General features: G+C 49.3%; 3 protein-coding genes and 1 long non-coding RNA gene across 8 annotated transcripts; 2 read left to right on the top strand and 2 right to left on the bottom strand.

Moving 5' to 3' along the window:
- Positions 1 to 11,177: 11,177 nt before the first annotated feature.
- On the bottom strand, positions 11,178 to 13,210 carry RPRML (reprimo like). Its single transcript, XM_038162991.1, has 2 exons — positions 12,977 to 13,210; positions 11,178 to 12,520 (listed from the first exon to the last, which is right to left on the bottom strand). The coding sequence occupies exon 2, from the start codon at positions 12,307 to 12,309 to the stop codon at positions 11,974 to 11,976; it is 336 nt and encodes a 111-aa protein (XP_038018919.1). The 5' UTR covers positions 12,310 to 12,520; positions 12,977 to 13,210; the 3' UTR covers positions 11,178 to 11,973.
- A 2,849-nt stretch (positions 13,211 to 16,059) lies between these two features.
- ITGB3 (integrin subunit beta 3) lies at positions 16,060 to 38,884 on the top strand. 2 transcript variants are annotated; one of them, XM_038162970.1, is made up of 15 exons: positions 16,060 to 16,550; positions 22,182 to 22,267; positions 26,426 to 26,618; positions 28,542 to 28,794; positions 29,505 to 29,667; positions 30,254 to 30,415; positions 30,570 to 30,665; positions 30,822 to 30,911; positions 31,288 to 31,422; positions 32,068 to 32,497; positions 34,708 to 34,930; positions 35,200 to 35,300; positions 35,422 to 35,541; positions 36,543 to 36,709; positions 37,525 to 38,882. In XM_038162970.1, exons 1-15 carry the CDS (start codon positions 16,493 to 16,495, stop codon positions 37,591 to 37,593), a joined length of 2,346 nt encoding a protein of 781 aa, XP_038018898.1. In that variant the 5' UTR covers positions 16,060 to 16,492; the 3' UTR covers positions 37,594 to 38,882. The 2 variants fall into 2 exon arrangements, with proteins under 2 accessions (XP_038018898.1, XP_038018899.1); XM_038162971.1 differs by lacking the exon at positions 16,060 to 16,550 and adding an exon at positions 17,832 to 21,975 and having other exon boundaries at positions 37,525 to 38,884.
- A 132-nt stretch (positions 38,885 to 39,016) lies between these two features.
- Positions 39,017 to 44,453, bottom strand: LOC119712091. Of its 3 annotated transcripts, none has more exons than XR_005259791.1 (3): positions 44,371 to 44,453; positions 42,414 to 42,556; positions 39,017 to 40,451 (listed from the first exon to the last, which is right to left on the bottom strand). It is a non-coding gene; the product is annotated as an uncharacterized LOC119712091 (long non-coding RNA). The 3 variants fall into 3 exon arrangements; XR_005259793.1 differs by having other exon boundaries at positions 44,271 to 44,404; XR_005259792.1 differs by lacking the exon at positions 44,371 to 44,453 and adding an exon at positions 44,247 to 44,370.
- LOC119712090 (tRNA N(3)-methylcytidine methyltransferase METTL2-like) lies at positions 44,134 to 57,347 on the top strand. 2 transcript variants are annotated; one of them, XM_038162973.1, is made up of 9 exons: positions 44,419 to 44,573; positions 46,053 to 46,144; positions 49,899 to 50,260; positions 51,405 to 51,454; positions 52,069 to 52,129; positions 53,303 to 53,442; positions 54,196 to 54,302; positions 54,497 to 54,562; positions 55,870 to 57,347. In XM_038162973.1, exons 1-9 carry the CDS (start codon positions 44,485 to 44,487, stop codon positions 56,019 to 56,021), a joined length of 1,119 nt encoding a protein of 372 aa, XP_038018901.1. In that variant the 5' UTR covers positions 44,419 to 44,484; the 3' UTR covers positions 56,022 to 57,347. The 2 variants fall into 2 exon arrangements, with proteins under 2 accessions (XP_038018900.1, XP_038018901.1); XM_038162972.1 differs by lacking the exon at positions 46,053 to 46,144 and having other exon boundaries at positions 44,134 to 44,573.
- Positions 57,348 to 69,288: the final 11,941 nt, after the last annotated feature.

Genomic DNA, 69,288 nt, shown 5'->3' with positions numbered 1-69,288 from the left:
TCTCTCAGCTGCTCCTGTGGCTCCAGACCCTTCCCCAGCTCAGTTCCCTTCCCCAGACACACTCTAGCCCCTCAATGTCTGTATAGCACACGGCGCCCAGAACTGACTGCAGTGTTCAGGTTGTCTCAGCAACGCCCAGTTCAGAAGGGTCACTCCAGGGGATGACTCTGGGATTCCAGCTGGCTGAGCCCACAGTCAATGCAGGGAACCATGCAGCTGAGTGGGTCTTTGCCCCGGGGGCTGTGGCACGCTCAGAGCCTGGCGGGTTCTGCAGACACAGCCTGAGGTGCTGAGGGCCACTTTCACCCCAGCACAGGGCAAAGAGCTCCCTGTGTGAGCCCAGCAGCTCTGCTGAGCTCCCTGGCCTTTGGGAGACGTTTCCTTCCAGCCCTGCTCTGGGTACTCTTTCCGCACCGCCTTCACATTTTCCTGGTCATGAGGCAGCATCCCCGGGACAGACACAGCAAGGGCTGGCAGAGTTTTGACACGTTTCAGGAGGAGCTTTAATAGCACAGAACTGGAGGCTGTTCTGTTGGAGGCCTTTGGCGCCTTCCATAGTAATTTCCCAGGCAATTCATTACCGAGCTGAAATTATTCCTCAGAGAACGAGACAGGAAATTTTTTCTGTTGAGTTTGGAATAATTTGCAGGAGACCCACACAAAACAGTCTATGACAAAAAAGGCTTAGAATTAGTTCTTCTGGGATATTTTTAAGTGGAATCATCTCCTTGAAGTTATCTAGATTCACAGGAAGATTGTCCCTGGGACAAAGGGAGCAAATTTGAAGGAAAATGGGAAAAAAAACCATTAGGTTGGGGTAAGAAGAGCATTTTGACATAAACAAAGTAACAAGGGCCATTCTGTAATATAAAGTTATTTCCTTGTCATAGTGCAATAAATGGGGACTAAAAGAAGGGAGAAAAAGTCTGAGAAATGGCAACACCATGTGGCAGCTGAACTATGGCAAAGCAAGCCAAGTTTTATCATGAGAATTTAATGTTTTGTCTCTTTCTGTTTATTTCCCAAGCTCCAAAATAATCCATCAGCAGGAAACCAATGCCACATCCTCCCACCATCTCTGCATTGTCATCCAAATTGAAAGCGGGAGTGAGATTTCCCAGATCCAATGATCTCAGCAGTGAGCTGAGCTACACTGAAGACAGCTTTGAGTAAGGGAGCAACAGGTCTCATGGAAGGTGCTTTTGTCAAGGCATTTTTGACTTGAAGGTGGCAGATTTGTGCCATGCTGCCTGTGCTTCCCAAAAGTACCTCATTGCAACCAGAAAATAAGAATGAGGGAGAAGCTGCCAGAATTCAAGGGGCCTCTGCACAAGGACTGTTTGATGGTTTGGGCAAAGGAGACCAGGATTGCAAAATCACAAAATCACAGACTGTGCAAGGTTGGAAGGGACCAAGGGGTTTCATCTGCTCCAGGATGTGTAATATGTTTGCACACCCCTGCACTGGGAGGAGAGGTGTGAAAAATGCAAGACAAGATGAGAGACAGGATGAGAACTTGAAATGAGCACAGAAAACCAGAGAAATAGCCCAGAAATCCACCTGAATTAGCCCTGGAATGGGGTTTACTAGGAGCAAAGGCAGAGCTCTGCAAGCCTGCCATGGTTATCAGCTCCATGAATCGTGGTGAGGAGCAGCGAGCTAGGTACAGGAATGGTCCTCAGGTTTTAGTGGATCCAGTCTCAAAGAGAACTCTTCTAAAGCTATTTCTTGGGGAGCTTGAGAAATACCTTTTGCTAAGTTATAGCCTTTTCCTCCTCTTCCCTGCAGCAGGCAGGAAGCCTCAGACATTTAAATTTACTGTGCACATGGCAAATTCCGAAGCAGCCAGAGGTTCCTGTTTCTTGTGCCAGAAGTGATGCCTGGGAGCTGCTTGGTGAACCAGGGAATAACCTGAGCAACATGGAAATTATGTTTAGTGTTAGTTTACTGTGCTGGGTTTTTTTCACGTTCCCTAGTCTGGGTCACAGTATTGCTCCTCTTTGTGTGGGATTGCCAGGTTGGCAGCAAGGCTGCAGGAAGCTGGGGATGCTCTAAGCTGTTCATGCCATGAGCTTTAGCAGACAAACGCCCAGTCCTAAACCATTCTCTCCTCCAGAAATGTCCATAACTGTGGGGCTCAGCTGGGCATTCCCATCACAACACGGAGGGCAGTGCTGAGGCTGAGCTTTGGCATCACTGCTCTTCTATTCACAATCCCCCCATATGAGGAGGGAGCTATAAAAAGGGCCTTTGGCCCACTGCATCCAGTGGGCAGCTGGGTTTCTTTGTGTCTTAGTGCCAAGTGGTTTTTGTCTTCTGTCTGTTAAAGGGTAATCCAGTAAATACCCGGCAGGAAATAATTGGAGCCATTAGCCATCCCAAAACCCTGAAATAAGGCACTTGCAGGCAGAGCCTGAGCCTTTTGCAGTAACTGTACCTGTGGAAATTCCTATGCAGATGAGATTCTTACTAACTTCTCCATCCCATCAGCCTTTGCTGATCCAAGGAGAAGGATTTCAGAGAATCACAGAACCATCCAGGTTGGAAGAGACCTCTAAAGTCATTGAGTCCAACCTGTAACCATTCCCCAAATTGTTACCCTGACCAAAGCCCTGAGTGCCATGTCCAGACCTCCCTAGGCCACCTCCAGGGATGGGAACTCTACCACCTCCCTGGGCAGCCCCTTCCAAGGCCTGACAACCCTTTCTATGAAGAAATTCTTCCTAATGTCCTACTTAAAGCTCCCTTGGAGGCCATTTCCTCTTGTTCTGTTGTTCCCTGGGAGCAGAGCCTGACCTCCCACCTGGTAGTACCCTCCTATCATGGAATTGTGCAGAGCCAGAAGGTCCCCCCGAGCCTCCTTTTCTCCAGGCTGAGCCCCTTTCCAGCTCCCTCAGCTGCTCCTGGGGCTCCAGCCCCTTCCAAGGTCTGTTCCCTTCCCAGCCCCTCGATGTCTCTCTCACCATGAGGGGCCCAGAACTGAATGCAGAACTCGAGGTATGACCTCAGCAGTGCCCAGCTGAGGGGAACACTCACTGCCCTGCTCCTGCTGCCACACTATTTTTGATCTAAACAATTTTTGTTGTGGGTCATCCAGCCATGCTGGAGAATTCGGCTCCAGAGCAAAGTGCTTTGAAATCAGCACCTCAAACACATGAGGATGAGTGGGCAGAGCCATCTCTGACTCTGTGAATCGTGATCAGTGGAAGGGAGTGCTTTGAAATTGCTTTGCAACCCAAAGGAAAAATCAGATGTCAGGTCTTGACTTGAAAATAGAATTATTTAGGGCTCCCTGCCATGGCAGAGCTGCCTTCTTTCTTTTTCCTTCCCAGTCATGTGGGAAGCACATAAAACTAGAAACTGTTTTAACCCCAAATCAAAATAAACATCCCTAGTGATGCAGCCCAGGCAGAAGGAGGTGAGGGGAAAAAAAAAAAAAAAGCCATGACCTACAGGAATGTAAATGTGATCAGTGCTCCCCTTCTGCACCTTTGATGAACCCTCTGCCCAGGGTTCATCACATTTCTGTACAGATTTTTCATCTCCTCATTCCTTGTTTCCCCAGGAACTTTATAAACTAAGTAATGAAATGCAGACACCTGGCACACAGCACACTGCCAAGAGAGAAGGGAGAAGAGAAACTTGAGCCAAGGATGCTCAAGGGGCAAGAGCAAGTCCAGCATTTTTCTAGGCATGATCTTGCAAGGGCTGCAATGAAAAGAACATCATGACGTTTTTCCTACCTTTGCAACCTCCCTGAACCATTCCTGGCCACTGAGAATTGCCATCTGTGCCAGAGACCAAGCCTTTGCTCCACGAAACTGATGTGGAGTCTCAAAGGGACTTGCTAGAAAAATTGTGTGCAGCTGGGCAAAGCAACCTATCTCCCAAAGCTCCTCAGCCAGAAAGTGCTTCACTTTGTCTAATCAACAGTTATGGTAGAGACCTTTAGTTTCATTCATGTGAAAGGGAGTTCCAACAGAGCCAGAAGGCTCAGGTTGTGGCAAGGAGATCAAGGAAAATTAGGGAAAATATTGGAGACTAGGGAAATTTTTTCCATGAAAACAGTTGCCAAGCACTGCAACAGGTTACCCAAGACAGTGGTGGGGTCACTGTGCCTGAAAGTGTTCAGAAAACATGTGGATGTACTTGAGGACATGGTCTAGTGATGAACATGATGGTGGTGCTGGTAGATGGCTGGACTTGGTGATCTTGGACCTCTCTCCAGCCTGAACAATTCTGTGATTCTATACTAAATCTGTGGGTTGCTACCCCAGACATCATTGCCAAGGCTGGTCTAGAAGTGTCACTGCCACCTCCAACTTGCAGCCTAGTGGTTTCCATCAGTCCAGGGCAGCACTGACCTTAAACCAGAGCTTCTGAACACTCCCCAGCTGAGCAGAGTGAGCAGCACAGAAAGGAGTAGAGATGAGCAGCTGGTTCAGCACTGACTACTCACAGCCAGACTTTGAGATCAGTCAGCTGCCTGCACACTGTGGTCATGATGGGGGCAAGTGGAGATTAAATCCCTTGTCCTTTCCAGCTGTGACCCTCTGGCTTGCTGCAGATGTCCAAGGGTGTATCCTGTCACACGGGAGTGTTGGCATGTCCTGCCGGGGGTGTGAGATTTAGTGGCCTGTGTGCTCCCTGGTTTGTGAAATGCAGGATGAGGCAGGATGAGCCTTGCTGTGTCCGTGGGTCAATAACCTCCCTGGCTTCAGCCTGAGTGGCTTGAGGCCTTTAACACCTCTCTGGAGCTGGGGAGCTGGGCCCTGCAGAGCATGGCAGAGCAGTGGGGAGCAGCGCTCTGCTTCCAGGCTGGTCCTCCTAGCAGTTGGCAGAGCACGCACCAAGCTGCATGAATGGCTGCTCTGGGAATTCATTGCAACCAATTAGTCTGATTTTCAATTATCTGAGAGAAAGAACTTAGCTTATTAAAGTCTAATTACATTTTGACTGGTTCTTCATCTGTCTTGTCCTATTAAACCTGCTTTTGGGGATGCAAGCAGGAGGGGAGCACTCACAGCTGCCTGGAAACCTGTAAGATGGGAATGCTTGTGGGGCTTGCCAAAAAGGATGACTCTGTATTTAACTCTGCATGTGTGGCAGCTTGAGCCATGCCAGAGCAGAGAGTCAGCATCCAGCACCAGTCAGGCAGCTGCCATGGAAAAGGAACAGTGCCCTGGGCTTACTTCATGCACACCTTGTTTTCCTGGAAGATGCACAAGCACCTGAGTCCACCCTCACACCCATGTGTACTAGCTTCCAAAATCAATACACACCAAGGCAACAAAACTGGCTCTTTCATGGAGAACCAGAGTTGTCTGACTGCAATTCCAGCCCCTTTTCCAGAAAGGCCACTCCAGTTGCCTGATGCCACAGGGGTAGATGTTTCTCCTTGTTTATTTTTCTTCTCCTTTTCTTGCTTATTGTCTTGCTCATCATTTGCAGTGTCCCACATGCAGTTAGATGGAAGTGGTAACTCATGTCCTTACAGTATTGATCCTTTCAGAAGAAATGGAGCATCACAGAAAGGCTGATCTCATCTCCTTTCCCTCTAGAGTCACTCCAAAAACAAGTAGTGGTGTTCTCTGAAAGCACATGTCAGCTGGCACAGCTGGTGCTGCTGAAAGTCATAAACAGACATTGAGCCCACATGGAAGGAAAAAGCAGATCCAGCTGTGGATTCTGGTTCTGAGTCTTCTGGTCTCTCAGAGTACATCCAGCTGCAGAGGTGGTGTCTTCAAAGGCTGTCACTGGGGCAGGAGAGCCCCATTCCTCTGAGATGACATGTTCAGGCAGGTCTTATTAATTCAAAAAAAAGGGCATCAGTTTGATTTAAAAGCTGGTCCCTGACTGCACCCCAGCACAAAACACTTTGCTGTGCTCATTCCCTGCTGAATGCCATGGGCTGACTAAGAGTGACAAAACAGCTGCCTTCACCTTGAAGGCACCTGTGACCTACAGCCATGATTGCCATGCAGACCCATCTCTCAGAAAGACTTTTTTGTTTTGTTGTTGATTAACCTGCCGTAAATTATTGCTATGAAAATGTCATCCCCACCAATGAGCTTCTATCAGGGAAGAGAGCAGCAAAGGCCTCTCTGAAGCAAGACTTGTGTTTCACATACAACCTGAAATACATGTAGATGAGCAGCATCTTTCAGATCAGAGACAGTAACTTTAGATACATGCTTTTGTCTCTGAGTACTGCCAGTGCCTCCACCACTTCCCAGCACATTGACAGTGACAGTTTCAGGGATGTGCCAAACCATAGTCTTTGCTGGCAATGTTCTGATTTTCTCTTAACTTTCCATAACCCTGTGCTCATGGAACAAACAAGTCCCAGAAATTGTCTGTTTCTAAAATCAGAGGAGCACAAATTTTGCCAGATTGATGGGGAAATGCTTGGCTAAGTCATCTTAATGGCAGGACTAGTGTGAAGCCAAAGGTGTTTTTAACAGAAAGTTGGAGCAGGCAGTTTTCAAGGCTGTTGAGGTTTAGTTCTTCCCCGTGTTCCCGGTTTTACGAAGACATGTTCTCCGGACTAAAATTAAATGAGGTTTCCAATCCCTCATTGATACTTAAGAACACTAAGTGGGATTCAGGAAGCCAAATAACTGCATTAAAGGCATCTACACTTGCATAATCTAATGGGACACTCCCTGTGCACAGGCAGCAAAGCTCAGAGCAATGTCCCTGAGTCCTCTGTGGTCTTTTAATTCTGTCATTTTGCCACTGGCCAGGGACTGTTCAGGTTGGGCTGTTGGCACAGGTCTGAACCACACCAGAACCATTCTCACACATTAACAGTATCATCAGTCAAGTTCCCATGCCCAGAAATGTTCCTGGTGTTCTCCATCTCTCTGGCACAGATAGAGCTGTGAGATCCATTTTATTCCAAGGATGGCTTTAAATGCTCACATAATCCCAGAACTGCTCTGGTTTGGCAAAATCACATTTATTTGGAAGTAAGCAGCTTTCTTTGCCCCAGGTTTTTGGTGGGTACCATGTGCTCTGCAAACCTGAGTAGAGAGCAAGCCCAGTGCCAGGCTGGCAGCTCCAGTCAGGCTCAGGGATGGGGTCAGGGCGGGGCAGGGAGTCTGAGGAATTCCACGCCAAAACGCCTTCAGCAGCCTCAGCGGCAAAGCAGCTGGAAGACACAGAAAGAGGGAAACATTTCCCTTTCAAACAGAGAAACTGGCAGGCAAAGTCTCCAACAAGGCAAAGCTGACTCTGAATTCTGCCATTGTTTGGCCTCAGTGTCCCTTGAGTCCCTGACTCTGATGGCATCAACTGTCCCTCTCTGGCAGAGCTAATGGACTACAGAGGCTTTATCTGGAGGCTAATGGCTCTTGCACAGTCGATACCAGAGACCCATGCTGAGGGTAGGGGAGCAATGTTCCTGAGTAAAGGCCATGTCTCTGCTAAGTGAACCCAACATGCACTGCCTCAGCTTTATCCAGAGAAAACAGGGTCACAAAGCTGCTGCTTTTACCAGGACTGAATTAAAACTCCACATGAGCATCAGCTGGACAGACCTCATACACTTGCTGGTGGCTGGAGCCACTTGTTGGCTTGGGAGGGAAGGTGGGAGTGCCTTTTTGCCCGCAGCTGGGAGGGCAGGAAGGAGACACACGAAATTTCCATCTTGATAGAGGCCCCTTTGGGGAGCACAGCAGCCTGGAGACCTTGCCAGAGCCCAGGAAACATGTGTTCTCTTCTTAGGTCTGTCATGGGGATTTATAAAAATGGTCTATTACCCCTTTCCAGCCCCCAAATGCCTGTCTTGTCTTGGAGACCAGCTTTGGGACATCCATCACTTGGGATGTGGGCAGGCTGTTACCTGGGACCACAGCACCCTGCTGTGGCCCAGCTAGGATCAGGGATTGTCCATCATTGCTCCCTTGTGTGTGCATGCCTGAAAAGACAAGAGTGTCCTTCCCTTTAGCCAGCTGGGGACACACCTGGACCTAGGCCGGAGGTGTGCCAAGGAGCCAAGGTGGTGGCAGGCCATCATCCCAGACCATGAGAGGGGTTCAGCCCCTCACCACCTCTAGCACCCAGTTTAAACCTGCAGAGATCCACTCCAGCTATTCCTCAGACTTTTCAGGGCAACATATGTCTGGAACAACCTGGTTCCCTCCACCTATCTGCAGAACAAACCCAGGACTGCCAGAAAAGAGACAGGAAACTGCTACTTATCTAATTTGATTTCATTTTACTTCTTTTTTATTTTCTGGGCTCTCAGAAATGTGTTCAGTCTGGATTGAGATTACCACCTGAGTAATGCCTCCCTGCCTAAAAAACACCCAAACTGTTACCATAACAACCTGACTCTGTGCTTTGTTACCATGGCGATTCTCAGGCATTATTAAATACTGTGCATGTTTGGTGCAGGTGCTCTGATGCATCTGATGCCAAGCTCAGGTTGGGATCCTTCTTCCCCCCACAATTTGTCTGTCTGTCTCATCATGTTTAACTCTTCCATTCCCTCAGTCCAGACTGCCAAGGCAGGGGAACGAGGTGGGTATCATCTGGAACTTTGGTGTTTTCCCCACCACAGGGACATCTGTATGACCAGTGTTTTCCAGGTGGGTCAAGCCACCTCTATTTCTGCAATTGTAGGGTCAGTGATTCCATATGCAGAGGATTTCCCTTTGCAGGCAGCTCATCAGGGGAAAATGCTATCACTTGCCTTTCTCTGCTGTCTCCCTGCTGCCTGTCTAGAAAGAAGAAATTCCAGCTGGAACAGAATCACAGCAAGTGGGGACCAGCCCAGAGACAGGCCTGGAGGAGGATGGTGAAGATCCAGGGCAGGTTGCTCTTGGTGGGCAGGACACTTGACTGACCACAGAGTCATAGAGTCAAAGAATCATTAAGGTTGGAAAGGACCTCCGAGACCATGTACTGCCTAAAGTCATGGATGTTTTCAGAGAAAGGATGCAGACTAGTTGGACCAGTGACTCAGATCAGTGTAACCAGTCCCATGGGCTTGTGTTCCACTGCTAGGAGGAGATCTTAGATGAGACTTGATGGCTGGTCCTCAATCTGCCACTGATGGGATGATCCCTCTAAGCACATTCCTTCCCTCCCTATCCCTCCAGCAGCGTCTCTCAGTCATGCTTGAACAGCTCCTGGCACCCCAATGGCACTCTGGAAGTTATTGTGCTACAAGTAACAATTACAAAAAAAAATTAAATTAAAATATAGTCATAAATAACAGTAACAAAAAACCTGTTTGAATTTTCTTGGGAGCTGGTAGGCACTTGTGAGCTGATGCTAAATGAGTAGGTGTTAGATGAAAAACTACAGCTTGTGGGGAGAGGCAGCAGAAAGAGCTGTTATGGTATCCCTTCAGTAGCAACCTCATCCTCCAGCTGCAGAACTCATGTCTCCGGGGCAGGACAGCTGGGTTTTCAGAATCTGAGATCACAGCTCTTCCCCTGAGATCTGGGGGGCATTGTGGTACTCTCAGTACCTTCTCTTAAGCAACCATGACTTCACCTCAAGATGGTCTTTAGATCCATAACCTCTGATCCAAGGGGTTCCTTCATGATGCCAGCCTTCTTTCCCACACATAATTCCTCCTCAGTGGGGTAATCAGCCTTTTATTGGGAATCTAACTGGATAAGGACATGTGCAAGTGTTTTAAGTGTCTTAACCCTGCACAAGGAAGGCAGAAGCATACAAGGACACGTGGTGTAATAAGGCAAAGGTGGATGGTGCCACTAACTGCTTCCTCTGAGGACCCCCAGCTCGTGGATGGACTGGCAAGAAGGACCAAATGCCAGCAGAAAGCAGGATGGGATGCAAGTTCAGTGAGTGCATCTGGGTTATCCTGCGACAGCACAGCAGCCTGGAGATGCAGATACACCTTTAGGTTACAAACACAAGTACAGCCCAAATATTTGCAGAGCTGGGTCATTGCATGCTTTGGGGTTTTTCATGTCTTACCCTCATGCCTGGCCAGGCTGTGCTCCCACAATGGGAGTGGTCTGCACTCCAGCAAAGAGACCATGGAATCATGGAATCTCAAAATGGTTTGGATTGGGAGGGATCTTAAAGCTCATCCAGTTCCAACCCCTGCTGTGGGCAGGGATACCTTCCACCATCCCAGGTTTCTCCAAGCCCTGTTCAACCTGGCCTTCGACACTGCCAGGGATACAGGGGCAGCCACAGCTGCTCTGGGCACCCTGTGCCAGTTTGCATCCAAGGCATCAGTCTGAGCAGTCTGTTCCAGGAGATCAATGGCCACAACACCCCTCGCAGCAGCACCGACCAAAATCCCCTTCCAGGCTGCTGTGTGAGGCCACTTTACAGGTGGCAGCAGGGCTGCAGACTCTCTGCACTGAGAAGGTGGCTCAGGGCTGCAGAGCTGCAACTGCAGAAAAACCAGAGCTGCCTATTCAGCTGTTCCACTGGCACCAACAGGACATTTCAAAGTTTTGAGTCGCAAATTCTGCCCCTGCTGCCACGTTGTCACTCAGCTCCTAAGGCTGACACACGCAACAGGTCAGTGGGAGCGATCAGAGACAGCACTACACTGGTCTTGCTCTGCATCGTTTGGGAACCTCAAGAAGGTACTCAGCAAATAATGATTAATTACAAAACATTTTCTAATCATGTTTTTCCCTCTGGGAAAGGCAGAGATCTGTTCTTCTAGATTTATACCCAAGTGGCTCAGCTCATCAGCTACTCCAGTATGCAGAATTGCTTTCCCACTACAGAAGTGAACCCAGCAGGAATATTGTTGGTGTAACAAAACACAAATTATTTCTACCTCACACCCACAGCCAGAGCTGTAATTCCCTCACAGAACAAAGGTCAGGAGTCTTCCTCCTCTCACATAATTCAACTTTGACATGTCATCAGCTAGAGGTTTTAACTCAAAGGCTGAAATCTTGCTTTGCAAGAGGCACTCAGAGCATTTTTATGAGTCTCTGTTTCAGCACTGTGCAGGTATTCAAAACGAGCCTGGAATACACAGTTCTTGATGAATTCATTTGCTAGTGGAAAGTGATACTTGCCTGCAAAAAATTATAGTGGTTTCTGCTTTAAAGAAATACCTCTAATTACACTGCACTTCAAGGTGAGATGATTATGCCTGGAACTAGGATTGAAATTCCTGAACTACACACACAGAGAAATAATAAAGACAGCACAAAATTCTTTTGAAACAGGTTGGTTTTTTCTTCCTGAATGTTCACCAGTTTTCAAAAGTTACAAAACCTCAAAGACTGTAACAATGTAGCACTTGGAAAAAGAGGCTGGTGTGTACAAAAACAAGCATGCTTTTGTTTTAAGGGTGGAAAGGGGATTATATTTATCCATGTTCTTTTCTTCCTCCACCATAGCATACAAGAAGAAAGTACCAGTTTATTTAACAGGATAGGTCAGGAAAATAAGGAACGACATGCTTTCCCTGTTACAAAACTACCAGAACATGCATGCTCAAGGTCCAAAACACAGCAGACTGACATTTTTTAGCATGCAGACTTTGTTTTATGACCCACACAGCACTTCCATTCCCCTGCCCCTCTCAAAGACGAAGTCTGTGCTCTGTGTTTTGCTCTCCCTTTAGTATTCTCTTTTGTTTTCTTTTTGTAACGACTTATTCGACTTTTTTTTTTTAGCCCTAAATTCTAGGTAGCAGTATCCAAGGTAACAGCAGTAAAAGAGTCCAGATCTCCCCACTATCACTGTTTCTGCAAGTTTCATGCAAAACTTAAGCCATTTCTGTATGCAACACAATGCTGGTCATTTATTGTGCTTCACACAGCCCTGGGGTGGTTTTCCCATTCACCACCACATTTCGTTGACTGGGAAAAACAGGTTTGCTTTCCCATGGACACAGACAGACTAAAAGACCCCTCCCCCCTTCTCACTCCCCCCAGTTGCCCCAAACACATGGCAATGTGCATCTCAACACCAGGTCCATACAGTTCACTTGCCTACGAGAGCCCGGTGGCTTCAGTAAAGTCCCATGATTGCAGCGCCCACGTCCTTGGAAGGTCTTCGGTCTTTCACCAGAAAGTTAATCATGCTCTCTGACTTGATGAGCAGGTTGCAGCCCAAAAAGAAGATGCCAAACATCACAGTCAAGGAGAGGACACAGAGGACAGCAATCTGCACCACCCTTGTGATGAAAAGGCTCCTCTCATCGGGTGCTAGGACCAAGGAGCCGCCATCAGTCGCCAGCACCGTGCTGGTCCCATTGCAGCAGGCCATGAGCATCCCCAAGCCCTGAGTCCTGTTGGGGTCAGCTGCCTGCTCCAGGAGAGTCTGGTTGAAAAAGGATCCATTCATGGTCTATGTGTGACCCCAAATCTTCAGGAAAGGTAAAAGGGAAGCTTGTTGTCCCCCTGTCCACCCTCCACAGAGCAGAGCTAGGCAGCTCCAAGCAACCTCCTGCTTTTACTCTCTCAGTGCCCGGGATGGAGAGGGAACTTCCTCAAGGCTGTGAGCAGGTGGGAAGCCGGACCATGTAGCTGACAGATGTCTGGATCCCAGATCTCTCCTGGCACAGCATTAGCACAAGCCCCCAGACAAGCAAAAGGAGAGAGAGAGAAAAGGAGAAAGGGATGTGGGGGAGAGGATGGCAGCTGGGGACCACCCCATGCCCCCTGCCCTCCCAACCTGCCCCCAAAACAGCGAAACAGTGCTGCCAGATCCCAGGGTTTCTCCCGCTGGAAGGAGAGCTGGTGTCTGCCGGCTGGGAGCTCCACAAATGCAAGTTACAAGCTAAAGTCTTCACCGTGCTCAAAGAAAAAACAGCAACTCCACCCCCTTCCAGCCTCCCCCCAGGCCCGCCTTCCTCCCCCTCCATGTTCACTCTGCTGCCCACCCCTTTCCCCATGCTGCACACCCCATCTCTGCCCTGCCACGGGTGCCCACACCCTGTGCCCAGGTGGGGGCTGACCCCTAAGGCCCTGCAGAGTGGTACCTAGTTCATCCCTCCCTCCAGCCCTCCCACCTTCTCCCAAAAGCATCCTGCATGGTGAGTGTTCATCCTGGACTGCTGGCAGGTCCCCGTTCCCCTGGAGGCTCCTGTAAGCTTCAGGTCAGCACTGCTGTCACCGATCTCCTCTTGCTGCTCTCTGCCACCCACTCCTTCTCTGAGCAGTGTGGCCCTATCCAGCGAGTCCACCCCCAGCTCTGCTTGGTGATGCCTGTCCTGTGCCTCCAGAGAAGAGCTGGATACAGCCCCTCTCTGCATCCTGTTCCTCTGGCTGGGGGCTTCTTCCTCTGGGCACATGGTCTCCCTCTCCTCCCCTTCTCACTTTAGCTCCTCCAAAGGGAGGCACTGCACCCTGATCTCTGCTCCATCCCCTGCTTTGGGTCCCACAGCAGCGTCACTGCAGCACCCAGGCCCATAGCCCCAGCAAGCCAATTCCAGGGGAGGTTTCACCATCACTTCCCTCTCTGTGTCTGCATAAGCTTCCGAAGTGACACCATGAGTCAGGGTGTCCAGCTTGTCGGGCTTACTCCTACTCCTACTCCTGCTCATCCCAGGGCTGTGCCCACAGGAGTGCCATGTCCAAGCTTCCTGTCTTTGCCCGTTGGCATTTGCCTGGAAATCTGTCTGGATGGCCCAGAGTAGCAGATCACCCCCAAAGTACAGTGTGAGGACTTTGCCCTGCTTTATGCACATACATACTGGCTTGTTTCCTTTGCCCAGCTTTCAAGGGGATTTTAATAAAACAAAAATGAGGATTGATGAGTTGTAGCTCAAGTCAGGAACGTGTGGCTGGCTGAGGGTGGCAGGCAGCTTGGCAGGGACAGTGTCAAGTGATCTTCCTTTTGGGCAGCTGGGATCCCCTGGTCTGCTGCTGTGACTTTAGGGGCTCAGACCTGTTCAGTTCAGGGTTTACTTGTTGCATTTTCTTCCTTGTTCTGGATTTGGCATTTCTCTCCGGGTTGCTGCCCACTCTGCTAGGGCAGTTGCAGCAGAAGTTATGCAGGAAGGAGGGGAAAACCCTCCTCCAAGGATCATCTGCTTGTGTTTAACCTGGGACAATCCCACGGGAAATCAGAGCATCCCCAGCGCACTGGGGATCCTCTCCCTGCATGCTCTCAGACTGAAGGAGTTTCTGCTCCCTCTGGTGGCTCCAGCTCCAACATTTCCTCTCCCAGCACACCCCCGCATGGATTTGGGCTGCACCCATTGCTCCTGGGTCACAGCCTGTGGTGATGGGTCAGCCAGGGCTCCCAAACACTCCCCTGCTGGCTTCTGCCTTCATCCCACCAGGGACCCCAAAATCTGGAGCATCCCACTGCCTATTATGCAGTGCCTGGAGGTAACATTGTGGAATCTTGAAATGGTTTCGGTTGGAAAGAACCTTGAGTCATTCTAACACCCTGTCATGAGCAAGGACATCTTCTGCTAGACCTGTCCAAACTGTCCTTGAACACTTCCAGGGATGGGAAATTCACATCCCGGCACTGTTTTTAGGACAAGCAGCACCTTCTTGCAGTTTGGAGAGAAATTCCACCCAAACATCTTGGGTTGAATTAATTTCATCCTTGTCCTCAGACAGGACCAGATCAGGAAGGTGAAGGCAGGTCAAATACTTCATTTTGCGACTTTTTCTTTTTTTTCTTTAGCATTTTTGCACCACGCTGAAAGTATCACAGCCCACACTGGGCAGGGGATTCCAGGACACACAGAGCAACATGTCCTTTGGGAGCAGCAACACTTGCCAGTTTGGGTAGCCAGGAGCTGGGCGGGATGAGTCCCTGGTGAAGAGGGCCTGGGACATGGATGGCAGGTTGGGCCTGGGGGTGTGCAGAGCCAAACAGGATGCCACAGTACTCTCTAGACAGTTAAGACTAATCTTCCTTTCCATGAAACACTCAGACACAGTCACAGGATGACACAGCGCAGCACATGGGGACAGGCAACCACGGGCAGAAAGCCCCACATGATGGGAAGGCCATATAGGTAGCATGTCCTGGCAGGAAAACAAGGAATTTGGATGCCCTAAAACTGGGTAATGGAGTCTGCAGTGAGATATGGCTCCAGGATCTGAAGCAGGGCAAAACTAGAGATGTCCAAAAGAAGTTTGGGGTTTGTATTGATGTCTCAGCCAAGGTACAGCCCTATTTAATACTTCATGAGGGTTGATGGGCTTCTCTTGGTCCCCTTTGCCAAATCTTCTTTAACAAGCCCCAGGAAGGGCGTTGGATCCCAGGTGGACAGTCATCCCCACTGAGGAGGACAGCAGGATCCTCAGGGTTGGTGGGGCGATGTAGAGAAGCAAAGAGGCACCAAAACTTCTTTTAAAGCCAAGGAAAGTCCCCAGGTCCTGAGGAAGAGTCTGTATGTCTATCTCATTTTCACAAAAACTGTTACCTCTTGTGGACAGCTGCCAGGTCTGGGACAAGTGGCTTTGTCCCCATCTCCCAGCATGAGGCTGTGGCTCTTGTACTGCTTTGTGCATCTGTAGCCTCCAGCATCTCCAGGACGTGGCTGCAGCTCTTGGCACCCACAAAAACTTGTATTCCACAGCGTGGTATTTCTGTGTGCTGGGTTGTCTTGACCCAGGGCTGTGTCATTATTGTCCCCAACCCCTGTCACCTGGTGGGAGAGAGCATCCCAGGGAAATCACTCCAGCCCTTCTCTCCCTTTTGCTCCCAACGTGTATGCCAAGTGCCTCAGTTTCCCCAGCTCTGACTATGACCCTGGTATTGCAGGGGAACAAGAAGTTTATAAAACATCTTCGAGAGACACCCACAGACAGTTCTGATGTTTCAGTGGGCACAGTCCCTATGCAGACCCCAATCCCTGGATTTGTTCAGCACAGGATCAATTCCTGAGGACACAAAGGGGAAAAACAAACAAGCGAGAAGAAAACCAGGTCTAAATTATGTGATCCCAAGCTGAGCTTCCCTCCCTTTGAGATGTCCAGGTTTATATCCAAATTGCTGGTTCCATCAGATGCGCTTCCTGTCTGGGTCTCCCTCAGCTCCCAGCTCTGCTTTCCCTCCTGGTGAGGGAGCTGAGAACCCACACTTCCGTATTAGTGTGTGTTTGCTCTATTTCTCCTTAAATCCTTGAACTCCAGCAGCTCAGACGGGGTTTAAAACCAGCTGCCTTTCAAGAGTTAATAAAAGGAAGGAGTGAGCAAGTTTTTTGTAAGGAATTAAAGCCAGGCGGAAGAGCCTATGGGAAAGAGCTTGTTACAAGCCCCGGGGCTGCAGGTCACTAGTGCCGAGGGAGGACTTGCTGCCAGGGTTTATTAGGTCCTTGTTTAAGCCGAGAGTGAAAACCTCCTGAGGAGCTGGCGGCAGACCGGGCGGGGACACTCCGGACTCCGAAGTGACGAGGCAGCAGTTTCCTCCGGCCGCCCCCCTCGCCATGTGTGTCATTCACCCGGCCCCATGATTCATCTCCTCAGCCGCTGAACGCCTGCAGCTACTCCAGAGCGCTGCCCATCACTCGTGAAGGGCCCGGTCCAAGCAGTCCCCCCCACCCCGGGGCTCAGAGAAGATGGATCAACTCTCCGTGACACTCGGGATCCTCCTGCTCTGCGCTACTGGCACCTGGGGTAGGTTTACTCTGCCGCTCCTGTCACTGCTTATAGCCATTTAGTGAAGATGTTGCCTGTTCCTTCTACAAATCCCAGGACCTTTTGCATTCCCAGGATCTGTGATTTCATGGGAAAATGACTCGGAGGGGGAGCTGGCAGCCCGAGCTGCTGCGTGTTCCCACATAGGAAGCGCTGCTCAGGCCGGTTGGGCTTCCTCTGGGTCGGGGCCAGGAACGTCTCAAGGATGTTATAGGGTCAAGGCATACTTTGGTGGGTTATTCTTACTGGATGTGGTAGATCTTACTGGATCTACCTACTCTGTGTTTGGCTCGGGTTACTGGTTTGTAATGCAAGGACTGGGGTGTGACTTGGGCTTCATCCTTTATAAACAGAAAATTCACTGGGAGAATTCACGTCAGGTAATTCCTCCCTGTGTCAGGGGGGTGGGATTGATGTCAACATTGCCGTTGTTATAAATAAGAAGCTTGACTAGGCCAATATTCAAGCAGCAATCAATTTATTAATTAAGGTGGTAAAGTATGAGCAAAACAGCGCTGGGTACAGTGGGGGAAGTTTTCCCTCCAACTGCACAACGATGGTTGGGGCGTACAGATATTTATAGGGGTGTATATAAGCTTTTCTCAGCAGTTTCTATTCCAAATTTTTACATCACAATTCTATACACTATTGTGAGTTAGTTTTCTCAGGATGTACCCCAGAAAGGAGTATCCCCAGATGGTGGGGTCCGACTTCCAAAAGAAGAAAGAGGTCTTCCAGCTGGTGCGGTCCTGACTCCAGATGTGGGTCCACCTTTTAATTGCAAAGACTATAAATCTCATAACAGTGATGTCCAGCTTCCCTTGGTCGAAGCTGTCAATCCTTGGGTTGATGTTCATCTTCCTTTCTCAAGCTGCTTTTTACTGTTTTGCTAAGGTGTTGAGATAAGTATATTTCCTTTACATATATTCTAAACTTATATTTTCAAAGCTCCTGACTACAAGCAATATTCTAAAATTATACTTCAAAAGGTTATTATTGCAAAGCTGTTTAATGCTTAGCTACGTGCAGAAAGTTCCTGTCCAGCAGCAACATCCTTAAAGCTTTAGTTCAGATGCTATAAAGGTTAATTGCAAACAAAGGATAAGTTCAAAGGCCTTTTTCCATGTTTTACTCCCTCAGTTATTTTTTAGAATTCATCCTTTAATTGTCCCATGATCAGTTTCCACACATATCACAATCACAAGCACACATGCTGCCTGTGTGTACCTGACACGAAACACAGCTTTGTATCTCACACTGTCCTGTGCTATTTTTCTAGTGGTTTTTTTTTTCATGCTTTTCTTTAAGAAATCTGATTTCTGTCATATGATCTCAGGATAGATGTAGTTTGTATTTTTAAAAAGTTTTCCAATGTCAGAAGTACAGAAAAACCTGGAAAAGCATTATCTCCTCCCCAGGTGTGTTCCTAGTGACTAGGCCTCAAAGGAAATCCTGAAACTGCAATATGGTGATTTATAAATCGGTTGCATTGTTTTCACAGCCAGACTTGGGGTTTGGGGCAACACTGTTCTTTCTAAAGAATTCCAGAGTTTAGTGAATTCCCAGGAACAGCCTAAGGCTCTGATCTGCTGCCGGATGGAGCTGTCATCAGTACAGGACGTGGGATAACCCCTGCAAGAGTTTGAGTTCACAGAGCTGCAGTTTGGGGCTGTGCACATATCCCTGGTGCCTGTGCTCCGTTTGGGGCATCCCATTCCCAGGAAGATGCTGGCAGGAAGGGAGAGGCTTGAGAGAAGAAACACCCCCAGAATGGTAGGGTGGGGATCTGCCAAGAAAGCCCAGATCCTTATCACTTAGTCAAACAGAAAGGCTGGAGAGGATGTGGTTTGTACCTTTATCAAGTTTCCTGAAATGTCTTTATCAGGTTTTCTCTGTGCTCATTCTTTCTCAATTTGGCGGAGGGGGAAAACAAAGTGTGGCTGATCCTGCCCCACTCGGAGGTTGCTCTGAGTGCAGACTGGGACTGAGTAATTTTCTCCAGTCAGGACAAGTTGATGCTGAGCCACAGATGTCTGGGGTGTTTCAGGGACACTAAATTCAATCCCAGGCTGGATGGGGCTTGGAGTAACCTGGTCTAGTGGAAGGTGTTCCTGCTCATGACAGGGGGTGGAACTGGATGGGCTTTAGGGTCACTTCCAATCCAAACCAGACTGCGATTCCCTGCTTTCACCTCTCTCAGGACCACAGCTCTGCCCAGCCCCAGTGGGTGGTTCCCATCATTATGAGCAGCTTATCTCCTATTTCCTTGTATTTCAGGATTGCTTTTTTTTCCAAAAACTGGAGTCTTTAGGATCAGCTCATTGTGTGAGAGCAGCTGATATCATAGTTTAAAAATGCAGATTTTTTACTTGGGTTTATTAGTCTTTATGGCTAGAGAAAAAAGCTTCAAGGATGGAAAAAAAAGTCACAAAAAATACAGAATTTGTTAGTATAGACTGTACTGGGATGGTGTTGACCTGCTCACAGCCAGGTAGTGTCTGAGTCTGGGAAGGACTGCCAGGCACTCACAGGGCTAAAACCTGAGAGGACTCCAGCTGCATCATCCTCCCCATCTTTCACATCCTCCACCTCCTCCACAACCTCCACTTCTGCCCATCTGTGCTTTTGTTCCCACATCCTCACAAGGTCCCTGCTCCCACAAAACTCTCCTAACACTGCATTCCTGCATCCAGCCATGCAACCAGTGCTGGGAATGCCAAAAAAGGAGCATTTCCCCATGGTGGGGGTGTGCAGTTACCTGCTCACAGCAGTACCAGGCTCATGTTTGGATGGTCATAACTGCCCAGGCCCTGCTCCATCCAGCCCCATGGAAATGCAGCCAAGAATGGCCCTGTACAGTGCTGGAGATTGGTTCCAAGGAAGGGAGGGGTCCTCCATCCCCAGGAAAGCGTCTTGGTCATGGAATGGTGGACACCATAGGGACCACAGGGCTGTGTGAGTCTGTGAGCAGATACAGACCTCCAGGGACCCCCCCAGGCAAAGTCACCACCAGTGGCATGGTGGCATGATGTGACATCAGACCCCGGGGCAGCCTTGGGAACGGCAGCATCCCTCCCACAGGTATTTCCCAGCTGCAGCCCCACCTGAGCCATGACAGTGCTCTGCCTAGGTCTATCGTCCTCATTCCAAAATCCACCAGGAGACTGGATTTACATCCCCAGCAAAGAGAGGGGACACCAGATAAAGGACCGCTGGACTTTGGGGTGGCAGCAGAAGGAGAGGAAGGAAACCACCAGGGTCCAGGGGCTACACACAGGCAGGAGGTAATTTGTACCAAATGATGAGGAGCAGATGAGCTCAGAGGGTCCTGGGGCTTCTTAGCCCCAAGATCAGATTTCATGGCATGAGGAGGCACCCTGGGGCTCTGCCAGCAGACATGACCCTGGAATCCTCCACATGGAGTTGAGTGCAACCTGGTCTCCTTGAGACCAGGGTTAACACTGCACGGGGGAAACTGAGGCAGGGAGTGGCTGAGGGACTGGGTGAAGTCACAGGGAAGACCTGCTTGAGGAAGGATTTGGACTGGTGATTCTCATGTCCCAGAGCCCTCATGGAGGCCTTGTCAGCTCTGTCCTTCCCCAGCAAGGTGGGTGCTGGGGCAGGGCCAGGTGACTAAACCAGATAAAACCAACCATGAGGGGACAAATCCCACACTGGCATTAAGCAGGAGCCTGGACCAGGAGTGTTGCTGGTGGCACTCAGTGCTGTAACTGCCTGAGCAGAGCTGAGCAACCACAGTACTTGGCACCTCTCCCCATCCCTGAACGAAGGGCCATCATCCTGGTCCACATATCAAAGCAGCAGGGCTCTCCAGGGACCTGCAGATTTGGAAGCTGTTTCTGTGTTCAGGCAAGTGGCCCCGGGGCTGGCAGCTCTGAGCATTTAGTCCCGAGCACCTGGAGCTGTCAGGGCAGTGCCTCCCTGCCTCCCGGAGGGCTGAGCTGGCTGCCAGCTGCACGGCACAGCACAAATCCATGGCACGTGCTCTGGCTGCAGCCACCGGCACTTGGCAGGGCAGGAGGGATTTGGCATGGACACAGCAGGAGCCGGTGAGAGTCGTGGGAGGTGGTGTTGTTGTTGGTTTCAGAGAGCCCTTTGCCTTCCCTCTTCCTAGCCCTGTCCACCCAAGGATCAGTATTGCTGCTGGCACATTGCTGAGGGGCAGGAAGCACTGGAGACCAACCTGCCACTCTTCTGGGCAATGTTACATTTAAAATCTGTCCCATCCTCACATGGAGCCAGGTATTTCAGAGTATGATGAGAGCTCTGGGCATGGGCGCCGCCCCAAAACTGGTGCTAAGGAAGGCACTTGGGCTCAGCCTTTAGTTTAGTCTGAGACAAGTGGGAACTGCAGGTGTCAGAGGTGCGATGGGGACACTCTGAGGCACATCCCCAAGCAGCCGCTGGCCCCTGGGACAGCCACAGCCTGTGACTCTACCCTCAAATAGACACACACAGGTGTGAGCATGTGTGTACACTCCCTGGCTACATGCCAGCAGGCAGGAGTGCACGGTGCTGTGGTTGTGGTTCTGCTCAAAGATCCGATGATGTTTCAACATTTCCTCTTTCTGCTTTGTGTTCCATTTCCTGTGGTTGTGGGACACTGCTGGCACAATCCTGGGCAACCATGGGGGCACACAGGGCAGAGGGGGAGGCCCTACTGCCCACTGCTCCCTGCCAGCATCCCCCAGGCTCCCCCAGCTGTAGTGTGTCCCAGCCAAATGGGTACTTGGCTGTAGTTTTCTCTGCCCGGGGAATTCTAAAACTGCCAAGATGCTTGTGCCCAGGAGGGAGGAAGAGCCAAGGGTGACGCCAGGGCAGCGATGTCCCAGCCACTTGTCACATCGGCCGTTGGCAGCAGGAACCGCAGGGCCACCCACTCTGGTCTGTCTCAGAGGGTCTCCTCCTGCCCCTGGGCTCCACAGGCATTTTGTGGCCCTTTAATTCTCCCCCACAGGCTCACCAGCCTCTGACCTTCAGGCCTGGTAGCAGCAGGTATCTCCCAGAGTCCCCACAGCCACTGACAGAGTCCAAGCTTTCCTGGGACATCGGTGCCAAGCACCACCAGCACATTTCTGGACTTGTGCCCTTTCACTCCTCTCCTTTCCCTGGATTTTTAGCTGAGACAAGACCAGCCACTGAGTTTAGTGTCTGCTCAAGGTGTCAACAACTACCCTGGGTCAAGGTGATGGGAAGAGGCAGACAATCCCTGGCAGGGTTGTGGGTACCATCCTGCCCCCTTGGGAATTCACCCTTTCCACTCCTGCTGCCCCAAAGTGTCTGCAGGAGTGTCTGCAAGGATACATGAACCCCTGCCAGGGGGCTTCACTCCAACACCCATGTGATGCTGCAGGGCTGAGAGGACCCTTTGAGGAGCTGGCAGGTAGGGAATGATGCTCAGCCTTGGGCAAGATGAAGCCCAGCTCATACCAGGCTGGAGAGAGCAAGGAGGCAACATCCAGGGTTTGCAGGTGGGAAAAGGGATAGAGAAGGGCCCTGGTGGGGCTCTGGCTGCTCAGAAGCTGGTGGCTGAGCACACAGATGAGTTTGGGTTCTATGGGCTGTAATTACTCTGTTTTGCTGTTTCAGGGGGCAACATCTGCACCACCCGTGGGGTGAACTCCTGCAAGCAGTGCCTGGCTGTCAGTCCCCTCTGTGCCTGGTGCTCTGCTGAGGTAAGAGCTGGGGGCTGAGCAGGGCCCTGAGAAGGGCAGGGGATGTAAAGGAAGGAAAGAACCTTTGGGATAAGTCGTGGTTACAGCCACAAGCTCAGTCTCCATCTGTTCCCACTGTATCTAAACAGATTCCTTGGTGGCACCTGGCTCAGAACCTCAGCTCAAGGCACTTGGTCAGTGGGCACTGCTTCTGCCCTGCTCCAAAATATGCCCCTTATCTGAGTGTGTTGGTGGGAGCTACAGTGAGCTGGCTGGGAAATTGTGGTGTTTCCACTAGGAATTCATTTTATCTTTCAAATAATGTACATTTAAAAACTTGGTTTACTTTCGGTTTGCTTCTTGGAAACCTATTGTAAAGCACTGGCTGAAGGAGCCTAATTCCTGGAAGGGCTGAAAAGGGAAGGGGGCTTGGAAGGCCTGCAAGGAGGAATTGAAAATACTCATCAGAAGTTAAAGGCTGGGTTTTAAAGCCTTTTTCATTAGAAATAAGGGGAGAAGACAAGGTGCCTGGTTTTGGTTACTGAGCTAAAGTGGATGTGAGTGCTGAGCTGTGGCTCTCAAATCATCCTGTTTGGGTAGGTGAGAGCCAAGCAGATCTGCCATGTTACCCTTCAGAAATGCTGCCCTGAGGGTTAATCCATTGGGTAAGAGGAGGGAGTTTCCCAAGGGGATGGGAGAGGAGCCCCAGGGCAGAGCCAAGGGAGGGGATGGGGATGGGGAGAGGTGATGAAACCTTCAAGGCTTTCCTTGCTTTCTCCTTCTCTATACTTGAAGACCCACTTCTATCAGCTGCAACTGCGCCCATAATGCCCACTGGGACTTGGAAAAGACCTGGGAAAAGGATCCAAGCTGGAAAACACTGCTGGATCATGCCAGCAATTGTCTAATGCTTTGGGATCAATGCATATTTGGAGGGGAGGCCTCTGGCTTTCTGTGCCCATCAGCTGCTTGGCATGTGGTGTGAATAAAGATGTTTGTGCCCATCTTATCTCCTGCAAGGAGTGGCTGAAACATGCAGCTTGATAAGGGGCCTGGCTTCCCTCTCCACTTTCCCCTCTGAGGGGGAATGGTGGCTGGGCTAGGCTCTTCCTTCCCAGCTGCTGATCCTGGGCTGCACTGGTGGCTTGACGGTGCAAAGGGAGCTGTGATGGTTTTTTTTTTTTTTTCCTCCAGAACAGCAAAGGTTTCCAAAAAAGGAAATATTTCCAGTGCTGCTCTGAGCTGTGCTCCTGGGCAGACATGACAAGAGTGAGGGAGCCGTCCTGCTGCCCCCGGAGAGCTGGGCTGTGCACTCTGCTCAGCAACTCTACCTCCAACATCTGGACCACGTTGTCTTAATTTAGCAAATGAGGGTTTTTCTATGGGTTTGTTTAATTTCCCTAGGGTGGGGGAGGGTTCCGATACTGCACCCCCCCCGTTTTTAAAGGGACAGTGCCCATATTTGTGCTCCTTCTGCTCCCACTACAGCCTTTTTCCATTCATACTGCCTTCTCAAGGAGCCTGGGGTGATGATTTACTCCTGCTCCGTCCTGGTTTTGGATTGAAGGAGCATTTCATTGTGGTTTCTTGAGATCACTGACCCCCCCCCCCCCCCCCAAAAAAAAAATTGATGCAGAGCAGAGCTGAGTTTTATTTATTTTTCAGAAACCTTGACCACTCTTACCAACAAATAGATGTTCTCATCTGCTTTTTTGGAAAAAGCCAGCTAAGCTGTAACACTGAGACATATCTCTAAAATCCCTTTGGAGATTACTGTGACAGATCCTTCAGGGTCTCACCCACCCAAAACGTCACACACTCTGGGTCTCTTGGAGGCTAGACTGGACCAGATTTGGATTTCAGAGAAGCTGCTGGAAGGTTTTAGCTTAATTTGTGGAGGTGTCTGTGCTCTGAGCACTCCCAAGAGCTGTCCTGCAGAGAAGCTGATGCTGCATGTGGTTGTGTCCGAGATGAAAACAGAGATGCCCTGGGGAATACACATGTTCCCACAGGCTGCCACCCTGGGAGCTCAGGGATGGAACTGGCTCTGCCAGAGCCCTGCCTGACCCTGCCCTCACTAATCAGCCCTGGAGGCAGTGATTGGGATAAAATAATCAGGTTTCCCATTCTGAAGGGAGTGTGAGCAGATGTCCGCTCTGCAGTGGGATGGGGCAGGGAGAGGTGGTGAGCATTTCTGGGAAGGGCTGTGGGATGGCTGGGTAGAGAAGGTGCACACTTCTCCCCACATCTCCCTGTAGGGAGCTGGTGCAATCAGGGCTGAGCTGACAGGGAATGGGTTTATCATGGATGAAATCCCTGTGCTGTGAGTTTGTCACCAGCAAGCTTGGGCTGCCTCCAGGTCACTCCTAACTACGGCTGTGCCCCAGGTGTTGCATCAGCAAAGTGGCCAAGCCCGGGCTCAAAAACAGACTGGGGGCTGCCAGGGCCTTGTAGCCAAATGTCCCACTTCTGCAGTAGTTTTTGTTGTTGGGGAGGCTCCTATAAGTCTTGAGTCAGTCACTATATTTAGGACTCCAAAGAAAGGGGAAGGATGCAGCCCTGGGCTTAAGCAGTTTCTCCATGGAAATCTCACATCAGGAATGATGCTGCTAATCCCATAAGGTGCCATGAGGCCTCTGAGGTCCTGGGAGCTCCCTAGGATCTTCAGATATCACTGAGCACCATGGCTAAAACCCACCTGCCCAGCATGCTTTTCACCCGCATATTTTTCCAGTGATTTCCCTCACTGGGACAGGAATGTGTATGATGATTGATGGGATCTGGAGTGAACCAGCCACCCCTTCCCACAGCAGGGAGCCCTGTGGAGTAAGCTTATGGGTGTGAGGGAGCTAATTTGGAGGGATGACTTGTCCTCCTCTCTGTAAGCACACTGCCCAGGCGGGGGCAGGGTAGGAACACGCCTGCTGATGTATTTTTTGGCTATCTCTTGGCCACAGTTTCCAGAGGGCTGTGGGCCAGCCAGGGCCTCCTGACACCACTTGTGTTTTTCTACTCGTTTGCATAAAACATACTAATTCATCCCTGGGTTCAACCAGCCTGAACCCAGTTCAGGGCAGTTGATATCCTGCATGGGAACTTCTCTAGCACTGAAAGGCTCAGCAATGGATTCCAGCATCCCAGGAGCAGGGAGGGCACCAAACCAGCCCCGCCAGGACTTGTGCCACCTCCCTTTGCTGCAGGAAGAGGCTGTGGTGGTCCTCTGCTGGAGGACTCTAATATAGAAAGATTTGGGCTGAGGGAAGGAGATAAAGAATCCCTTTGGAGGGGAGGGTGGGTGCTCCCTGAGCAGGAACATGAGGCAGCAGATCACAGCAGTGTTGGGCTGGGAAGAGAAATTCTTCCTATATTTGTCTTCATAAGCAACCAAAGGAATAGGAACCCTCCTGAATGTTCTGTGATAAGGATGAGGAACCAGAAGCTTTCGAGGAAAGGAGGGACAAGGCTGGAGCTCACCATGACTCCACACTTTGTGTTTCCTACCCCTGACAGGCTCTTCAAGGCTTCTCCCACAGCCCCAGTGCCTTTGCACTCTTTCACTCCTTTTTTGGTGCTCCTTTCCCCAGCTGGCTCCATCCATTAGGAAGCTGTTGAGCTGGAGATAAGTCTGATCCACTTCCAGACAGGAACTGAGCACTGCTCTGTGCAATGAGCTCACCCACAGTGTACACACTCCTTGCTCATGGCAGGATTGCTAAGGGTCCACGTTGGAAAAATGGGGGGAAAGGTGATTTGTCTTTTGTCAAAGTAATAAATAATTTTAAAAGTCCCACACTGCCTGTACCCAGCTTGCCATGTTCACATCCTGCCACACCCTCCTCTAGCCATCCCAGGGAGACAGGATTTCCTTTTAGTTCTGCCAAAACCCAAACCTAAGGCTCCAGCTGCCAGGAGTCTGGAGGAGGCTGGCAGGGATGTGTTATCCATCATTCCTTGGCAAGGGCTGATGGGATCCTGCAGGAGTTGCTCCAGTGGGAGTTGCTGATCCCAAATCCCCTCTGCTGCCTTCCTCAGGCAAGAGACCGTGTGCCCCAAGAAGCCTTTGATCCTGTTCTGGAGTTAGGCGTGATAAAGCAGGGGCTCTCCAGGGAAAAGGTGGGGGCCTTTCTCCTTCTCCCAGCATAGTCCTGGGAGGCTCCTGACTGTGTCCCTCCCCCGCAGGTCTGGGTGCAGTCGACCCCTCGCTGTGACCTGCATGCCAACCTCCTGCACAATGGCTGCAGCCAGGACCACATCGAGTCCCCCAGCAGCAGCGTCACCATCCTGGAGGACCGGCCCCTCAGCAGCAAGGGCTCGGGGGGGTCCACCACCACCCAGATGAGCCCCCAGAGAATACAGCTGAACCTGCGGCCAGGTAAGAGCCCCCAGACTGCTGTAGGAAGGGGAAGATGCAGTGGGAATAACCCAAAGGGCTCAGGCAGTGAGTGAACCATCACTCTGCCTCACTGGCCAAGGCAGTCTCGTATCCTTCGTGGGCAAGGCCAGGCTGCTGGCAGCACAGAATCCTCCAGAACATCTCTGGTGGGCAGCTGAGCTCTCTGATCACTGTGTTCATTCTCTTGCCTCAGTCCTGAGGTATTTGAGGGGCAGGATAGGATGTGACTTCAACAACACATGGGATATTTTATGAAGCCATTCAGACCTGAGGCACTGCTGCTGTGCTCAGAGTGCCTGGGTGGAAGTCAGCTCATATCTAACAAGCCACGGAGCAGCTATCAGGGTTGGCCTGCCACCAGATCCCTGTAATATTCCAGGCTCGAGCCAATTAACTGCTCTGGTCCTTTGCCAGCATCCAGGAGTTTCAAGGATGCTAGGCATGAGGCAAAACTATAGGGCACATGGCCTCTGTGCACATCCCTGGGCATGGGCAGGAGGAGTCCTGTCCCATTGGAAGGACAGCAGGCAAAAGAATCCCCACACAACTGGGACATGGAGCTTCTAAGTGACCCTTGCTCTTCTTAGCTCTAAAGGTTGTTGTCAGGAGGAAGGTGAGTATGCTACTCTGAGTGCTGTAAATCCCTGTTCCTTGGAATAAAGAGGAGAGACACCCCCCCCCCCCAGCTTGATACCGTCTCTCCCAAACCAAGACGGTTTGGCGTAAGTCATCTGCCTTGACTCATGAACCAAGACCAAATCACAAAGGATACAAGCAGGACAGGTCACAGCTCATGTTCCACGAGCACAAACTCAGAACCCTCATGGTTTCAGCTCAATGAGGACAAACAGCTGAGCACAAAAATGGGACCCCTGGCTCCATGGTGGGTTCCCAGCACAGCTAGAGAGGGGATGGAGGTTTTTGGGCTGTCATAAATTTTGAAACTTTCTTCATCCTGGAAGAACATGGCACGCAGGTTTAGACAGAAATGTGAAAACAATAATAATTTAAGCTCAGTTAAGGCCTTTCTTTCTCAACATGTGAGGTGTTCCGACAAGGCTGCAGCTGTGCCCTGGGTTATGTTTCAAAGAAACCATTTCAAAGATCAGAAGAAAGGACCTGTGTATCTTAAAAAAGGCAGAAAGAAAAGGTCAACCCTAAGTGTTTTCAGCTTTTTTTTTTTTTTTTTTTTTTTACATTCAAAAGTCATCAAAACTGGGGTGTTTCCCAGAAGGTTCCTTCTAAGGAGATTTTTGTTTCAATGGAAAATGTTTCACCAAAATTTTCTCAGAAAGGGCTGGGAGAGCCAAGAGGAGAGGAAAGAAATGGGGATGGGGGAGGGTGCAGAAAATGGTCAGAGTCCTTGGAAGCTCAGAGAAGTCCAAAGAAGCCTTGAAGCCTGCCTTGTGATCCCTTTAAGACCTGCTGCCCACACACTGGGGGTTTCCCTCACTCCATCCAGCTTTTCCTGTAGATAGCTTGAGAGGTCAGCCCTGGACAGGAAGATCTGCTCATGTCCCAGCACTGAGAGTTTAGGAGAACAGGAGACATAACCCCCATCTGCCACAGAACTCCAGAACAGTTTTGGGGTTGGAAGGGACCTTGAAGACAATGCTGTTCGACTCCCTGCTATGGGCAGGGACACTTTCCACTATCCCAGGTTGCTCCAAGTTCAATCCAACCTGGCCTTGGACACTTCCAAGGGGCGCACCACACATCTCTTATGCAAGCACCTGACTAAGGGCTTTGCCCCTCTGTCTAAGGGTAATGTTCTCCTCCTAGAAGCTTTAACCATCCCCATGTGTTGCTGCTGGCTCCTCCCCCCTAATCCTGTGGTGATCCCCCCTCCCCCTTCCAGGAGGCGAGATCTCACTCTAACTCTACTGCCCTGTCACTTTGCAGATGACTCCCAGGTCTTTCATGTCCAAGTGCGTCAAGTGGAAGATTACCCTGTGGACATCTACTACCTCATGGACCTGTCTAACTCAATGAAGGATGATCTGAGGAACATCCAGAACCTGGGCACAAAACTGGCCAGTGAGATGCGTAAGCTCACCAGCAACCTACGCATCGGCTTTGGGGCCTTTGTGGACAAACCCATTTCCCCCTACATGTACATATCTCCTCCAGAAGCCATCAACAACCCTTGCTACGAGTAAGTCCAGGTTGAGGGGGTCCTGTAAGGGCCAGAAGTTGATGGGACACCACTGCAATGTGGCTGGAAATCCCTATCAGTTGGTGAAGAACTGCAGCCCATAGAAAGGACCTGTGTTTGAGAGGTTCTTGAAAGGTTGTCTCCCAAGGGAAGGACAACAGTCTGGAACAAGGAAAGAGTGTGAGGAGGAAGGAATGGCAGAGGTGTTAGGAACTGAATTCATCCCTATTCCCTGTTCCTCTGTGCTGCCAGGAATGGGGTAGGCAGAGGAGTGAAGTTGAGCCTGGGAGGAAAAGAGGGGAGTGGAGAAAATGGGTGCCTGATTCTGGACAGGGTTTAAACCTTGGTGCAATCTGTGTTCTGCTGGCACAGGGAGGAGGAGCAGGTCTAAATTAGAAATATCATTATCAATGGAAAGCTCTTGAGGGAAAAAATTTGCATCATGTTTTCAAAAGAAATGTTAAGGCTGGAAGAAAATTACTCCTAAAAATCCCAGCAGGACTGAGGCTGGGAGCTGACCTGATCCCATCACCCTACAACATTAATTTTATTTAAAAGGTCCTTCACCAGCCTAAGGCTCTTGGCGGGGGGGCATTGGGTCCCTCCTGCACATCCTGGGCAGGACCATGGGATGTGGGATGGCTGTAGGGCAGGAATGGGAACTGGAAGTGCCTGATGAGCCCTGTGCCCTGAGTGCTCTCCTCCTACAGGATCGGGGAAACCTGCCTGCCCATGTTTGGGTACAAACACGTCCTGTCGCTCACGGATGAGGTGACTCGCTTCAACGAGGAGGTGCGGAAGCAGAGTGTCTCCCGGAACCGCGATGCACCTGAGGGCGGCTTCGATGCCATCATCCAGGCCACCGTGTGTGATGTAAGGGGCAGGAAGGCCTGGCTGGGGTCAGGACAGGGTCACCAGGCTGGGCCAGGCGGGTTGGCAGGGACCAATCAATCCCTCCCGGATGTGATCATAAGCCTTGTTGAGTTGTTGTATGACTGATTTCTGGAGACAGTGAACATTCAAGGGAGACATTTCCACTCCAATAGTCAAGAGAAGAGCAGGACTCTCATGGGATCATGGTAGGAGAGAGGAGCAGAGCAGGTGCTCAGGAAGAATCCCATGTCAGCCCTGCAGTGACCAGTCCAGAAGGGACAACATTTCCTGTGCCTTCACCTTGGTTTTGCTGGAGGTCTTGCATCCCTGAGTCATTAGCCACGTTGATTAACACTCTAAGCAGTTAAAACTCATCTTTTACCTACAAGCAGCCCATGCCCCTCTTCCAGACCCCACACTCCTACAGCACTTCCCTGCGAGAGCAATTGCCTTGGTTCCTTGTGCAGAGGTTGGTCTCTATGGCCAAGCCGTGACCCCCTGGCACAAAGGCAGCAGTGGGGTGCTGGCACATGGGGCTGCCCTCAGCATGTGCCGACACGTGACTGGGAGCTGCCTTTCACTGCAGGAAAAAATTGGCTGGAGGAATGATGCTTCCCATCTGCTTGTCTTCACCACGGACGCGAAGACCCACATCGCACTGGACGGACGGCTGGCGGGCATTGTGCAGCCCAATGACGCCCAGTGCCACATCGACAAGGATAATTTCTACTCTGCCACCACCACACTGGTAAAGCCTGACCCAGGCATGGGGTTGTGGAGCCCATAGCACCTGTTGGGTCCCCATGGGATGGGAAACGTGTTTCAGCCACGGTTGGAGAGCATGATGGGGACCAGGGTGGGGGATGTACATGTTCCTAGGCTATAGCTCTCCTCTTCCCCAGGACTATCCCTCTCTGGGCCTGATGACTGAGAAACTCTCACAGAAGAACATCAACTTGATCTTTGCTGTGACAGATACGGTTGTTGGCCTCTACCAGGTACCAGCTGCAAAGCCACCCTCCTGGGGGGCTCATGGCTTGGTGGTCTGTCCTATCAAAGCTCCCATGTTCCTGGAGAGGGTTTCACCCAGCCATGGGTGAAATGGGTGAACATTTACCCATCACAAACAGACCTTGTTTATGATATTCCTACAGAACTACAGCGAGCTGATCCCAGGCACAACTGTGGGCACCTTGTCCAGAGACTCCAGCAACGTCCTGCAGCTCATAGTAGACTCCTATGGGGTGAGTGTGCAGTTGATGGCCCCACAACAGCACTCTCCATAACAAAACAGCCACTGCTTCCCTCTGCCAACAACCCACAGCTCCCCCAGTCCCAAGCATCCTCCTTGGAACAGCTGTGAGCATCTGCCTCCACCCATGTGTGCAGGCACCCCAAGGGTGGGAGATCACTCTGTTCACTGCCTGTCCTTTCCTGTTTTGAAAACTTTTCCCTGTAGAGAATGACACAGCTGAGGCTTGAGAAAAACTTGGGGCACTTGGCTCCTTTCCCATGTGCATGGGAGCATCACTGTGGTGCTGGGGGCAGGGGAGGACCCCACCAGGGCTAAGCCCTGCCCAGCCTCTGCTGTGTCTTCATCAGTCATCTCTCCTTCCCTAGAAAATCCGCTCCAAAGTGGAGCTGGAGGTGCGTGACCTCCCTGAAGAGCTGTCCCTGACCTTCAATGCCACCTGCCTCAACGACGAGGTCATCCCTGGGCTCAAGTCTTGCATGGGGCTCAAGATCGGGGACACGGTGAGGATCCCACTCATGGGCTTGGCTTTTCTCCCCTCCACGTAGCAGCACTGCCAGGTCATCTGTTGCTGTGCACCAGCACCATCTGCTTGTCCCACAACCTCCCTGGTGACACGGACCCTGGAATCTCAGCACTAGAGAGAGAGAGGTCCAGCAGGGTGGGTGCAAGGAGGAGAGTGCTTTTTTGAATCTGCTGGATGCAAACTCTGTGATCTCTCTAGCTCAGCCTGGGCTGCTGCCCACAGGGCATGGGAGCCTGGAATCATTTGGGTTGGAAAAGCCCTCTAAGACCATCAAGTCCAACCACTAACTGATCTCTGACAGGTCCACCACTAAACCATGTTCCTAAGCACCATATCTACAGGTTTTTTGAACACTTCCAGGGACAGTGATTCTGCTTCTTCCCTGTGCAGCCGGTGCCAGAGCCTGACAAATATCTCAGTGAAGAAATTTTTCCTAATATCAAACCTAAAATTCTCCTGGTTACTGTGGCAAGCACATTATCTAGTCCACATTATGCTGGGACAGCTTTGATAAGCTTTGATGAGCTCAAAGAGACCTGGTGGCTCCCATTTCTGAGCTCCTTAAGCTGGGGCATGGACTGGAGCAGGTACTGACATCCAGACACACACCTTTGCCCTCCAGGTGAGCTTCAGTATCGAGGCCAAAGTGCGGGGCTGTCCCCAGGAGCAGCAGAAATCCTTCACCATCAAACCTGTGGGCTTCAAGGACAGCCTGACGGTGGTGGTGAACTTCGAGTGCGAGTGCTCCTGTGAGAGCCACGCCGAGACCAACAGCCCGTCCTGCAGCCACGGTAATGGCACTCTGGAGTGCGGCGTGTGCCGCTGCAACCCCGGGCGCCTGGGCTCACACTGCGAGTGCTCGGAGGAGGAGTACAACCCCTCACAGCAGGACAACTGCAGTCCCCGGCCAGGCCAGCCCCTCTGCAGCCAGCGTGGCGAGTGCATCTGCGGGCAGTGCGTGTGCCACAGCAGCGACTTTGGGAAGGTGACGGGCAAGTACTGCGAGTGCGATGACTTTTCCTGTGTTCGCTTCAAGGGCCAGATGTGCTCAGGTGAGTGCTGCTTGGGGCCGTTTAGGCTGCCTGAGATCCTGGGCAAGGGAGACACCAGTCATTTTGAGGCTTGTCCTGTGAGTTGTCCCCACCTCTGACTTGTTCAGCCGTGAATCTCCCTGCACCAGCCCTGGTCTGAAGTGATGCAAGGGGAATTACTACCTTCTTGGCCACTGATATCACCTCCGGTGCCTGAGAGCTGGGAGCGGGGATGGGCTAGAAGGTTAAAAAGGAGGCCTGGTGGGGCTGGTGGGGACCAAGCGAAGCAGCTCTGGGGTGTATAGGGCAGGGACCTTGCTTGAACCATGCAGCTCAAACACATCAGAAATACTGCTCTGCAAGAGGAAACCCTAGGGTGGAGGGGGAAGCGGGGGGAGAGGTGGGTTTTATCCTCCACCCAGTCCTGGAAGACTTCCTATTGGCAAAAGTGTTGGGGAAGTAAATCCTCCCTCCTTACTGGCCTTACAGCATCCCCCCCCGAATATTCATCTCTGCCACATGCTCCCAGACTCCCCCTCTCCAGTCCAGCTGCTCTCAGTACTGGAAAGAGAGGACCAGGTCCTTGGGTTCTCTGGTTCTCCTCCCAGGGAAGATGCCCTCCTGCAGAAACCCCATCTCAACAGCAGTTCCAAATGTCCTGACATGCCAGGGCCTCTTACCCAACAGGAACCTTCATTTAAGGTTCCTTCCACCCACATCTCCAGTAAACACTGAAGGTCTGAGTGAATTGCAGTGCTCTGCCCATCTCATGTATGTAAGGGATGTGAGAGAAGTAACAGTGCGTAGGAATGAGGCATGAAACTGTGGCACATCGTCTCCAGGAGCAGAGCACCCCAAAACTGATTTAAGGGGGGACTGGGAGAGGGGTAGCCAATCCCATTCCTAACCCCAGCCTTCCTCTGTAAACCCAGGATAGGTGGCTGATAACAGAGTGCTAGAAAAAGACATCACTTCCCTGCTGAAATCCCAAAAATCCCCAGGAAAACATCAGTGGCCAAAGCTGATTCCACGCTGCTGGATCCCAGCCTGGATGAGATGAAACCTGGGGCCAGATGACACTCGATTCTTGCTCCCTGATGTCCTCAAATTGAGTTTTTGAGATCCCACCTGCCCCTCAGGCCAACTTTATGGCTCACACTGCCTCTGTGCTGCTCAGATTGATCCTTTATCTTAACAGCCGGCTGATAATGGAGGTGGAAATGCTGCGTTTCCCCCACCCTGAGTAGTCAGTGTCCTCAAGGAGCCTGTTCCTGTTTGAACAAGGGCTGCAGGTCCCCAGGATGGCTGGAGGGCAATGATGAAGAGCTGCCCCTGGCCAGGGTGGGCTGTTAATTAACCTGAACTCTCTGACCCTGTTGAGCCACTTCTCCCCAGCTTACCCATCTGTTTCCATGCCTTGTCACCCAGCATGGCACTGTTTTCCTGTGACTCAGCCCTAGTTCCTCATTAATAGGGTTATACATTTATTTCACATGCTGGTGCCTCCAAGGGCATGGCCGGGATGGTGCCCAGCCAATCCCCTGCCGGGAGCAGCATTCCCAGTGTGTCCCTCCCGCTGTGCTCAGGGCTCAGGACAGGTCAGCGCCTGCAGCTCCACAGTGTTTGCACCACTTGCTGTGTCTCATCTTTGAGCTGAAATATACCACAATCCAAATAGCTCCAGGGTTTGGCAGGATTTGAGCATGCCTGTCTGTCTGTCTGACTAAACCAGTCTCAGTGAGCATGTGTTGGGCTTTTCCCAGCAGTCAGCTTTTCCTGTCTGGTCCAGGCCTGAAAAAGGAGTCAGACTTGGGGGCTTTGACCAGATGTCCTGATTCAATCTGAAATTCAAAGCCGCAGAAAGAACTTGACTTGCTCAGAGACGGATCTGATGGAGCATGTCTCAGCATCTCCATCAGCATCTCCATCCAGTTGCTGCTGCTGGAGCTGGGGCAGCTCAGCCTGAAATGTGGGGGTTTGTTCTTGCTTGGGTGGGATAAGATGGCCCCGTGTTGGGGCCATGGTGAAGGTCTGGGTTTGGTGTGAGCTTCTCACACCTTGCACTGTCCCACCCCAAGGACAGTGCAAAGGAGTTGTCCTAGGTGGCCAGTCTGCCTTGCAGTGCCCACAGAGGATGAGTTGCCACTCTGGGTCATAGGCATCCACATGGGGAATAACTGACAGGCTCTGTGGAGACACTTAGAGTTCTGATGCCTTTTGGTTGTCCCCAGGCCATGGGCAGTGCAGCTGTGGAGACTGTCTGTGCAACTCAGACTGGACAGGAGACTACTGCAACTGCACCACGCGCACTGACACCTGCATGTCCAGCAACGGGCTGGTGTGCAGCGGCCATGGCTCCTGCGTGTGCGGCCGCTGCGAGTGCACCCAGCCCGGCTCCTATGGAGACACCTGCGAGAAGTGCCCCACCTGCCCGGACGCCTGCACCATCAAAAAGTGAGAAAGAGCAGAGGGCTGGATAGGTCATAGCACATTGTGGGCTGGCAGAGAGCTGGGAGAGGTCATATTCCACGGGGGAGCGGGCAGAGAGCTGAGAAGGGTAATATCCCGTCATGGAGCTGACAGCACTGGTTGCAGGAGCTCTCAGTATCTGCAGCCCGATAGGGTTGGGACTGCTGTGATTTCCACAACCTGAAACTGAAAGGTGTGACAGTTCCCTGAGGAGAGCATGGAAAAGCTCATGGTGCCTCCCTCCTCTTCCACAGGGATTGCGTGGAGTGCAAGAAATTTGAGCGGGGAAAGCTGGTGGAGCAGCAGTCCTGCAGCCGCATGTGCCGTGACGAGATTGAGACAGTGCAGGCACTGAGTAAGAGGAGACCCAGCCCCTGTCCTAATACATGGAAATCCAGGGGGCTGCATATGCCACATGCTTTCCCTCTGTGTATGCACCCCTCAGCATTGGGAGTCTGAGCTTCTCCCTCTGGCAGGTGACAAGGGCAAGGATGCTGTGAACTGCACCTACAAGGATGAGAATGACTGTGTGATGAGGTTCCAGTACTATGAGGACTCCAGTGGCAAGTCCATCCTCTATGTCATCGAGGAGCCTGGTACGACCCAGCTGCCATGCTTAGGCTAGGGGCTGCAGAATGTACTGTGCTGAGTTTCTGTGCCAACGGGAGGGGGATGTTGATTTCCCTTTGTACCTCCCACTCCAGCCAGGCTCATGGGGCACCACAGATGGGGGCTGAGAGGGATTAAAGAACTTCTTTGTCCCCTGCTCAGTGCCAGTGGGCCATGATTTCCTGCCTCTCAGGTATCACGTTTCCTAAGTTATTTCATCCCCTCATTGAGGCCAACGATGGGGGTTCAGCCTTCCCACTGCCCTCATCCTGTGTTTGACTTTGTGGGGGTGATTTTTCTTGGGAAGCAGATAAGAGGAGGCTCCCATCAGCAGCCCCGGGGTGTCCACTGACCTCAAGTGAGCCTGGGGCTGTGTGGCTGCAGATCCTTCAGAAGCAGGGCCGTGAAGGCAGCCACCAGCTCTCACTGCAGCTGTCTGCCATGGGCAAGGTACAGCCCACACTTCCCAGCCCCACAGCCAGATGGGAGAGGAGAGGCAGGATGAAGGCTGGGGTGGCCACATGGCCCAGGGCAGTGCAGGGGGAGCAGGAGCTGCGGAGGCTCACACTGGATCTCCCTGCCCCTATTTGCCAATTCAGTGTTGTCACATTGCCAGAGGCTGGGGCGGGGTGTCAGCGGGCTGGTGGTTTGGGGCAAACTTCACAAGCACAAGGACTTGGTCTCCAGTGTCATCCCCCACTGTGGGTGGGACCTGTGATGCCCCTGATCCAGCTGCAGGCTTGGGTGGAGACCCCCACCCTACAGACAGGTGCTCAAGTATTTTGGCACAGGTGCCCCATGGATAGGATCCTCCTTCACAGAGCCTGCTGTGCTCAGGGTAGAGGCTCCTGCTTGCTGGCAGAGGAGGATGATGCCCTCCTGAGACCAAAGGAGCTCCATGTACCCATGGCCAGGTAGCCCCAGAGCTGCTTTAAGTTGCCCTGGAGGTGCTGAGCTCCCCCCAACCCTGCCCTCCTCTCTGCTTCAGACTGTCCAAAGGGGCCAGACGTCCTGGTGGTCCTGCTCTCAGTGACAGGTGCCATCCTGCTCATCGGCCTCGCTGCCCTGCTCATATGGAAGCTCCTCATCACCATCCATGACCGCCGTGAGTTTGCCCATTTCGAGGAGGAGAAGGCCAGGGCCAAGTGGGACACGGTGAGGAGCAGTGGATTGGGTGTGCTGGGCAGGAGCCCCAAAACCCCACAGCCCTTGAGGGATCCACATCCCAGTGGTCCTGGCATGAGAGCCCAGCTGATGTCTGTTGTCCCATGACCTGGTCCTTAAGGGCCAGCTTGTCCCATTTCTCTCTAAACCCTTGGATAGTGTCCCAGGCAGGACTCAAGGTGACACTGCCAGCCAGGACACCCCTTCCTTGAGCCTGCTGTGGTCCCAGGGGCTGTGCACAGGTGATAGGACATGTCCTAGATTATTTTTCCCCCTCCAGCACTTGTCAGCAGCCTGACCCCCTTACTCACTGCTCACAGCAGTGTTTCCATCCCAAGAGTGAGGCAGAAGGTCCCTCCTGCCACAGGATGCTGGAAAGCACTGAGGAACCCCAAGCACAAGGGAGGGGGCTGGGACAGCACTTACACCTGTCACCCACCTCTCCTCCATCTCCTAACCCCCCCACAAAGTGAAGGGATGGGATGGGATGGGATGGGATGGGATGGGATGGGATGGGATGGGATGGGATGGGATGGGATGGGATGGGATGGGAGGCTCTTTCAAGAGGTCTCTCACCTCCTGAGCTCCTGCTGCTTTTCCTTTCTTCCACAGCAGCTTTTCCCTATTCTGCCCCATGAAACCTTATGGAGACCCATTAAACTGCTCATCCAAAGCCTTGGGTGGAGACAGGGATCCACCACTCCATGCTGAGACAGTGCCTCATTTATCCCAGATGTTAAGCAGAACAAATGCTAATGCCAAGCACAAAGTGATGATGCTCTTTTTCATCTTCTTTCTTCCTCCAGACCCATAACCCTTTATATAAAGAGGCCACATCTACCTTCACCAACATAACATACCGTGGAAACATGTAAGGATGCCACATCCAGCACTGGCCATGGGATCATCTGATGATCAGTGGGATCTCCTAGAACCCAGTTTACAGAAGAGCTTGTTTGTGTCTGCCTGTATGAATGACTGCATGTAATTTAACAAGTCCCTGACTGCCTCCAACCCCTATTGTCTGTCACCCCACTGTAACTGCAGGGACGTGCTTTCCATGGCAAACCTCAGTCCTTACCTCAACGGGTCGCTCACAAAGCTACCAGCCCCCCCATACACTGAACACAGAGAAATGGGATGATCTCTGTCAGTCTGTGAACTCTTTGGTGCTCATCAGGCCACGGGCATTTCAGGAGCAGCTGCTGGAACCACATGCTGAGCTGTGCTCTCCTTCACAGTGTGTGCTGGTGAAGCTCTGCCTGCTTGGAGTCCCCTTCTGCACTGGCCTTGGTCCCTCTGAGCACAGTGACCTTCTCCTTCGGGACAGGGCAGCTGCCAGCACGCAGAAGCCATCGCTGGCTTTGGGGGTTCAGGACACTGCTCGAGCAGCCCAGCAGCTCCTTTCTTCATGCAGCCATATGTCACTGGTGCTGCTGTGACCCAGGGTGGCAAAAAGCTGTGCCCCACATAACAGTGCCCTCCCTCACTCCCTCCAATGCATTAGTCTATACCACCTACCAGTTCTGTGTAGCATCAGCTGTGCTGGTACCAACTGAAGCCTGGCTCAGCCCCTGGGATGGTGCTGAGCTCCTCCTGTCTGCCTCCGCTGTCCCCATGCCACCGCGCACATGGATGTGCAAGCAGCTGCTTCAGGAGGGTCATGACACCTGATATCCCTTGAGCCTGGCCACCTCTCTCCACTTACTATCTTTTTTAAACTGTGTAACTGCACCACCCCTGAACTTCTGTGTGGCTCAGGGTTCCAGAAGAGCAGGCAGGGTTCAGGCTATGTCCTGCTGCTTGGGGCTGTGTGTCACCCGTGGAGGAAAACAAGGAGATGTCCCAGGGGCAGTGCTGGGCTGTAACAGTGCTGCTGCTTGGTCCCTGCCCTGCCAGAGCACATGGCTCAATTCTCCTCAATTGGCCCAAAAAGCAACAGTGACCTTGCTCCCATCGTGGGGTTGACCCCAACGGCCCCAGCAGTGTGTTGGCTGAGCTGGTGGTGGCCCCGTGTCCCTGTTCCCTGGCTGGCCTGTCAGTGTGGGAGCAGGGGCAGCAGTTGGTGCTGGGTGGGATCTGGGGCTGAGCCCTGGAGGGGGGCCAGGGATGGATGGACAGCACCAGAGTGCCAGTGATTCACATCACAAAAATAAAAATAATAACAAACAAACACCACTCAGACTGCTATCAGTGTGATCCCCAGCCTGTGCCCATGTTTCTGCCCTGAGGGCAGCCCCTGACACCCCAGCACAACTAGGGGAGCTGGTTTGAGATGAGATGGGTTGACAGATGGCAGAACCAGGGCAAACAGGGCTATGGGCCCCCCATGGGGTCCCTGCTCTGTTACTGGTTCCCTCCTTAGGGTCAATAACAAGTTGGGGAGCACAAGGTGGGCCAAAGCCCACTGCAGACTATGGTACTGGCAGCATCTCACTCCCATGCAAGAGGAGTGAACCCCAGCATGCAACATCCTGTTTGCTTGGGTCTCTGACACCCTACACACACCCTGTGCTACCGGGTGCTCCCAACCCACACTATATTCAGGCACCTTGGGCAGTGTTCAGTGTTCCCAGCTGTGCCAGGTTGGGGCTCAGTGGGTGATTCCAGCACCCAAGTGGAATCTGGGCTTGAGTGGAGTTAGGCCCAGCTTTGTTTGGCCCCAGGCTGAGCATTTTGTCTGCCGATGGGCTCAGGGAAAGGCAAAGGCAAGAGCAGAGCCCAGCTGCAACATGAAGAAGCAGGATGTGCTCCCCTCAGGCTGCCTGGGGCTGCTTCCACTGGAGAAACCCCAATGATTCCACATATGCTATTCAGGCAGGAGACTTCCATTTCCCATGGAGCTGTGGGATGAAGCAAGACCCCAATTTATCCCAGTTCACTGCCCTTGATGCCAGGGGGCATGGCTGTTTGCAGGATCAAGCCCATGACCACAAGGAGCAGCTGTTGGGAGTCAGGAGTGACTTTTCCCCCCAAAATCAAGGCAGTGTCGCTGTGCCGGCCGGAGTAGAGAAGGAGCAGCCGGAGGTCCCTCCTGAGGCAGGGCGTGGATTTTGTGGTTGCCCTCAGCTCCCTAGGAGAAGCCATTTGGGAGCGGTAGTATGTCTAACTCAGCTGGACGTCCCGATTCCGGGCTGCATGGAGGCTGTTGGAGCCGGGCGCCACTAGATGGTGGTGTCTGTACGTGTTCGGCCCAAGCTTTCCACCTTCTGGGCTTCTGAGTGATCATCTCCCACACTGGACAGGGACATTTGCCCCACGGAGGTTTCCAGGGAGTGGGGACACCCTGAAACCCATCCCACTGACAAAGCTCCTACAGCAACACTTAAGGCCAGAATTCTTTTTACTGCTACTTTAATTCCTGGAAGCACTGCAGTGAGTTTTCCTTAGACCCCATCAACTCCTTTTGTAAACTGTTTTCTGTTAATAAACCCCAAAAATAAGCAAAGCACTTCCAATACAGACAGAAGATGACAAAAGGTGCGTTTTGTCTGCTTCACAACCCAGAATGAGGTATTCTATGTGACTCAGCAATTTTCTGAAATGAAACACATCTCTGCATTCATTCTAGGGAAGCAGGTCAATGTTGGAGTGCTGAAGTCCCAACATTCTCAACGGATATCCATTTTCCAGAACACAGTCTCCAGAAGGTACTGAAGGACATGACTGTAGAGGGTGAGTACATTGGCACTTCAGGATAATTCAGGATCTGGAGCATCTGCTGGGCAGAAAACTTAAGATTTGGAGAAGAAGAGAAGAAAGCTGGAATTAAAAACAAAAAAGCCAAAATGCTGCACTTTCCTTGGCACAAAATCACAGAATAATTTAGGTTGTTGTATTTTGGGCTCCTCTTCCTCAAACATATTTGCTGAGAGAATTGGGATTGTTCAGCCTGGAGAAACAAAGCTTCGGAGTGACCTAATTGTGGTGCCTTGCAGTACCTGAAGAAGCTGACAGGAAGGATGGAGAGAGACTTCTTTACAAGGGCCTAGAGTCACAGGACAAGGGAGAATGGCTTCCCACTGTCAGAGGGCAGGGTTAGATGGGATATTGGGAAGAAATTCCTCGTTGTGAGAGTGGGGAGGCCCTGGCACAGGATGCCCAGAGCAGCTGTGGCTGCCCCATCCCTGGAAGGGTTCAAGTCCAGGTTGGGCAGGGTTTGGAGCAACCTGGTTGAGTGGAAGATGTCCCTGCCCATGGCAGTGGATGGAATGAGATGGTCTTTAAGATTTCTTCCAACCCCAACCATTCCATGACTCTATGATATCTCCCCACTGACTAACTCCACCTTCCCCCATAGTCCTGGGGACATGGCTGACATCCACAATGTCGATTCCAGCTATCCCCTCAGCCAGGGAGGAGCTGCAGGAAGCCCAGGACACACCACAGGAGGGGACTGGCATTCGCCTCCTTGCTCTCTGCTCCTACCTGGCCTCTCCTTCAGCAACCCAGCAACAGAAACACAGGGAGGCTGCTGGGTCTCTGAACTCTCTTTGGGTCACTCTGGTGTGGGATACACCATGCACTCAGCACAGCCTAAATTCTCTCTATTTCTGCACTCCCCTTCATCTTGGGTTGAATTTTTGCTTTGCATTATATGGCAGAGAGGCACAGTGTGAACTCGGTGTGTCTCAGCAGTGCCACCCCTCAGTGGGGCACAGGAGAAAGGGCTGTCTGTATGCTTGATGGAGCATTGAAGGAAGTGATGGGTTGAGTGGCCATGGAAAGGTAATTTCATCTTCCTTGGCCTCAGCATCCAACCCTGCTGGAAGGGAGGGAGGGAGTTTCACTGCATTATTGTGGCTACATTTCTTCAGATCCTGAGATGGAAGGAGTGGCAAAGGAGACACTATTATTACTAACAAACTCTTTTTGGCAAGTCTCTCTGTGCTGACTGCCAGCAGGCAGGGCAGTTTTCCAACACTTTCTTGTTACAAAGAGCACAGCCATTGTGGATAATCAGGGCTTTGACCTGGTCACAGAGGAGACTCACTTGACCCTAGAGCCATGGGAGGTGTCAAGTCTGGATTCTGTGGATGGAGTCTCTCCAGCTGCCCTTTTGCTGTCACTCCCAAAGCCTGAAATCTCCCTGGAGTGCTGGCAACACTCCCTGCTCCACTCAAACATTGCCTGGGCACTTCCCTGGGCACAAGGGTGACACCCAGGACCCAAACTCCATCCTGGGCTCCACAGCCAGCAGGGTTCACTTGACCAGCAGGGAAAGCTGGAAGCCTTAGGACAGAGGAAGGTAATGCTAGGTATCTACAGTCTTTTTCCTTGGAGGAAACCTAGAAATCTTTGGAAACCAACAGATTAGTTAAAAGCCTCCTGCATGCCTGTACTGGTGTCAGATGACAAGGATGTGATGTTACCATGAGGCAATTGATTCCCTTAATATATTGCAGTGGTTCCCGCCCACATGGAATAAACATGGAAGCAAGTCTCTGGTGGTGAGGGACTGATGGCTCCTCCAGCAGTAACATCATCCTCCCCTGTCTCAGCAGGGTCTAATACCTTATTTTTGTACCTCCAGGTGCCACAGAGGCATCATGCTACGATGGGGATTTCTGTCCCTGGATTTAGTCCAGACTCTGACTTTTTCCCTTTTCCCAGTTTGTTTCAGATGTTCCTGGCTACAACAGCAGAGGCCAAGCTCTTCCCTTACCAGATGGAACATAGAAAGAGTCAACCTTACCTTTTCTGGCTAATGATAAACGGCAGGGAATTGTCCTCCCTGTCAGATACCTAGCCAGCAATGTGAAAAATAGGGATGGATCCCCATGGAGTAACTTGCCCAGATCTTCTCAAGGCTGCTGGGATCTCTGCTCCCTTTGAGCTCTGTGAAAGCAGGACAAGGCTCAGTCACAGCTCTAACCACTCTCCTCCTCTTCAGCCCATAGGAAAAATTACTTGGGCAGCTACGATTACCAGAGGAATCCTCCACCTCAAAGTACTTGGGAAATGGGTGGAGTTGGCAACTCCACCCCAGGAGAATTGTTTCAGATTATCAGGTGAGTTGCCTCTGTGGGACAGAGAGGGAAGTGCCCCTCTCTGCTGGGGTATTTGTGCCTTATATAACAACACACAGAAAACACAGGGGCCCCAAGATGAGATTCCCAGAAAAGCTTTATATCTGGTTGCACACCCAGAAGCATCGGCATGGCTGCCATCTGATCTACAAAGGCACTGCTGGAAGTGCCACCATGGGCATGTCACACCCCTGTGCAGTTTAAACTCCCCAGGCACCAGGTCCCTCCAAAGCCACGGGTGCAGCAGCTGGTGCTGAGTGGGGCTGGGCTGTTTCACAAGCCAATGTCTCTCACTTTTGTCTTCTGGTTGCCACCCACAGGAGCTCAGGGAGGGCACCAGCCAGTCTGGATGGATGGAAACTCCCTCAAGTGTTGCAGAAAGAAGCCCCACAAAATTTGGAAAGTCACCCTGTGCCTCCCTTTGCACGCTATGAACAAAATTACAGAATCACAGAATGGTTTGTAGGGGACTTTAAAGCCCATCCAGTCCCACCCCTGCCATGGGCAGAGGCACCTCCACTCAACCAGGGTGCTCCAAGCCCCAGAGTCCAGCCTGGCCTTGGGCACTGCCAGGGATCCAGGGGCAGCCACAGCTGCTCTGGGCACCCTGTGCCAGGGCCTGCCCACCCTACCAGGGAAGAATTTCTTACAGTATCCCATCTAACCCTGCCCTCTGGCAGTGTTAAGCCACTTCCCCTAGTGCTGTCACTCCAGGCCCTTGTAAATAGTCTCCCTCCATCTTTTTTGGAGACTTCCCTCAGGTACTGGAAAGGGCCACAGTTAGGTCACCCCAGAGCTTCTCATCTCCAGGCTGAACAATCCCAACTCTCTTAGTCTTTCCTTATACAAGAGGTGTTGTGTTCTTCTGATCATCCTGGTGGCCTCCTCAACTTCTGTCCTTCCTCCTTCATCTTCCCTCCCTCTTCCCAGAAGGCCAAATAAATAATTATCTAAAGGGGTGCCAAGAACATGGAGCTGGACTCTCCTCAGAGGTGCTGAGCAATTGGACAAGAGGCAACAGGCACAAACCGATGCCCAGGAAGTTCCACCTGAACATGCAAAAGAACTTCATGGTTGTGCAGTCACCAAGCACTGGAAGAGATTGCCCAGATGTGTCCAGCTTTCATTGCTGGAGATACTCCAGGACTGTCTGGAGGCAGTCCTGGGCAATCCACTCAAATCCTTTGAATTTGAGCCCATTACGCCTTGTTGTAAGAGGACAAGGGGGAATGGGTTCAATTTGAAAGAGAAGGGTTAGCTGGGATATTGGGAAGAAACTACTCCCTGTGAGGCTGGGCAGGCCCTGGCACAGGGTGCCCAGAGCAGCTGGGGCTGCCCCTGGATCCCTGGCAGTGTCCAAGACCAGGTTGGACAGAACTTGGAGCAGCCTGGGACAGTGGAAGGTGTCCCTGCCATGGCAGGGGTGGCGCTGGGTGGTCTCCAAGGTCCCTTCCCACCCAAACCATTCTGGGATTCTGTGCCATGTACTCTGGAATTACCCTACTGGAGCAGGAAGGCTGGACCAGAGGAAGCCCTGTGGTCCCTTCCAGCCTGTCCCATTCCGGAATTCCCTGGCATGCGAGATAAACTCCACCAAAGACCTTTCCGGGCCCCTTCCCTCACATTTTCCGGCGGGAGCGGCTCGCGCGACCGCCCCTGTCACGTGACCGCCGCACCAGTCCTCCTTCGGGTCGGGCCGCGCGGCGCCGCTTCCGCTTCCGGCTCTGCCCGCCCGTCATGGCGGCGCCCAGCGAGGCCGGGGAGCGGCGGCCTTTCGGGAGGCGGCTCCTCACCGACCCCGCCCGGCTTTTCCAGCACAACGCCTGGTGCGTGAGGGCTGCCGCCGCTGCCCGCTCTAGACCCCCGTGAGCCTCCCGGGGTTCTGCTGCCCTGGGGTGCCGCCTCGCGCCCGGCGTTGGGGTGGGGGTGGCTGGGGCGAGCTCGCCGTCGCCTCTCCGATTTGCGGTGTCTGTGGCCAAACTCAGTGTAATGGGCTAGTCCCAACGTGCCCGCTCCGTCTCACGGGGCCCTGACAACGGTGACTGCCCTCTTCCCTGGGCGCGCCTCGAGAGACACCCTCCGGGCGGGTGGAGCGGGCTGAGGGAGCGGTGGGTGTAGGGCTGGCGGCCGGGCAGGCCACTGCCCTCTGTGGCCGGTGCTGGTCGGGAGTGCTGGTTCCCGGGGGTCCTGGGCACTTGGAGCTGCTCCCTGTGGGGTTCTGAGCCTTGGGGACTGATCCTCTGGGGGCTCCTGAACCTTTGGGATTGATCCCCAGGGTGTCCTGAATCTTCAGGACTGATCGACAGGGAGTTCTGAGCCATTCTCAACCCCTCCTGAAGCAGTAGCATTCCTCAGGCTCCTGTGGTTGTAGCAATTGTTTTATTGCTGTGGTTAATAAAGGTAAATTACCTGCTGTCAGAAATCCATAACCTGTCATTCATTCAGTAAGGTTGTGCCATGTGTGTGCTTGGAACAGGAGCTCTTTTTTTTGATACGGGAGTTGTTTTACATCAGTTAAACATCCACATTCTCTAATTTGCTGGGAACTGAAGGTACTTTGCATTTTTGTGGTAAATAGATCCATTTTTGGTCTCTGGCTGCTGTACCGTGTTAAGAATCAGGTGTATTTAATTTATAGTTAAGTAATATTTTTATGTGTCAGCCTGTCATTCTTTCTGAGACTATTCAATACAAAAGGTATGTTACAAAAGCATATCTTTAGTTTTCCTGTTGAAATTCTTAGTAATCTGTTTTTTTACAGACTTAATATTTAAGCCTTTGTTTTGTGAGTTAAAATCAGAAGACTGATTCCTTTTGAGACAAGAACTGCTTCTTGAGCCTTGTATTCTGCTTTTCATTGACTTGTTTTAATGAAGAAAGGCCAAGTGAATCACTTTAATGACTGCATAGCTGTGTGTGTTCATTGAAGTTATTAATAACTCTTAATGCTTTAAAGCTTCATGTAATTTTCTCATCATTTGAGTTCATTTAACAGTTACCTTCCAAATAACCCAACTGCCTTTTTTTTTGTTTTAACTTGAGAAAGACGATGTAGTTTTGTGCTGAGTGCCCTCGTGGTTTTAACAAGGATCTGTTCCCTTTAAATTTGACTGGGCATCCAAAATGGGACAGATTTAGGATCCCTTCTGTTTGCAATTCCATGAGTTCCTTCAGGACTAGGCTGTTGTGCTGGTGCTGGGCTGGAAGTGGGGATCACATCTGCACCCCTGTCCATTTGGAGGGCTCTCCAGACCTTTTTCTTTCCTACCATGCTTAGCTCTAGTTCATCTTATTTTTCACAACAGGGATAATGTGGAATGGTCAGAAGAGCAGGAAGCCAGTGCCAGGAGTAAAGTTCAAGAAAACAGCTCACAACTATTGCCACAAGATAAACAAGGTACTTTTGGAGAGTGTCCTCATGCGAGTCGGCTTTGTGCCAGGAATGGAACAGTCTGGCCAGAGCCACATCAGAACATCATCAGTTCCTCCCTTTCCCCTCTCCCAGTCACTCAGAAGGCATTAACAGGTGTGATAATGGGAAATTGAGGAGGAAGAATCTTTCTGTTCTTAATATGACTCTTCCACCTTCACTAGAGACTCCTGCTGGTTGGGAGGAGTCAGATTGTGTTGAGCTTCTCTGTCACGTTGCGTATGTTAAATACTTGTTAGTGTTCGTGGTCAACAAACCTCTTGGAGTGTAGAGTTGTTGTCTCTGCTTACTTTTGCTCTTTAAGGCTTAACTGCTAGTAGTCAATCTCTTTTTTGCTGACTTGCTGTGGAGTGAGCCCTGATCCAAGCTGATTTCGTTTTTAAAGGGTCTGAGAAAGTAGTGTCCATATCTGTCTCTTCAAAGCGAACAAACTGCAAAAGAACAATTTAATCAGAGAAAGAAAAAATATTTTATCTTGATGGTTTATCCTCAGATAAACAGCAAAGGGATTCCAGAGTTTTTATTTTGTGTGGTTTAAAGGTTACTTATCAATCCAAAATGCAGAGCTTACTTGTCTCTAAATCAAGCTCAAGGTGCTCTGGTCTTTGGTTAAGTCATGGTTGAAGCCATTCGGAGATGATTAATAATGCATTTTCTCCACACCTGGTAGAGATCATCCAGTCCCTCAAATGTTGGTGAAATGGTTCTTTGGTGTGATAAGAAACTTGTCTGATGATGATCTTGTTATACCCTGCTGAGCTCTAGGGTGTATCTGCTCCTTTTGTTCAAATTAAATCGAGTGCATCACCCGTAAGATGACTACTGGAACTATTGAGACACTTCCATATAGCTTCCAGTTGTGTTCACAATAGCAAATTTAATTACACCAAAGAGTAACCCTCCTAATTTCTTGGACTCCTAGAGGTATCCAGCAGTTTTCCATTGTGATGCCCATTGTGTTGAGCTCATTTTAAAATCTGGTTAGCATTAAAGGGTGCTGTCTGTCATGCTTTGAGAACCTATATACAACTAGGAAATTGTGGAGCAATTTGCTGTTGGAGCCGTTTGTCAGAGCTCCATGATGTATTTCCCAGACTGAACAATGGAGGCCAGTCAAATGTTGATGGTTGCTATTCACTGGGAAGCATGAGGAGACAATGGGATGGCTGGAAAGCAGGGAAAGCAGCCCAGGCAAATGTGCCTGAAGGGTCTGGTAGTTTGAGAATCAGGATGTCCAAGGAGGAGTACAAAGGCAGAATATTGGTCATTGTGGCTGTATTATTCTGTGGACTACTTGGGTATATCAGGATTTGTTCTGAAGAAGGAGGGAAGCTCTGTGGGTATGTGGAAGATGTGTCTCCTGGCTGGGAAAAGAAAGAGAAAGAAATTCAAGTTTCTTGATTTCCTTTTGAGGCTCCATAATTAGCCCCCTTGCAATTCAGGAGGTCCCTGCTTCTCTTCTGGTCTTTTTGAACAGTTACTTTTGTTTGATCTTCTTTTGCAGAGTTAAGGGGCGAGTATGGGCTTGGCTTTGGGGGTGTGCTTACAGGGGTGAGCAGGAAGTCAGGAGTCCTTATCAGGAAAGTCTCTGGAGGAATCTGGCTTGCACACCGGTGGCACTGTGAGCTAATACCCCCAAAAGGGCCTGAAACAAGTATGATGTGAACTTTTCTGGCAGGAAGCCTTCCTGAAAAATTAACATGGCATATTTTCGCTTAAATCTGTTTCTTGTATGATCTTTGTCAGCTGGCCCTTGATTTTTTGTATTTATATTGTTACTGATCCTTTATTCGGGGCTTTGAAAACAGCAGGCTCCAAGGTAAATGAGCTTTAAATAAAGCTTCCCCACATGTGGTTTGGAGTATGACAGCTCTTCAATAGCATCCAACAGAATTTCACACTAATGTAACAAAAGAAGAGTACAATGTCTTCACCAGTGTAATGTGACAAAAATATGGGCAATCCAAAATGGCTGGGCTGGAATTTTGTTCCAGTATCTCAGGTAAGCATTCCACAGCAGTCAGGCTGTCATGGGATTGTTGGAGATGAGCAGGAATCAGGATCTGTATTTTTGTTAGGTGAAAGAGCATTTCAGCCTCAGAAGCCTTGCATATTCCTGCTAGTTACATGGGAGAAAGACAGTTCAGGGCAGAGTGTGCCAGGGTTTGGATCAGTAGCGCTTCTTCCAGCACCAGCAGTCATTGACTTCTTCCATGCAAATAGTGAACTGACCTGGCCCTGCTCACTGTGACCTACAGTGAGACCTGGCACAAACTTACTGCTTGTGTCTTATACCAGACATTAAAGTTTCCTTCGGCTTGGTGTTTAAGAACCAGGCTTCTTAAAAGGAGAAAATCCTTGTAGTTGAGGTAAAGAGATTATTTTTTTATATAGCTCTTTGTGCTGCAGGGATAGATCCTACTAAAAATAGACGTATGACTGATTAGTGCTTCTTTGTTAAAGCCATTTTTGTCTATATTTGACTGAGGCTACGTATTTTTCCAGGCGTTCTGGGTTCACTTTACCATCTCACTTTGAAACAGTTTTATGTTCTTCAGGAAGACAAATAAACAGCAGTTCAGCTAATAATGCCCTCCAATAAGTTTTATTTAGTAATGCACTTGTTGCCATCCAAAGACAGTGGAGGAGTTGTTATTGGCATGCAATAACATTGGGATTTCTGGCCATGGATATTAATGTCTAGGTGATTTCTAGCATAGAATGCTATAATTAGGCGTTAATTCCCAGGACAGAGAACTCATCACATTGATGAAGTCATAGAAAGTCGCTTGGATTTGTAGCTTCCCATGGAAGAAATAGTTCCCCCAGATTGTACTTGATCTGAAATCTGTGAAAGTGTGTGGAAATAAGTTTGCAGGTGACTCAAATTTCACTTGATCATGGCTTTGTAAGAGCTATTCCAGCTCCCTGTAATTCTCCTCTTGCTCTTGGAATGAACCATTTGATGTGAAAGTGCTGCAGCTCAAATTAATTCTGTTCATCTTTAGCCTGTCCACCTTAGCTCTCCACTGGTACTTTAACGCAGTGGTCACTGTTGATTCCCCTCTTTTGTTTTAGTTCATAAAGGTGTGATGCTCTGACACACACAGAACTACGGAAAGCAAAGTTATCTGGACTGGACTCCAGCAAAATGTGGAAAACATGCTGTCCTGTTCCCTGCAGGATTGCATAAATTCTAACTGAGCTTCCTGCCAGGCCTGGAGAGTTGACTCATTTTTTGGTTTCTCCACCTGAAAATAAGAGTAGTGTGTCGGACAGGAGCTTTCAGCTCCAGGCAGCTCTCAGAAAATTCCTTAGGAGTTGTGCTTTACACTTAATGTCACCAGGCTCCAAATTAATTGTTTCAGTGAGCTGAACAAGTCAGTGTTAGAGATAGAAGTAAAACCTGGATTTCTTTAATCCAGTCTCCTTCAAAGAGACTTTTTCTTTTTCTTGCCAGCTTCCTTTAAATCCTACCAGGAGACAGAGTTTCCTCTTCTCTCTTTTCCCTTTTTAAGTCCTAACAAAGTAATTGTGAGGACATAGGCTGAGTGTTTGTGTGGGATTGCAAATTTAAATAAAGATGATTTTCAGTCAATAATGTCATTTATTACAGGAGGTTGGTGCATAGATACGTGCAGTAATCCCTCACTCTCTGAACTGATTAAACCCTGAGACCTTCTGATTTGATTCCTGGTGATGTTTTTGCTTGTGTTCACAGAGGAATATGAGGTGAATGCTAAGAAATACTGGGATGACTTCTATAAAATCCACGAAAATGGCTTCTTCAAGGACAGGCACTGGCTGTTCACTGAATTTCCAGAGCTGGCACCTCACAGGAACTCAAGCCAAAATGGAGATTCTGTGCATGGATTTAGTGACACAGAAGAATCCAAAAAGGAAGGGCTAGGAAGCTGTGAGAATGGCCATTGCCCATTGGAAACCAGGACAGAGAGTCAGTTAAACCTGATAAAAAGCCCACCTGGAGGCCACACGGAGGAGTTGGCTGCACAGAAGGACAGTAAGCTGAGTCAGCGTGATGGGCATTACCCAGGATCAGCTGCATCTTACCGTATATTAGAGGTAAGAGCTGTAAATCAAAGTCACACATCAAAGCCTCCCTGTGTCAGTGTGACTGAGACATAAAAATGTGTGTCACTGCCAAACAGCAAGGGAGTGGATGATTGTCTTCAGTCAGTAAAATGCAAAAGCTGGAGGGTGATTTAGAACTGAACTAAATCTGTTTGGATTCTTTTGGTTCAGACTCTGAATTAGCAGACCACAAGAACCAGAAGAAGTTTACAAGTTTAAAGGCCAAACTCTTGCTATCAGATGTTCAAACAAGCATTTAAAAGTCATCTTTTGAAGAAGCTTGGGTTTGTTCCTTAGGGCCCCTGTGATAACCGGGAATCCCAAACTGATACAGGCTTTGTCCCAGAGAAGTTTGTGGCAATTACAAGTATTGGACAGCTGACAGCTGGTTATGACCTTTTGCTCTGTCGCCTCTAGTTGTTCACTGTAGATATTGCTGGATTTGTTTAATACTTAGTACTATATGAGAGTCCTGCCCTTCCAGGGAGAGTTAGTATGAACTGTCCTGAGTTTTTAATTTAATTTGACACTTTTAAGATTTCCTCAGACTATGGTGTTTTCAATGCGTGTTTCCTATCTCACCTGAGCACTTTAACTAACATCTGTCACTGCAAACCCTCTGTGGTGTTTTCTGCTCAGTCTGTTTCAATTTTACTGATTCTTTAAACATTCAGAGGCAAATTCCATAAGCCCAGTTGTCTGAGCCCTCATCTCTTCAAATGGGAACAAGCAGAAGGAGTAATTAGAGTGAAGCAAACTTAACTTCTTCATTGCTCTTATTTTCTGTGGAAGTGAATGTAACTCATCCGTGGCCTTTGCCAGTGCTTCAGTGACTCTTACTGGTTGTTATGCTTGGGATTCCAGCAAAAACAGCTTTCAAAAGAGTAACAATTTATAGCTTGTTATTAAGATTTTGACAAGAGCTTGCTTAGTGGTTTCCCACACATGTAATCCTGTTCCTCAGACCTTAACACACTCGGATCTTGCATGGACACTTAAGAATGGTCACTGCCATTCTCAGCTTTACTCATGCGTAGCTCTTCGTTACATGGCTGTAGAGAGATGATTGAAAATTATCTGCATGTACCTGCTGAAGGAATTATTTTCACTGTATACATCTGCTCTGTTTATGCAGGTTGGCTGTGGGGCTGGGAATACAGTCTTCCCAATTTTACAAACCAACAAGTAAGTAGAGACAAGACAAGAGGAAATGGCTTCCCACGGCCAGAGGGCAGAGAAAAATGGGATATTGGGAGGGAATTGTTCCCTGTGAGGGTGGGGATGCCCTGGCATGGGTCGCCCAGAAAAGCTATGGCTGCCGCGTTCCTAGAAGTGTCCAAGGCCAGATTGGACAGGGCTTGGAGCACCTTGGTCGAGTGGAAGGTGTCCCTACCCATGGCAGGGGTGGGACTAGATGATCTTTAACGTTCCTCCGAACCCAAACCATTCTGGAATTCTGTGAAGTAATTCTCAGTAGGCTTTTACCTGCATGAGATAACCAGCCTCTGAAAAATAATTGGAAAAATGTTCCATGACAAGCTCAGAGAAAAGCCAAATGCTAATGGTATCTCTGCCATCTGCAGCTTCAGGTTATTGTGTTTTGAGCTTGGAAGCCCTCAGTGTTTGATCCAAAATAAAAAGGAAGCAGTCAGTTCCTTATGAAAATAATGGGCATAAAGGAGCGATGGAATCCACCAGATTTTGCACAAAAACTAAAGCCCAGGATTTCTGGGCTTTGTGCATTTGAAACACTCCTTAATTCCTCAGTATAAATGATGAGTTTCTTTGATTTATTGCAGTGACCCAGGCTTGTTCATTTATTGCTGTGATTTTTCTACTGCAGCTGTGGATCTTGTCCAGGTAATCTCAATGGTGACTTATGAAAATGTGGGAAGTATCTGGGGCCAATTGCCCGTTAACACAAATCTATACCAGCTGCCAGTGACTCTCTGGCTGTGCTGGCAGCTTTCTGGTTTTAGCCAGCCCTGGTGCTGACCCTTGCACTGGGAAATCTGGAAAATGAGCCATCAAAGACTGTAGAAATTAGGGAAGTAAAAGTTCTCAAAAGGTCACATTGGCAGCAAACAAGTCAGACAGATTTTCTTCCCCTGTGGTTGGCAGTACTTTTCTCAATACAGTGTTCTTTTAGCTGAGTAACTTGAAAACAAACTCAAACCTTGAAAACATTCAGGCTATTTTTTAACAGGAACTGAAGCTGGTTCTGGTGTGTGTGTGTGTCACTGTCACTACAGTTCTAGGAGCATAGTCTGATTGCTTCTGCACAAGCAGCTGAGAAGGGATCATGTTTGTGGTGCAAGAGATTGGGGTTTAGTCAAAGGCAAATACCACTGATAAATTTCCAGTCAAGGGAGTACTGAGAATATATGAAGTATCAAATGCAGTCAGTCACTTCCTGAGATGAGAGGGGAGCACAGCCCCACAGTCAGCATCCATTTCATCCTCTGGATGTGACACAAGCACTGTTTGTAGAGGCTTCTGCAATCTGTAGCAGCAACTTTAGAAAAATATGCAAATTCTAAAAGACGTCTAAATCTGACTTTTAAGACTGTAACTTTAAGCAACCAAGTTTGATTTTTGGGGTATAGGGAATATCTGCTTGTAGATGAAATGAATATTGATTTCAATGATGCAGAGAGGTGCCTTAACGCTCTTACTTCTGTAAAGGTTTCCAATTTATCAGTATAAATCTCTCATTTCTTACCACTGTTAGTGGAAATTCTGACCTTAAAATTGTGATAAACCCTGGATCCAGTTTTGCAGGTTTTTTTTCAGTGCTGATTGATTGTAACAAGACCAAAGCTCTTTGTAAATCTCCTGTGTGTAAATGTTTTTCACATTTCACAACTGTTCCTTGCCTGACCAAGGAACATACCTGACACAGAAGTCCAGTGAACACCTCTTGATAATGTGAAAGTTAAATACTCTATATAATGCTAATAATCCATATAGTCCAGCTAATACTGAGATCAGGGTCTGCTACTAATGTTCTTAATTTCTCTCCCTCAAATACAGAACAATGCAGAATATGATTCTTCTCGCTGCTTTGCGTTTGTCCATGACCTGTGCAATGACCAAAGTCCTTTCCCAATGCCAGAGGAGAGTCTTGACATTGTTATTCTTATCTTTGTCCTCTCAGCAATTCTCCCAGAGAAGTAAGTTTTAATAGTTCCTTCTGATTGCAGAAGATAATTCTTCTACGACTGGCGTTCTTTAATAATCTCCTATCAAGGAAAATTAAAGTTGCTTCTGTTTGTGGGCCAGTTTTCCACAAAGCCTCAGAAAACGAAATTTGAAGGTATCTGCTGTTGTAACCAATTCTGACAGAGGACAGGGTGATTTTAAGTGGCTGCAAGTGATCATTGCTGGGGTCACTGTTCTGAGCCTTAGCCACACTGAGCACTCACTTTGGAAAGTATTCTGCTGGATTTTCAGGCTCAGAAGGTAGATTAATTTCTAACATGGGAGGCGGCAAGAAGGAAGGGTTCAGGTTCAGAAAAAAGGTAAGGGAAGTGCTGTAGTCTTAGTGCGGTAGTTGTTACAACCGACACTAGTCTCTTTTTTTGTTCCTTTTAGTTTTACTTCACAATACTTCTCTTCAAGTTCCCTTACTACTTGTTTTGCATAAACCAAGTAGAGATCCTTTTGTAATCAGTAAGAGAGAGCAGTTAATCCCTGCTGTGGCAGGATGTTATCCTTGTAGGAAAAAAAAGCAAAATCGGGCAATGTCAAAAAATAGAGGCCAAATAAAATGAACCCACCTGACTCTGGGAGAGCTCAGAATGCTGCTGGCTTTGGGTAGCTCTTTACATGAAGTTGAAACATATCGAACTCAATTCCATCTTTTTGGAAGGAAACAAACATGGTTTTGCAGCTTGTTGAGCACTCCTGGTTTGTTCTTCTCTCAGGATGCAGTGCATTGTGACCAGACTGAGTCGCCTTCTGAAACCAGGGGGAATGATCTTGTTGCGAGATTACGGCCGTTATGATCTCGCCCAACTTCGGTTTAAGAAAGGTATTTCCTTTCCCCTGGGAATTCTTTCCCCGTCACTAGTAGATTCTTCTTCTCTGGAGCTGTGTCTGCCCTGTTTGGAGGCAGCTCATTAATTCCACAAAGCACAGTGTGTGCTGGAGAAGGGCCTGTTGTTGGATGGCAGTTGATGATTTTTAAGTGATCACTGGTAACTGTTGATATCTGTCTTCTCTTAGGTCAATGTCTGTCTGATAACTTCTATGTGAGAGGTGATGGCACCAGAGTCTACTTCTTCACACAAGGTAGGAGGCCAGAAATATGCCTCTGACCATCAAAAAACATCCCTCTGACTCTCTTCACCACTTCTTGTCCCTGTGCCCTCCAGATTGGCCACTAGATCTTTTCAGCCTCTTTCTTGGAGCACTGTGAAATGTTAAGCATCTTCCAATTAAACAGTGACCTGGGCTTGTCAGCTTCTGGTGCAAGAATGGCATGGTCAATTTACTTAGTGGAAAATCCTTTAAGAGGAAGACTGGTGTGTTTGCTACCCTGAGAGGGGTGGGATTGGAGGAGCTCTCCTTGTATATTGGCTGCAGATGATGGAGAGATGGATACCACTTAGCAGACCTTTCCTTAATTTTTCTGCTCTCCTATAAGGAAATCAGAAGGGTGTGGTTCACAATGGAGCTGAGGCAGCCCCTCCAGTTCTGCTGCTTGGTGTTAGCAGCAATTGTTATTGTCCCAGTTTATCACCAGCTGCACCTCCAGTCCCTCCACTACAGGCCCCTGTGCACAGTCAGTTCTAGAGCAGTGGCACAACTGAACTGTTCCCGACTGCCCGAGTCTTGTTTGGCACAACAAAATTAATGTTTAATGCATGTTTGGCAAACACCTCACAGTGGAAAGCATCTGATAAAGAAGCACAAGCTGAGACCTGTCAGACTTTTCCTACAGAAACTCCAGACAAGCCACGTGCTCTGGGAGTAAGCTCTGCTGCACAGCGGGACTGGGGCACTGTGAGAGTTACTTGTTTGGTCAGGATTGCCTGTCAGTAGAATTATTGAAGCCTCAAGGGCTCTTATTGCTTTAATTGGGCCCCAACAGGGTGTGGGGTTGAGGGATTTTTTTTTTTTCCAAATTTAACCTTAATGAATCCCATTCCCCTCCAGCCTAGGCAGCACAGATCTAACTGCCACTATTTAAAAGCATAGGTCTGATCCTGGTTTTTGCTCTTGTGGACTCTGAAATTCCTCTGGGCAGGGGGGAAGGAATGGCTCTGTCCCAGCTTGCCAGAAGATGCTCCTTAATTGCTTACTACAAGCAGTACACTTATTTGAAACTGCTGCTGTTTCCTTTGTCAAGTCTTTAGTTCTAGATGTACTCCAAATAATTCTTTCCCTCTTTGCTAGAAGGAAAACTTGAAAAACTGTGATGTTAAACTCCCCTAGTAAAGTAGTTAAGTCTTGTTTGATCATTTCCCTGCCAGGGTGAGACTATGGATTTCCTCTGGCCCATCTTTCAGCTTAGCTTAGCCTTTACTGATACCTATGTACAGGTATCAGTTAAAGAAAAGCTATGGTCTACTCAGTTTCCTTCTCTTTGCTTCCAGATGAATTAGATCATCTGTTCACCACAGCTGGGCTGGAAAAAATTCAGAATCTGGTTGATCGGCGATTGCAAGTGAACCGTGGGAAACAGATGACGATGTATCGGGTGTGGATCCAGTGCAAGTACTGCAAACCCACCACCCTTCAGCCATGAGGCATGTGGACTTTGGGCTGGAGCCTCTTCATCTCCTCCTGGTGACATGTGTGTGATGCCATTCTGCACACCCAGGACCTCAGTGCCTTGTACCATGTCTGGCATCACTTCAAGTGAGTTTTGCTAAGGACGAATGCCCTGAGAGTAGAGCAAGCATTTTAGATGTCACAGAATCACAGAATATACTGAGTTGGGAAGGACCTGTGAAGATCAAGTCCAACTCCTGACCCGGCACAAGACACCCCAGCAATCCCACCCTGTGCCTGAAAGCGTTGTCCAAACACTTCTTGAGTTCTGGAAGCCTTGGGGCTGTGACCCATTCCCTGAGGAACCTGTTCAGTGCCCAACCACCCTTTGTGGGAAGAACCTTTTCCTGATGTCCAGCCTAACCCTCCCTGGACACAGCTGTAGCCATTTTCTCAAGTCCTATCTCTGGTCAGGAGAGTGAAGAGATTGGTTCCTGCCCCTCTGCTGTCCCTCAGGAAGATGTTGAAGATCTCGGTGAGGTCTGACCTCAGTCTTCTCTTCTCCAGCTGAACAGACCAAGTGCCCTCCGCCAGTCCCCATATGGCTTCCCCTCAAGACCCTTCACCATTCTCATGGCCCTTCTCTGGATGGTCTCTAGTGGTTTAATGTCTTTTTTTATATTATGGTGCCCAAAACTGCCCCCAGCACTTGAGGTGGGGCTGCCCCAAAGCAGAGCAGGACAATCCCCTGCCTGACCAGGAATGCTTTACCTTATGCCCCAGGATACAGATGTCCTTCCTGGCTGCCAGGGCACTGCTCACTCATGTTCAACTTGCCATGGACCAGGACTCCTGAGTCCCTTCCTGCAGCTGCTCTCAGCCTCATTCCCCAGTCCATCCACACATCCAGGCTTGCCCCTTCCCACATGCAGAATCCAGCACTTTCCCGTGTTGAACTTCCCATGATTGGTGATTGCCCATTTCTCTGATTTTTAAAGGTTTCTCTGGAGACCCTCTCTGCCCCTGAGAGACTCGACACCTCCTCCCAGTTCAGTGCAGACAGCAAACTTCCTTAGTATTCCTTCAACTCCTGCATCCAGGTCATTAATGTGGATGTTGAAGAGCACAGGCTTGAGAAGGGTGCCCTTTAAATGTCATGCTACTGGTCTGCGTTTTAAATATTACTTATGGTTTTAACCTAAGAGGTGGTCGTGGTGTCTTACAGCAGCTGAGCAAGTTGAGTAGCTACTTGCTCATACTCTGGATTTCCACATGAAACAGGAGAGCTCTGACCTTATCTCTGTCTTGTGTACTCTTGTCTTGGCAACAAACATACAAAGGATAAAACTGCTCTTCTCTGCAACTGCTCACTGATATGAATGCCTTGGCCAGCTTATCTCGTGCAGCTATTTCCTAGTCATTCAGGTGTGTGCCAATCCATGAGTTAAAATAGATTGATCTGAGGGCAGGAACTGAGACTATGTGAGTCTCTCTGAACCAGCTTTCCCTGGATGATTCAAGGTGTGGAGATAACCTGTGGAGAAAGCAAATGATCCTGCTCTGCCCTCACTGTCCGCAAGGATGTCCTCCCAGGGAACCAGCAAACAATAGTTCAGATGCTATAAATTACTCTCAGGCAGGGTTCAGGTTTTCAAAAGTTTGCTGCTGATGCCAATTTTAGGGCACCTTCAGAGTGCAGCAGATCAGAAGCAGCTAACAGGACCATGGTTTATAAATAATTACCTGCTTTTCCTACTGGCTGCAGCTCCCAGGTCACAAACTCCCCTGCCATGGTGATGTGCTAAACCAAAACACGAGACAATTTCTTTAATCTGAAATCTCCATGAGGTTTAATTTTTGCACTCTTGTTTAATTTCTTAAGAGGAAGCCAACACTGTGGCTTTCAGAAGGTCTGTCTCTGACAGCAAATACCTTTTATCTCAGCTTGTTTTCTTCTGTTATTTTTAGGGTGTGGTACGACAGGTATGAGAATAAGTTTCATGCTTTTCAGTGTTGGTTTGATTCCTGTAAATCATGCTTGCAAAACTGTAGCAATGGAGAAAAAAGTGTCATGGACCCCCTTATGCATCCAAAAGAGATTGCTTGATTGTAGAAATCGCCCCTTTTTATATCTTTAATCTCCACCTGACATAACTGAAACCAAACCGAGGCCTAACAGAGCTTAACAGAAAGAGGCCACCCATTGGCTGGCTCAGCTGCAGTGCTGCTGTCCACACATCCTATCACCCAATCAGCTTCCCACTCACACTGTCCATGCATCCTATCACCCAATCAGCTTCCCGCTCATACACTGTCCACACATCCTATCACCCAATCAGCTTCCCGCTCACACTGTCAATGCATCCTATCACCCAATCAGCTTCCTGCTCACACTGTCCATGCATCCTATCACCCAATCAGCTTCCCGCTCACACTGTCAATGCATCCTATCACCCAATCAGCTTCCTGCTCACACTGTCCATGCATCCTATCACCCAATCAGCTTCCTGCTCATACACTGTCCATGCATCCTATCACCCAATCAGCTTCCCGCTCACACTGTCCATGCATCCTATCACCCAATCAGCTTCCTGCTCATACACTGTCCATGCATCCTATCACCCAATCAGCTTCCCATTCACACTGTCCATGCATCCTATCACCCAATCAGCTTCCTGCTCATACACTGTCCATGCATCCTATCACCCAATCAGCTTCCTGCTCATACACTGTCCATGCATCCTATCACCCAATCAGCTTCCTGCTCATACACTGTCCATGCATCCTATCACCCAATCAGCTTCCTGCTCATGCGCTTCTCGCTGTCCACGCATTCCCCCAGCCAATCCCAGCCTCACTTCCAGCTGTCACTCAGCTGACTCCTCACTCAGAACTGCCTCTCACCCTCAATGGACTTCCAGCCATCCAGCCTGCAGCTGTGCCTTTCCCACAGGGCCTTCTGGTGAGCATGAGCCTTAGCAGCTTTGACAATTATACCCCATATCCCACATCTCCTGCCTGTTTTTTTTTTTTTTTATTAGGCAACAAAACCTACTAGAAAAAACCTAAACAACTCCTAAAACATTAATAACAGTGACAACAATAATAACTATAAAAACTTTTCAAAAACGGTAACATGCTTATAACATAGCATCTATAGGTACATGGAATCAGAATGTTCAACAAAAGGAGCGCACACGCCGTGATGGAATCCACTCTACCTGGTGGCCTGTGGTGACACAGGCATAACCTCTTCCCCATGTCATTAAGTCCAGGGGTTCTTTCCAATGTCCAGTTAATTTACCATTTACCAGTAAATTTTATTTTACCAAAGTCCTTTACCATTACTGGAGGTCTGAGGTGAGCCTTTGTGGTGAAGGAATACTGTCTCTCACATGCAGTTTGTCCCATCTCATCCCAATTTAAAAAATTGAGGACATATAAGGCTTGAGCTAGTCTGCCATGAGGGCACCCCAACTCCCCCTCTTTTTGGTTTTCAAGCATGTTTTTTAGGGTTCTATGGGCATGCTCAGCAATAGCTTGCCCTGTGGGAGAGTGGGGAATGCCCGTATGGTGAAACACACCCCCTTGCTGCAAGAACTTACCAGCTCACCCCAAGGTGTAGGCAGGTCCATCGATGGTGTCGGGAAGGCCTGGAGTGGTGAAACAGGTGAGCCAGTGCCGGATGGGATCGCAGGCCTTCTTTCTGCTATGAGAAGTTGCCATTAGGAAACGGGAATAGGTGTCAATATGAACATATTTCAAATGACCAAACTCTGGGATATGGGTAATATCAGTTTGCCAAATGGAGTTAGCTTTCAAAGCCCGGGGGTTAGTAACTTCTGCTAAAGGAGCAGGAGCAATCCCACTATGGGAGGGACAAGACAACAGGATATCCCGAGCCTGTGAGGAGGTCGATTGAAATTGTTTGCAAAGAGAGCATTCTGGTTGAAAAAGTCATGAGATAACTTGGCCTGAGCAAAAGTATTTGGTATCACACCTGTCATCACAGAAGGTAGCATAGTTACTACCTTCTGCAATAGGCCCAGGTAAACCTGTGTGGGAGCAAACATGTAACACATAAAAATCATGCTGCTGGCTGTTAATCAAAGTCCACAGTGTTCTTAACTCTGTAAACAAAAGATGGTATTAATGTGCTTTTAATAGGAAGATTCTAAACGGAATGCAACATTGGCAGCATATGAGGAATCAGTTATGATGTTAAGTGGTTCCTGTGAAAATAACTGAAATCATATCGGATAGCAGCCAATTCTAAAATTTATACGAAAGCATCTTTTAACATTAGTACCCTTTTATGCCACTGGGCAGAGTCACCTCCATGCCAAATCACTGCAGTTTTGTCGGTTTTGCTGGATGTGTCTGTAAAAACAGTTGGTCCATTGACAGGGGTCATGCTGCAGCAACACTTTGCATACAAGGGGAGGTTACCTATCTCTGTCCATAAACAATGGGATAATGGATAGATAATTGTCCAGAAAAAATCTGCAAGTACCATTTGAATGTTAGTGTCTTCTGATAGTAACCATGCGAAATTTCTTGCCATGTCTTTACATGCAGGTATGTAAATGGTATGTGGATCTTGGCTGTTGAGAGTTTGTAGTCACTCTTTGCCTTTCTTAATTAAATTAGAGAACATATCATTAACAATCCACACAGTCTTTGTTGCTGTGTGAGGTAAGAATAACCATTCTAACACATGTAAAGGGTCTTTATCATTAACAAACTCTTGAAACAGAGCAGCAAAAGGTTGAAATTTGCTAGCAATTATAACAAGATATACAGATTAATCAGGATACCACCTCCAATTTTGTCGGTTTTCTAGTGCTTGAGCACAATGTGCAAAGGCAGTTTTAGCTTCTGGGGTCAGCTGTTGAAGCAAATGTGGATAGGGGTTTCCTCTGAGTAAGTCAAATAAAGGGTGTACAAGTTCTGTAGATAGACCCAAAACAGGATGCAACCAATTCAAGGAACCTAGGAGTTTCTGTAATTCATTTAAAGTTAGGCTGTCTTTAACACAAAGCCTTAAAGGCTGAGGGCTGATGGTCTGTTGAGTAATTCTCCACCCCAGATAAATCCACAAGGACTCACGTTGCAGCTTTTCAAGTGCCACGATGAGTCCTGCATTTTGAATTGCCTGCGTGACAGGCACCTGAATAGAATAGAAGATGGATTGATAGTGAGCTGCAAGTAAAATCTCACCCATATAATATATATGGTTGCAGCAGGAAATTTGCGATGGACAGGCTGTGGGGCAAGATTGACTACCCTTCAGCATGTAGTTGTACTGTTACACATGCTTTGTGGCAACACGGTCCAATGAAGTCTCTTCATTGTTTCTGCATGTTTCAGGGTAGGCACATAAGAGGCAAACCGAGGTGCATCATCAGGATTTAAAGGGATGGTGAAAAAATAGTCTTTTAGGTCTAAAATTAGTTAGGGCAAATTGAGGGGAATCGCTGTGGGTGATGGAAGCCCAGGCTGTAGAGCCCCCATAGGTTCAATAACTGCATTTACTGCCTGTAGATCCTCCAGTAATCACCACTTGCCATGTTGCTTAGGTATACAGAATATAGGGGCATTCCAAGGGCTAGAAGATGGGCACATATTGCTTAACGTCAATTGCTCTTCCACAAGCTGTTTTAAATTTAGTAGCCATTCCTTTCATACGGGCCATTGGTCAACCCACACAGGATCTTCAGTCCACCATGTGAGTTTACATATGTCCAGTATTTGATTTTGGAATGGCTGATCAATAGCCCCTATGAACAAAGGTTCTCTGGTGAGGTTGAGTCTATTGGTACAGTTGTTCCAAATTGTCCCAGAACATCTCTTTCTTGTAGTGTGGATGGTATAGAGGCAATGAATGGGGCAATCCAGGCAGTTTGTCTATCAGAGCCAAAGACAAGCCGAAGGTGAGCGCTTGGTCTAGGGCGCTGCATTCCTCCCACCCCAATCACGGTCAGTGTGGGGCTGACTGTGGGCCAATTACTTGGCCATTCATTGCTTTTAATAATAGAGAGATCAGCTCCAATATCAACAAGCCATTTAAATTTTTTGCCATCTATACTGCAAATGAAGGTTGGCTGAGCTGTTGTAATAGAGCTTGCCCAGAAAACCTGTGGCTGACCTGTGCTACCAAAGTTATTTGTGCCATGTATACCTTTGCCACTAGGGGTTTGTTGGAAAAGGGAACAAGTTGTGCTATACATTGACCTGCAGCTATAAAGCAGGATGGCACGGGAGTCCATAGCATAATTTGTATTTCACCTTCATAATCCGAATCAGTAACTCCAGGTAGTACAAAAAACCCCAATTTAGTGGCAGAGGAATGCCCAATTAGCAAAGCATGGATGTTATTACCAAGGGCTCCCCACACTCCAGTAGGAACTAAGTGCACCGAAGATGTCATAAGAGTTATTAATTCTCTGGAGGCAAGGTCCAGCCCTACACTTCCTGTGGTTGCAGGCAGGAGCTTGGTTGCCAAATGTTTTGCCTTGCATTATTTTTGATTCTCTAGGATGCGCAGACCCTCCCCCTGCCAGAAGCTTTCCGGCTGTGTAGCCTTCACTTTTACAGGGTACTGGGAGCAACATTCAGCAGCCCAATGCTTCCCTCTTCCACACCAAGGACAATCTCTAGGTGGTATTTTTATCCTGTCCCTTTTTTGAGGGCAATCCTTTTTAAAATGACCCATTGAACTGCATTTAAAACAACCCCTCGCCCATGTTTCCAAAACCTGGAAGTGTGCAGCTAAAGCTGCTGCTTGAGATTTAGTATTATAAGCAGTAGTTCCCACATTTTGGCATGCTCTAACCATATCTGCTGTGTCACAAGTGTGCAGGTTGCGAACAGCAAGCAATGCCTTTCTAGGCATATCTTCATGAACGAAGAATGTCTTCATTCACATTTGTGAAAGCAAGCTGCCACAACAGAGTAACTCTGACTTCATCATGATCAGCTTGCCAGGAGAGCGCGGCTTGTAGTCTGTCCAGGAACTACACAAACAACTCCTTCAGACCCTGTAAAATCTTAGCGAACGACATGTTAGAATTGATACCTGTCCCCAGGAGTCACCGCAGTGCTTGCAAAGCTAGATGGGTGATGGCGTCATACACATCACACAGGTAGCCTGCCTGTGCTGTAGGGACTGCAAAAGCACCCTCCCTGGTCAACTGCAACGACAATTGATGGATTTCTGTCTCACAGCACTTCTGCCTGGGTTGTACACGGTTCTCAGTAATTGGTTAGCCAGACTGCAAACTGTGTCGCTTGTTAGAATCACTTTCATTATGCTTTTCTAGTCTTGAGGTATGAGGACAAATGCAGTACTGATAGACTCTAGGTAGCTTAGGGTGTGATGGGAAGATATGCCACTTTCTTTTACTAGCATCAGTTCTTTCATTACTGTATAGTCTAGCTCTCGGTACACTGGTGTTCTTTCGACACGTATATTACTGGGCAGGCTGTAACAACCACCAAGTCGCCCTCCTTCCTGGTGGCTTTCCTGCATTTCTGCCAATGCTGTACTACTGTATTGCCATTTTGGGCAGGGAGAGAGCCTGCCACCTGCCTGTGGCGTGGGAACTCCACATTGAGGGGATCAACTACACCAGGATTTCCATCGAGGTAAGGCAATTCCGTGGGGCTTGGGTTAATCTCGGGGTAAGGCAATTCTGCAGACTATGGGTTTATCTCAGCGTCGTATACGGGGTCTGGTGGTGCTGAGGGTTCAGAGAAATTAATTTCTGAAGCCACGTAATGGCTGCCATTCACGCACTTTAATGGCCACCATGATTGTCCCCCATGTGGCCAGGTGCTCACAAGTTTCAGCATAGCTGTCTTTGGTGGTATCAAAAGGTTTCTGCCCCACCGCTTGCCAGTCTGATGAAAGGGGTCTGTTAAAGGGAAAATCTTTAACATGACTAGGCACCGAGTCCAGCAGGGTGCTCAGTTTCGCATCAGCCATATTAATAGATTGCTGATGTAGGAGCTGCCATACCTGGTCCAAGCTCCTGCTTTGTTCCAGGGATATTCCACTTCCCATATTCTTTCCACGGGTATACTCACCTACGCTAGGTGAGGTGCATGCACTTTTGATTCTTGAGTTCTTTCCCAAAATCTCCTGGATCCTTTTCCCTGGATCCCTCCCAGACTCTTCCCAGCCGGCCCATCCCTTGACCCAGTGGGAGTTGCTACTGGAGCAGTAACACACACCCTGCACCACTTTAAAGGTCCCGATTCGTAACAGCCATTCTGTAGCAATGGGGAACAAAGTGTCATGGACCCCTTTATGCATCCAAAAGAGATTGCTTGATTGTAGAAATCGCCCCTTTTTATACCTTTAATCTCCACCTGACATAACTGAAACCAAACCGAGGCCTAACAGAGCTTAACAGAAAGAGGCCACCCATTGGCTGGCTCAGCTGCAGTGCTGCTGTCCACACATCCTATCACCCAATCAGCTTCCCGCTCACACTGTCCACACATCCTATCACCCAATCAGCTTCCTGCTCATACACTGTCCATGCATCCTATCACCCAATCAGCTTCCCATTCACACTGTCCACGCGTTCCTTCAGCCAATCAGCTTCCCGATCATACACTGTCCATGCATCCTATCACCCAATCAGCTTCCCATTCACACTGTCCATGCATCCTATCACCCAATCAGCTTCCCGCTCACACTGTCAATGCATCCTATCACCCAATCAGCTTCCCGCTCATACACTGTCCATGCATCCTATCACCCAATCAGCTTCCCATTCACACTGTCCATGCATCCTATCACCCAATCAGCTTCCTGCTCATACACTGTCCATGCATCCTATCACCCAATCAGCTTCCTGCTCATACACTGTCCATGCATCCTATCACCCAATCAGCTTCCTGCTCATACACTGTCCATGCATCCTATCACCCAATCAGCTTCCTGCTCATACACTGTCCATGCATCCTATCAGCCAATCAGCTTCCTGCTCATGCGCTTCTCGCTGTCCACGCATTCCCCCAGCCAATCCCAGCCTCACTTCCAGCTGTCACTCAGCTGACTCCTCACTCAGAACTGCCTCTCACCCTCAATGGACTTCCAACCATCCAGCCTGCAGCTGTGCCTTTCCCACAGGGCCTTCTGGTGAGCATGAGCCTTAGCAGCTTCAACAGTTTAACGGTTATAACCTCACATCCCACAGAAAACCTCATGTGCTTGTGCGAGCCTGGGCCACCGTTGGGGAACTATCGTTTTCTCCTCATGTGACAAGTCTCACTAGTGCCTGCCCTTTAGTTGAAGACGAAAAAGCCTTGGCTGGTATCTCTTGCCTTATTTTAGTTCATGAAACATCAAGGTGTGTTGTGTGTGTCCTGCTGGCTGAAGGGCAGCTCCCCTGTATTTTGTTAGCCAGACACTCATATTTGGAGCTTGACATTGTCACCTCTAGAGCCACCTAGATTAGGAAATAACTGCTATCCTGAACCATAGGAGAGAGGCTGTGCTAGTTTGAAAACAAACCAACAGGAGATCCCAGGTCAGAACTACAATTTAATAGGGAAGGTAAATAAATGCAAGAAACACAGGCTTAACCTGACAGTCAGGATGCAGCCTGACACCCTGTTGGTCAGGGTGGTGACAGTCCCGTTAAATGGTGACTGCAGTCCTCTTGAAGCAATAGATGCAGTTCAGTTGAAGCAGTGATCCTGTAGAAGGGTGTGGTCTTCCTCTGAAGGTCCAGTGGTGGTTATGTAGCTCTTGTCTTCTGGGAATCCAGTAGGTAAAGATTCCTACTTGGCTTCTGCTGAGCACAGGCCTGACCCACCCCAGAAGCTCTGCAGTTACTGCTGTGTTTTCATGCTAAACTTACAAAGTCTGGTTCCCTGGCAAGGCTGAGGCCTCAGCCAAGGTCTAGGGAAAACACAGCTCAGATCCTCTGGCAGCAGATGAGCAAGCTGAAGTCTCCTCAGCTTATCCAGGCACAGAGTCAGGCTTAGCAAGAGCCCTGTGAGCATTAAACCTGACATGACTCATATAAGCACCTCAGTGACAGACCACCTCTGTGTTACTGGGGCCTCAGGCAGTTCCCTGTGGTCCTTTCCTTCTTGGTCCCTGAAGGAAGACCTCCTCCTGGGTTAGCTTCATCTCCCTGCAAGAAAAAATTATTGGGGTACACAATCAGCATAATTAGTGTGAATTAAAGTAATTTGAAAAATGCCTTATTAATTAATTATCCAAAGGCTTGTAAGCAGTGCAGGAAAATATGTTTTTAATTATAAACACGATTTATGTAAGTTGATGGACTCCCCTTTAAATTCAAACTCCTGAATGGGAGAAAATGAAGGCTTATTTGTTTGTGCTTTTAAGGCTGTATCCCAGTTGCCTGGTTTTAACTTGGACTTCAAGCAAAAGCTTGCAGCCCTGTGAGCCTGGAGCCATTGAAGTGGGTCTTTGCCTTTCTTAATGCTCTTAGTTCTGCTGGAGTATTTAAGCTGTCGCTCAGCAGGGCCCATGCTGGGCAGACGTGCTTTTGTTTCCTGTCCTCTTGGTGGTGTTCAGAAAGCAACAAGTTAATGCCTTTGAATTTAGCCAGGCCTCCTACAGACAGATACTGTTTGAGCTTCCTTAACTAATCCCTACCAGCTCCTGTTCCCTCAGAAGCTGCTGTTCTACTGCCACTCCAGGCCTTGCCTCCCACACAGCTCTGCTCAGGTTCCTTGGTCCTGACTTGCAGCAGCTTCTGCCATTCCTGCTTTGAGCCTGCTGAGCAGTCTGGGTTGCTCAAGCTTTCCAGCATGTTCAAAGGAAATCTCCACATTGACTTTTACCATGCTGAAAAGACAGGTTAAGTGCCATTAGTGTTTTGGGGTTTTTTTTCTCCCTCTTCCTTCTTAGCAGAGTAACGTTAACTCTAAAGCCTTTCTGAGCGTTTCTGCTCTGGTTTTGTTCCCAGCATTCCAAGTCTTGTGGTCTGTGGCTTATAGGCAATGCCAGCGTGGCCTGATGAACCTCCCAAGCAGAAGAGATGATTTCATAGTTCTTCACATGTGCTGCCCTGGCGATCTTGGAGCCAGGCATTGTTATACTTTGGAAAATCTGGTCCTCAGTCTTGCCAGAAGATGGTGAATTTCCTTGGAGATTCATAGAATGTTTTGGCTGGAGGGGAACTTTATCATCACTTGTTGTGACCCCTCACGTAATCCTTTCATGTGGGGATAATGCCGTCAAGCCTGTGACTTCGATTTGGACTTGGAGCTAGTTCTTCAGAAAGGACTTTGATCCAGCTGTGGTGCTGAGGGCTCCCTTCACTGGCTCCAGTGAAGGGCAAAGAAGCTTTTGCCTCCCCAGGTGCATCATTCTTCCCAGAGCATTGTGATTTCACAGGCTATGAATTGGGAGGCAGGAGGTAACAGAGGAGGTGATGTGAACAAGGGGCTGCAGGGGATTTCTGATGCTGTCACTTCAAAATTAAGTAAATTGTAAATTCCACTTCAAATCGGAGCTTTCACCTTATCTTCCTGACAGTACAGCAAAGTGAGAACAGCAGTCATCCATAGTGATTTGGATTGTTACAACAATGGTCATCAAATTATTTTGGCCAGGGCTATGTGAGATCAGACACAATTATCTTCTCTCCCAAATAATTCTGCTCTGCCTTCTTTGGGTATGCCACCACCATTTCTAATCTGCAGTGAGTTCTAGAGCTCTGGGATAAATGAGACCTGATTATTTTCAATAGAAGTGTGAGCAGAGGGAACCTCCTTGTGCACACACCAGCAGCTTTTGGCCCTGCATCATAACAAAAGCTGGAAGAGCTTCTTGCTGTCATTGGCATTGGGATGAACTCTGGCTTGTCCCCACTGCATTCCCTACAGGAATTGCAGCCCCAAACTGAACTTAACTATTTTTCCTGAGCACTGCTGAAAGATGCACAGGTTTTACTGCCTAGAAGTGAGGATGGGGCTGCAGGGATCAAGTTATTACAGGGTTTGGGGGACCATCCTTCCATCTCTGTAAACACAGATGAAGGGAAACTGAGTCATGCCGTCTTTGTTCTGATCAGTCAGCAGGATCTGATTTGTCAGTCAGAGCAGTGCCACCATTTTTGGTTTGTTGCCATATTGAGGAAAATAAATCCATGAGGGAGGATGTCACAATCATTTTTGCTATTGTTACTATTTCTCTTCCTTGGTGGGGGTGCCTGGCACACATTCTTGTGTGTAGTGTCCCTAGACACTGACTTCAACAGAAGTTCTGATTTTAACTGTGTTTCAGGGCAAGATAGAAATTACTAGGAAAATGACAATTAGGAGGAATTTTTTGGAGGCCCCTCCTGCAAAGTGAGGTGCTCTGGAGGAAAGGAGTTGTCAGCTCTGTACCTAACCAGCAAAGCTCTGGAGTTCATGCTTTTAGCTCTTGCTGAAGGCAGTAAGTTCCTGTGTGTGACTGCCTGGCTGAATAGGAGCTTGTGTTGCTTAAAAAGTGGGACATGTTGCAGGAAATTACCTTTGTAGGCAGCCCTGAGTGCTAATCTGAACTAAATGGGATACAGCATGAGTCAGAAGAGCATGAGCCAGACCTGGACACTTGGCTGGAACACAGGCAGGGAAAGGCAAGGGAATCTGAACCACGTGTGCCTCTGCTTTTCCCTCCTGCCCAGGGATTGTATGGCATGGCAGTTGTCATGCCAGTGAAAGCTTTTATTCTTGGTCTTTGACCCACAGTGGGATGAGCAGGAAATGGCAGCAGTTAGAAAGCAGTGATGGCAAAGCTCACTGTTAAGTCTTACATGCCAGCACCTGCCAGCAGCTCCCAGCCTGTTGGCAGTTTCCAGGAAAGAAGAAAATCCTGGTGAGGTTTGGACTCTGCTGTTCTAAACTGTGCTTTCTGGTGTTAACCCTAAAAAGCCCTCACTGCAAGCACAAACATAGCATGGGATCAGCATCCTGATTTTGGGGTGGAACGTGACTGCTGTATTCAGGTTGTCTTTGGATAAGGACCCTCGTAGCTCTTGTAATTTCATGTTATGTGGAAGTTAGGGAGTTCCGGGGGATTGCCAGATCTTTGGAATATGAAACTTTCTGCTCCTGTGAAGCGGGAAGCTGCTGTTGGCAGTCCCTGATCGCATGGGCAGGCACACACCTCTGTGCTGTACGTGGAACACGAGGGGATCTGCTCAGGTGTAACGGGAGAGGTACCACCTTTCCCCGGGGTCACTGGATGTGGCTTTCCTCATATGGAGATTAAATTGCCTGATCTCCCCTCAGACTCCTTCTTCATCCCTGGGACCAGGCTC

Source organism: Motacilla alba, chromosome 27 (genome assembly GCF_015832195.1).
Source record: "Motacilla alba alba isolate MOTALB_02 chromosome 27, Motacilla_alba_V1.0_pri, whole genome shotgun sequence".
In the NCBI taxonomy this organism is placed as follows: Eukaryota; Metazoa; Chordata; class Aves; order Passeriformes; family Motacillidae; genus Motacilla; species Motacilla alba.
This window is presented reverse-complemented; position numbering and strand designations above follow the sequence as displayed.

Excerpts from the sequence above, each read along its gene's own strand:
- RPRML (XM_038162991.1), bottom strand. The coding sequence starts at position 12,309 with ATGAATGGATCCTTTTTCAACCAGACTCTCCTGGAGCAGGCAGCTGAC.
- ITGB3 (XM_038162971.1), top strand. The coding sequence starts at position 21,897 with ATGAACCCCTGCCAGGGGGCTTCACTCCAACACCCATGTGATGCTGCA. Across the intron at positions 29,668-30,253 it reads TCCAGGCCACCGTGTGTGAT|GAAAAAATTGGCTGGAGGAA; the intron begins GTAAGGGGCAGG and ends CTTTCACTGCAG. Across the intron at positions 30,666-30,821 it reads CGGTTGTTGGCCTCTACCAG|AACTACAGCGAGCTGATCCC; the intron begins GTACCAGCTGCA and ends ATATTCCTACAG.
- LOC119712090 (XM_038162972.1), top strand. The coding sequence starts at position 44,162 with ATGGCAGGGGTGGCGCTGGGTGGTCTCCAAGGTCCCTTCCCACCCAAA. Across the intron at positions 44,574-49,898 it reads CTTTTCCAGCACAACGCCTG|AGGAATATGAGGTGAATGCT; the intron begins GTGCGTGAGGGC and ends TTGTGTTCACAG. Across the intron at positions 54,563-55,869 it reads AGTCTACTTCTTCACACAAG|ATGAATTAGATCATCTGTTC; the intron begins GTAGGAGGCCAG and ends CTTTGCTTCCAG.